At 41.0% G+C, this 71,248-nt stretch overlaps 5 protein-coding genes and 1 long non-coding RNA gene across 7 annotated transcripts in view; 3 read left to right on the forward strand and 3 right to left on the reverse strand.

Annotated features, from left to right (window-relative positions):
- Window positions 1-24,188: 24,188 nt before the first annotated feature.
- Window positions 24,189-31,645, reverse strand: LOC111224307 (V-set domain-containing T-cell activation inhibitor 1-like). Its single transcript, XM_022748744.1, has 5 exons — window positions 31,524-31,645; window positions 30,495-30,844; window positions 30,093-30,359; window positions 25,062-25,166; window positions 24,189-24,639 (listed from the first exon to the last, which is right to left on the reverse strand). Exons 1-5 carry the CDS (start codon window positions 31,625-31,627, stop codon window positions 24,578-24,580), a joined length of 888 nt encoding a protein of 295 aa, XP_022604465.1. The 5' UTR covers window positions 31,628-31,645; the 3' UTR covers window positions 24,189-24,577.
- On the reverse strand, window positions 28,479-29,681 carry LOC111224310. The gene is made up of 3 exons (XR_002665223.1): window positions 29,577-29,681; window positions 29,352-29,456; window positions 28,479-28,929 (listed from the first exon to the last, which is right to left on the reverse strand). It is a non-coding gene; the product is annotated as an uncharacterized LOC111224310 (long non-coding RNA).
- otos (otospiralin) lies at window positions 30,765-35,203 on the forward strand. Of its 2 annotated transcripts, none has more exons than XM_022748746.1 (5): window positions 30,765-30,824; window positions 32,607-33,187; window positions 33,276-33,339; window positions 33,782-33,805; window positions 34,780-35,203. In XM_022748746.1, the coding sequence occupies exons 3-5, from the start codon at window positions 33,282-33,284 to the stop codon at window positions 34,965-34,967; spliced, it is 270 nt and encodes an 89-aa protein (XP_022604467.1). In that variant the 5' UTR covers window positions 30,765-30,824; window positions 32,607-33,187; window positions 33,276-33,281; the 3' UTR covers window positions 34,968-35,203. The 2 variants fall into 2 exon arrangements, with proteins under 2 accessions (XP_022604467.1, XP_022604468.1); XM_022748747.1 differs by lacking the exon at window positions 30,765-30,824 and adding an exon at window positions 31,573-31,660.
- Window positions 35,204-35,662: 459 nt separating this feature from the next.
- On the forward strand, window positions 35,663-41,229 carry cops9 (COP9 signalosome subunit 9). Its single transcript, XM_022748791.1, has 3 exons — window positions 35,663-35,862; window positions 36,857-36,929; window positions 41,052-41,229. Exons 1-3 carry the CDS (start codon window positions 35,800-35,802, stop codon window positions 41,087-41,089), a joined length of 174 nt encoding a protein of 57 aa, XP_022604512.1. The 5' UTR covers window positions 35,663-35,799; the 3' UTR covers window positions 41,090-41,229.
- Window positions 41,230-44,614: 3,385 nt separating this feature from the next.
- Window positions 44,615-50,302, forward strand: LOC111224314. The gene is made up of 7 exons (XM_022748752.1): window positions 44,615-44,687; window positions 47,416-47,460; window positions 47,872-48,017; window positions 48,186-48,599; window positions 48,913-49,167; window positions 49,289-49,524; window positions 49,744-50,302. Exons 1-7 carry the CDS (start codon window positions 44,615-44,617, stop codon window positions 50,300-50,302), a joined length of 1,728 nt encoding a protein of 575 aa, XP_022604473.1.
- A 19,499-nt stretch (window positions 50,303-69,801) lies between these two features.
- The window catches only part of LOC111224340 (pinopsin-like), a 26,901-nt gene continuing 25,454 nt past the window's right edge, over window positions 69,802-71,248 (reverse strand). The window contains exon 4 of the mRNA XM_022748788.1: window positions 69,802-70,770. Within this exon, the coding sequence (XP_022604509.1) occupies window positions 70,516-70,770 (255 nt within the window). The 3' untranslated portion in view covers window positions 69,802-70,515. The remainder of the gene's footprint in view (window positions 70,771-71,248) is intronic.

A 71,248-nucleotide genomic window follows, 5' to 3' on the forward strand; every position in this document is an offset into this window, starting at 1 on the left:
TTTTTTTTATAAATGCTGCTTATTGCAGCTGGAAAAGACTCGGTTTGGCTTTTTCCTTGATCCTGCATTTTGTTTTGGTCTAATCACCAGGTATTTAAAACCCCAACCATGTGTCAGCTGAAGGTTGTAAAACAAGTTCTCTTCGTTTTCGTCGTCTCCCGCTTATACAGATCCGGGTCGCAGGGGCAGCAGCCTCAGCAAAGAGGTCCAGACGGCCCTCTCCCCAGCCACTTCCACCAGCTCCTCCGGGAGAATCCCGAGGCGTTCCAAGGCCAGCCGAGAGATATAATCCCTCCAGCGTGTCCTTGGTCGGCCCCGAGGCCTCCTCCTGGTGGGACATGCCCGAAACACCTCCCCAGGGAGGCGTCCAGGAGGCATCCTCACTAGATGCCCGAACCACCTCAACTGGCTCCTCTCGACATGGAGGAGCAGCGGCTCTACTCCGAGTCCCTCCCGGATGACCGAGCTCCTCACCCTATCTCTAAGGCTGAGCCAGGCCACCCTGCGGAGGAAACTCATTTCGGCGGCTTGTATTTGCGATCTCGTTCTTTCGGTCATTACCCAAAGTTCATGACCATAGGTGAGGATTGGAACGTAGATTGACCAGTAAATTGAGAGCAACCAAGACAACCAAGACAGTCCTACAACATCCAGAGCCTTGAGATACCCAGGGTGGATCTCATCAATCCCCGGGGCTCCGCCACCGCGCAGTTGTTTCACTACCTCGGTGACTTCTGCCCCGGAGATTAGACCATCCATCCCCAGGTCTCTTGACTCTGTTTCCTCCACGGAATACGTGTTGGTGGGATTGAGGAGCTCCTCAAAGTTTTCCTTCCACCGTCCGACTATATCCTCAGTTGATGTCAGCAGCTCCCCGCCCCCACTGTAAACAGTGTGAGCGAGTAGCCGCCTTCCTCCCCTGAGGCGTCGGACGGTTTGCCAGAACCTTTTTGGAACCGATCGACAGTCTTCCTCCATTGTCTCACCAAATTCCTCCCACGCCCGAGTTTTTGCCTCAGTAACTGCCGCGGCTGTGCTCCGCTTGGCCCGCCGGTACCAGTCAGCTGATTCCTGAGACCCACAGGCCAACCACGCCCTGTAGGCCTCCTTCTTCAGCCTGACAGCTTCCCCCACCCCTGGTGTCCACCAGCGGGTACGGGGGTTACCGCCACAACTGGCCCCAGCTACCCTGCGGCCGCAGCTCGCAACAGCCGCCTCAACAATAGCAGAGCGGAACAAGGCCCATTCGGACTCAATGTCCCCCCCCGCCCTCGGGACGCGATCGAAACTCTGCCGGGGGTGTGCGTTGAAAATCATCTTAACGGGTTCTTCTGCCAGGCTTTCCCAGCAGACTGCCAGGTCTGCGCGGCGTCTTCCCCCGCCATCTGATCCAACTCATCACCAGGTGGTGGTCAGTTGACAACTCTGCTCCTCTCTTCACCCGAGTGTCCAAAACATGCGGCCACAGGTCTGATGATACGACTATAAAGTCGATCATAGACCAGCGACCTAGGGCGTCCTGGTGCCATGTGCACCTATGGACGTCCTTATGCTTGAACATGGTGTTAGTTATGGCCAAGCTGTGACTAGCACAGAAGTCCAATAACTGGTCTGCTGCCCAATCCACACTGCACCAGATCCCGCTGACTCTTCCTGCAGGTGGTGAGCCCACTGGGAGACGAACCCATGTAGCCGGTTCAGGCTGGGCCCGGCCGGGCCCCATGGGCCAAGGCCCGGCCACCAGGCGCTCGCCCACGGGCCCCAACCCCAGGCCTGGCTCCAGGGCAGGGCCCCGGTGTCCCTCCGGGCCGGGTACTACGGTTCTTGTTATTTCTTTTCATTGGGATCTTCTGAACCGTTCTTCGTCTGGTCCTTCACCTGGGACCAATCTGCCTTGGGAGACCCTACCAGGGGCAAAATGCCCCTGACAACATAGCTCCTAGGGTCATTAGGGCTCTCAAACTCCTCCACCATGATTTATATTTATATCCTGATGGAACACGAAAGTGGAAATGCAAATGTGTCCAAAGAGGTTCTGATGATGTAAAACTGTTTTAAACAATCAGTCAGTTTTGACTTCACCACTTGACAATTGACTCAAGTTATAACAAAACCTTTGTGTCTAATATCTACACAAAGCTACAAAAACCAATGTTCTGTTAAGCCTCATTGAGCCAGTGTGTTCGTACAGTAAATACAGACTGAATACCTGAAACCAGGTAGCGGGTCTACACGTCTATACAACCTTGTTTTCTCAGCCGAACATTGTTCAAACCAACAGAACTTTATTTTAAACTCGAGAGATCCTAAAGTTCTCATCGATACGAAACCTGTAGTTTGGGGAATGTCTGAAATGACTCACTAGAGATAATTAGAAGGATCAGGTCATTCCACATTACTGTAATTCTTTGTAGCCATATGCATATAGTCTCAGTGTTATGTAAGAAGAAATTTGAGAAGTCTGTCAATGAGATTTCTGCCTCCAACTTTATTTTTCTCAAATCAGCAAAATAAAGTTACTTTTGATAAACTTCAGTCATTTCTGTCACTTAATCTCCTTGTTTCAAGGGATAATGTCTCAATTTATAATTCATTTATAATTAAAACACTCACACATGACACTAAAACTGCTGGACATCACTTGCTTTTTTTATTTGTTTGCGTAATTTTTGATTAAAAGACCTTTAAGTTTTACATCTGATTTGTCTTAACTGAATGTTTCCTTGTGTTTTTGCTTTCTAGGTTCAAAATAAAAACAATAGACACTATAATAAACTGTAGCAAGCTTAAACATGTCTATGATTTATATTTACAGTGGAATAAGATCAGATCACTCACCTCCTCCTCTGGTTAAAGTCCATTGGAAACTCAGGATCACCGCAAACACAAGACATTTAATCCCAGTCATGTTTCTGTGAGGATCTGTTTGTGTGTCGCTGCGACAATGTTCAAGAGCAAAAAACAATGAGTGGAAGCACAAGTGGCACAAAGCCAGTGCTGCAAGGGATCAGTGTGATACTGTGATTAAATCATGAAGCAGGAATTAGAACAATGTTTTACGTACTTGGGCGTGTCCTCAACATTTATCCACCTTAAGATTAGAATAAACATCATTAGCTGTTTACTGTCTCTAACTTCCTCTGCACTGACACACTGTACAGACCTATAAACCTGCAGAGGAGCTATGATACACTTTATATACATATATAAAACTAGAAAAACTGATTCTGGATCAGGAGAAAAACTAAAATCATATAGTTGACAAAAAAAGAAAAGAAAAGAACGAATCTGTTTCTTTCTTTCTTTCTTTAAGATGTTTGGATTCAGATGCAGTAGAGGTTAACAGAGAAGGACATTATCCTCTGGCTCCATCTGTTGTCCAGTCTTAGAGGGTGTGAGGATTTATTTTTGATGAGACAATCTATCTTCATGGCTAAATATCAAATGGTGAAAAACAGGAGGTTTATCATCCTGCTACGCCTATTTCTTTTTTCTTTTTCATCCACAACTTCCAAGATTCACAGTAACATGTTGACGACTGCTGTCAACTTGACGTTGAATCACGTTTTCGAAATAAAGAAAGATTCCCTCTGTTTCACATGTTTGCTGCCACTTCTTCCTGTTGCTCACCAGGTATCCATTTTCATACAGGTAAACAATGTGGTCATCACAGTGATAGTTCTTAATACAAGAAGAAGAAGAAGAAAACAAAACAAGTTATCTACAAAGTGTAAGCAGAATATTATTTTACCTTTTTTCTTCATACAGTGCAGTACCAGGACAACAACTGCTGCTACGACAGCCAAAATAATTATACCCACCACACCTGTACCACTGGTTATATTCCCTGAAATAGAGACACAGTTACTCAAAAAAACAAAAAACAAACAAAAAAAAAAACTGTAGGTTGCAGTTCACACAAAGATCATATCACTATATCAATATCTTTAGTTTATTCAATCTCTGGAGGAAGAATTTTACGGGACAAAGCGTGTGAGTCGAGATCAAAGAAATTTCTTTCACCACATTAGACATGAGAACATTTAGCTTTATATTTTCTGAGTGAGACAAAATCACACAAAAGCAGCAGGTTTACAAAATAGCAACATTAGACAATATGTATGAAAGGTTACAGATTAAATTAACAAATACAAATACTAAGCAAAACTATTAAATAATAGAGATCTTGTCCATATGAAATGAGCGTCTCAATTTTCACAATCATTTAAACACAGTCACACATCAGGACGGTGCAGTCTGACCACAGTCTTCATTTTCTTTAAACAGAGGGGTGACACACATTTCTTCACTCTGAGGAGACGTTGCTTCATTTATAGGTTCACGTTCTATTTCCCTGCAAACAAAACAAAATAAAATGCTTCAGTGTAAAGAACAGCTTCTGCAGAGCAAAATAAACCATCGCAGCGATCATGACTCCTCCCGTCTGACACTTACACTCAGCTGAGACAGCGGTTCATTTCAAACTAGATTTCAACTCAAGGGGATTTCATCACAATATTCTTCATACAGAGCAGCAGTGCTTTTCTAACACAGAAGATTTACTCACGCTTGTATTTCATCATTGTTTGACTCTCTCGTGTTTTCTTGTTGACCTGAGAGATGTTGAGTCCAAAAGAAACAAAACATCATCAATACAAACAAAAAACAACAAATTAACTAAAAAGTGTAAGCAGAATATTTTACTTTTTTTCTTTATACAGTGCAGTAGCAGGAAAACAGCAGCTCCTGCTGCTACGACGACAGCCAAAACAACTGTAACCCCCACACCTCTACGACTGGTTGAATTCCCTGAAATAGAGAGACACGTTACTTGAACGTGTCCCATGATGGTGTTTTGTGTTTAGATTGTTGCAGGTCACACAGATAATAACCGGTCCTCACTTACAGCTGCCTCACCTGGATTCTCTATCCTCAGAAAGGTGTTGGTCGTCAGTGTCTCCTCAGCATCACTCAGTTCACAGGTGTATGTTCCCTCATGATGTGAAGATAAGTTCTGCAGCATGAGGCTGCCTGACTCTGACACACCTTTCACCTGCTGCCTCCAGCCCTCTGAGACTGAGGAGGGGACGTCAGCTCTGGTCTGGTTCAGGACGATCTGACTGTGGTTGAATCTCCAGGTGAGACTGAAGCCTGTGAGGGAGGTGTTTGAGGCAGTGCAGGGGATTGTTGCTTCAGTGTGTGAACTGCTGATAGCAGCTGTAATAACAGAACAAAAACATAAAAACATTTTAATGTGGATCTGGTTCTTGATGACCTGTCTGAATTGGCTTCTCAGCTGCTCCACTGACTGATAATACTCACACAGTTGCCACAAGGTGGCTCTCTTCCTGTTTCTGCGAGTGCTGACGGTGCAGCTGTAGCCCAGATCAGAATCTGAAAGTGTCAGATAACTACTGATGTTGTAGAGCAGCTGTTCAGTCTTCTGTTTGGTGGTTTTGTGCTGGAGATTCAAGTTGGATGGAGGGCTGGTGCACCAGGTGAGCGCAGGCTCAGGGTAGATCCCCTCTGAGCTGCAGGTGATCCTGTTTCCTACCTGCTGGAGGTCGACTTGATCAACTGGAGCTGCAAAGAAAAAGAGGATGTCAGTGCCATGAATTTTTAATTCACCGATTTGACAACAACGTTAATGGATCTGTGTGTTTGTCATACCGTCCACTTTCAGGTTGATAAATGAATCCTTGTTTCCTCTGATGACGCTGGTGTGACACTTGTATGTGTCTTCGTCCTGAACCTCCACCCCTGTCAGCTGGAGTGAGGCGTTTCCTCTGGAGATCTGGTCCTTGAACAGTGACGTTCTGTCTCTGAAGCGCTGGACCTGGTGTCCGAGCTGGTCTTGGTTGTGGTAGAACGAGTGGACAGGAAGGTGTCCTACAGTCAGCTGAATCCAGTGTATGACCACATCAGCGCCGCCCTGGAAGCTGCACGGTAAGATGCAGCTCTCCATGAAAACACAGGACACCTCAGAGTCTGCAACATCAGGTACAAACATCCAGCAAGGTTCACTTAAGCAGAAATATAATCCAGGTCAGCTTCTTTTAGGACAGTTTGTTAATGTACCTCGAAATAAAGATCTCAAATATATTCACTGACATGCATGAAAAAAAACAAAATTTCCCCCTTTGCTTCTTTATTAGTCAGAAATAATAATGAAATGTTGCAGCCAGTATATATTGTAGAATATAGGTCTGGTGTGCTGTAAACCTGCAATAACAGGACAGACTTGATCTGACTGCATAAATCATCATGAAAATCCTTGTGCCAGTAAATGCAGCACCACAGTGAAGTTTCAGATACAGACTGCAGGTAATTATGATCTAGGTCATAAACATGCTTCTATTTATAACCACAGACCGGCTCATTGCGGAACTGAGAAGCTGAGTAAATATTTGTTTTGTCCTGGTGCTTCACTCACCTCCTCTGGAAAGATGAAACATCCCCAGAAAGATCACAACCACCAGGAACAACTTACACTCGACCTCTGTCATTCCTGTAAAGTTCATGTGAGGGTGCAGCACTGCAGCTTCGCCTGGTGGCGACAATATAAAGTATAATAAGTAAAGTTAGTTATGTGCCATCTTTAACTTCATCCACGTCATCGATCAGCTGTGCTGGCTGCAGTAATAGTACATTTAACTCAAGTACAATCTTTAAGCACAATTGAAGTTCATTCATCATTTCCATTGCAGGAAACTTTTTACTTTTACTCCACCACATTTACTCACCAGCTTTAGTTACGTTGCTGATTGAGACAATGCAAAACATTATCAGTTTCAACATTAAACTGATTAATACACCGATCATTTACATACACTTTATATTACAAATACAAAACAAGAACTTACTTCAAGTTCTGAATGTTTGGTTCGTCATCTTTCACGCTGCAAAGAGGAAAGATCCAGTAAGTGATAAGAGTGGAGACTTACTGCTTTTCATCTACTTCCCGGAGATGAAATAATATCAACAATTAGTTATCCCTCCGAATCTGGAGAAAAATAAACTGTCTTTACTGAAAAACATCAATTCAATTAAAAAAATGCTTTCGTTTTTAAACTTATCTCGTCCGGTCCAGTGACATAAAGGGAGATGTCATGTACCAACCCCCCCTTCCCCCTCAGAGCCTCAGTTTCACACGCCAACCAGCTGTTCAATGCAAATTATCTTTCTAGCATATTTCCTCGCCCCCCTTATACAGGTGAGAGTCATTTGTAATCAGTTTTCAGGTACGGGGCTTCTTCCTCAAGAGTGCAGGGAGAAAGAGGCCCCTCCCCCACATTTCCTCTCTACAGTATTTAGCCTATAGTTTAAAGGGTTAAAACATTTTCACCGGACAAAATGAACATCAGTTTATATATATACAGTTTAATACATACTTTAATTTCTTTGAAAATCTATCATTTCAATATTTCAGTTAAAAAATTACAATATCTGCTCAAAATCAGGAAAAAAGTAAAAAGCAAACACTTATTCAAGTCAGGCTCTTTATTGTAATGTGTACACACACATGTGCGTATGAATGAGAATAAAGAGATAGAAAACAAGTGCACATATTATTTTGGCCATCTAACAAAAGATTTCCTCAACAGAGGTAAAACCAAACTTGGTTCCAGGACCTGTGTCTCTGTTTCTGCCTCTGTTTTGTGCACAACTACATTCATTTGTCAGCTTTAGTTACTTTGCCGTTACAGACTATTAATGCGAAACATCATCAACAAATAATCATATATTAAACTACCCAGTGGTCTATATAAAGTTGTTATAACTAGCCCCACCCTTGTCAGCTTCAACAGAGTAGGGACTTCCTGCATTTCACCTACTGCTCAGGTGACTGCAGGTAAAACCTCACATGTCCCGACCTGTTGGTCTCACAGTTTCACAGTATAAAGTTGTTCAAGCTGCTGAATGAGAACAATGGTTTTGGATTGAAGCTTCTCAAACATTGGTTTTTGAACCCATAAAACACAAAGAAGGAAGAACAGAGAGCAGGTTTGCAAACGTGAAAACAATAATCTATCAAATGTTTCATCGAAAACTAAAGAGTAAAAGATTAAACCTGATAAAAAGGAATAAAATAGTTTATTCAGGCGACAAAATCAATCACAGTTTATTTGTATAGGACTTTTCATACAATGTGACACAGAGTGCTTTACAGAATAAAAGCAATAAAAAAAAACATGCTCACCCATTTACACATAGAACAATAAATGACAAATGAATGAATAAAAACAATAAATATATAAGACAATAATAACAGGAACTGATGAACTCATGAATCTTATAAATTTGCAGTGAGGAAACAATAAACTAACATTTACTGACTGACTGAATGACTGATGAGGTTACAGCACCCTCTGCTGGCCACACACTGAAAACACACATCACCTGTTGTCAGTGCTTCAGGTGAAATGTCATTTACAGACGAAGTAAAAACAAAATAAAAGCACGGGAGAGGAAATACCATGGTAATGAAAGTAAGTGTTTGTGTTGTGGCTGTAGCTCAGATTCTGTTCAAGTTACAACACAGACACATGTTTTAGTTTTTAAATGTATTTTTTAATGGATTTGTCTGCAATCCACCAAGCACCTCTGCATAACATCTGGAGCTGCAGCAGATGTTGCCAGGTACACTCACCAGCTAGTTGCCTTAATAGAGCAAGAGGTGTCTGCGGAAGGCGCGCAGCATCGTGAGGGACAGCTCTCACCCCAGCCACAGACTGTTTTCCCTCCTCCCCTCAGGGAAACGCTACAGGGTTCTCCGCTCCAGGACCAGCAGGTTCAGGAAAAGCTTCTTCCCTGCAGCGGTCACCCTGCTGAACTCACAACCCCGGTGTCCCCCCCCCACACACACAACCCAGAGACTGTGACTGCCACACCAACCCCCTCAGCCACCTAACCTTGCACTGAACTGTTCTGAACCGTCTCTACTCATTGTCTAGCACTCACTGTATTTATTCCCGCTACCTCATCATTGTAATTCGCTACCTCATCATTGTAATTCATTGTAATTCACAGTGTAATTTATTGTACCCTACATATGCACATCTCCACTTTACTTATGCACACCCTCACTTTACATACCTGTACAGCACACACTTGCACTTTAACTGCTCTTTTGCACTTCTGGTTAGATACTAACTGCATTTCGTTGTCTTAGTACGTGTACTCTGTGCAATGACAATAAAGTTGAATCTAATCTAATCTAATCTAATAGTTGATGATGTAGTCTCAGTCACTAGTGAACAGACCTGGCAACCCCACAATGAAACTTAGACCCTTGAGATGCAGATTGATTGTGAAACATGTGACTGCTGCCAAAACTACCTAACCTATACTATACTATACTATACTATACTATACTATACTATGGGACAGTTGCTTAGTGACATTAAGAACAATTTCACTACATTTAAATATGAATATTGCTAAATTCTGATTGGTCCACAGATTTCGGTGACATCATCTTTTCTCCAACTGAACCCCGCCCACTTTAAACTAAGGATAGGACAATAACACAAAACCAGAAATCTGTCAAGTAAAATCAAATTCAAACAGTAACAGAAAATGATGATTGTTATTATTATGTGATCATGTTGAATCCCATCACCTGCAGAGGAGGGAAATATATTTTCAAGGCCTTTAAAGTAGCAGTTTTAGCTTTTTGTAGCTGTGAAAATCTACAGTATTAAATGTCCTTCGTGAATCAGCCTGAGGTTTTGTGGATATTAAAGTTACTGCTCTGTTGAGGTCACAGTTTTTTTCAGCTTGATACTCGTCCATTTTGGTTTTGCTATTTTTTTTCTAAAGTTTTTCAAGTTTCTGTGAAGATGAAACCACGAAGGAAAAAGGAAAGAGTGACGTTGGCTGAGATACTGAAGATACAAAGTTTGTGTTTGCTCCTCATCACATGAATGCATCATTGAGGTTGAAGTTCCATTGCCCTGCAAAGAAAATGAAATAATATTCAGCATATGAAGTTAAATTTCAACAATCCCTCATTTATTCTTCTTCAGTGTCAAGATCAACTTGTGCAGAGAAAAATAAACCATCACAGCGATCATGACTCCTTCATTTGATTAGATGTTTTATCCTTTAATGACTTATTAATCAAGTGAAACATCCTCTAAGAAAACGACTGGGGAGTTGTAAAATTAGATGCAACAATAGAAAATTGGTTTTAACTTTAGTTCATACAACAGTGCATTTGTTATATAAAAGATTTACTTACTCTTCAGGCTTTTCATGTTCTTCATGCTCTTCCTCTGAGTCCAAAGAACAACATCATCAATACAAACAACAAGAAATGACTTAAAAAGTGTAAACAGGATATTATTTTACCTTGTCTTTTGCAACAGTACAGTACCAGACCAAGTGCTATGATTACTATGACCACGATGCCTCCAATCACCCCACCTGTGATACCTGGAACATTGATTGATTTCCCTGAAATAGAAAAAGAGTCAGTTACTTGAACTGTCCCTCGATGCCTCATGATGGTGTTTTGTGTTTTGATTGTTGCAGATATCGCAGATAATAACAGTTCCTCACCTAAAGCCCCTATTTGACTCTCCTCTATCCTCAGAAAGGTGTTGGTCGTCAGTGTCTCCTCAGCATCACTCAGTTCACAGGTGTATGTTCCCTCATGATGTGGAGATAAGTTCTGCAGCATGAGGCTGCCTGACTCTGACACACCTTTCACCTGCTGCCTCCACCCCTCTGAGCCTGAGGAGGGGACGTCAGCTCTGGTCTGGTTCAGGACGATCTGACTGTGGTTGAATCTCCAGGTGAGACTGAAGCCTGTGAGGGAGGTGTTTGAGGCAGTGCAGGGGATCGTTGCTTCAGTGTGTGAACTGCTGATAGCAGCTGTAATAACAGAACAAAAACATAAAAACATTTTAATGTGGATCTGGTTCTTGATGACCTGTCTGAATTGGCTTCTCAGCCGCTCCACTGCCAAACTCCACTGACAGATAATACTCACACAGTTGCCACAAGGTGGCTCTCTTCCTGTTTCTGCGAGTGCTGACGGTGCAGCTGTAGCCCAGATCAGAACCTGAAAGTATCAGAGAACTACTGATGTTGTAGAGCAGCTGTTCAGTCTTCTGGATGGTGGTTTTGTGCTGGAGATTCAAGTTGGATGGAGGGCTGGTGGACCAGGTGAGCTCAGGCTCAGGGTAGATCCCCTCTGAGCTGCAGGTGATCCTGTTTCCTACCTGCTGGAGGTCGACTTCACCAACTGGAGCTGCAAAGAAAAAGAGGATGTTGATGCTATTCATTTTTAATTCACTAATTTGACAACAAAGTTAATGGATCTGTGTGTTTGTCATACCGTCCACCTTCAGGTTGATAAATGAATCCTTGTTTCCTCTGATGACGCTGGTGAAGCACTTGTATCTGCCCTGGTCCTGAACCTCCACCCCTGTCAGCTGGAGTGAGGCGTTTCCTCTGGAGATCTGGTCCTTGAACAGTGACGTTCTGTCTCTGAAGCGCTGGACCTGGTGTCCGAGCTGGTCTTGGTTGTGGTAGAACGAGTGGACACGAAGGTGTCCTACAGTCACCTGAAACCAGTGTATGACCACATCAGTGCCGCCCTGGAAGCTGCACGGTAAGATGCAGCTCTCCATGAAAACACAGGACACCTCAGAGTCTGCAACATCAGGTACAAACATCCAGCAGAAATATAATCCATGTCAGCTTCTTTTAGGACAGTTTGTTAATGTACCTCGAAATAAAGATCTCAAATATATTCACTGACATGCATGAAAAGAACAAAAAACAAGATCTCCTTGTTTAATTTTTGCTCCTTTATTAGTCAAAAACAATAATGAAATGTTGCAGCCAGTATATATTGTAGAATATAGGTCTGGTGTGCTGTAAACCTGCAATAACAGGACAGACTTGATCTGACTGCCTAAATCATCATGAAAATACTTGTGCCAGTAAATGCAGCACCACAGTGAAGTTTCAGATACAGACTGTAGGTAATTATGATCGCTAGGTCATAAACATGTGTCATGGTTATAATATTGAGCATGATAGAAAAGTCAAGTTTAAGCAGGAGCCTATGGCTGGAAATAATAATTCATGGCAAGACCTGATTGAAGGGATGGTTCATGGTTTTCATGTGTTGGTGTAGCGGTTCATTAGAAAGAGTGAGTTAAGGAAGAGTAATTCATTGTTTTTATGTGTCTTCAGTTGGGAATATAAAAAAATGATGATTGATCATCTATTCTGTGTTCAACTGCTTTTGCCTGGCAGGTATACAAGACAACAGACAGTGGCGGCACTTGTAGATAAAAGTAGTTTATTTTATACCACGTTTTGTTTACAACCCTTAACTTACCTTTAATCAAAATTCACTTAGTTATTTTTTTGAATTTCAATTGTTTTTATTTTCTTTATCAAGTCTGTGGCAAATGTGCTGTACAGCGATTGATTGTTGATGCCTGTTCCCGTGTTGAAAAAAGAAGCGGCATGGCTGACTGGAGAAAATGGACACTAAAAAATGCTAACGTGTCGTGCTCGTGTAGTTTTTCCACCTTTTCTTTACTTTATCATTTTCCCCGGCAACGGGGCGTAACACATGCTTCCATTTATAACCAAAGACCGGCTCATTGCGGAACTGAGAAACTGAGTAAATATTCGTTTTGTCCTGGTGCTTCACTCACCTCCTCTGGAAAGATGAGACATCCCCAGAAAGATCACAACCACCAGGATCAAATTACAATCGACCTCTGTCATTCCTGTAAAGTTCATGTGAGGGTGCAGCACTGCAGCGTCGCCTGGTGGAGACTTCGTGACAGATGGTGTGTAAACAAAGCTGAAACCGTACAGAACAAACAGAGTGCGTCAATAGTGATCCTCAAAATCTCACCGATACACACAATATAAAGTATAATAAGTAAAGTTAGTTATGTGCCATCTCTAACTTCATCCACGTCATCGATCAGCTGTGCTGGCTGCAGTAATAGTACATTTAACTCAAGTACAATATTTAAGAACAATTGAAGTTCATTCATCATTTCCATTGCAGGAAACTTTTTACTTTTACTCCATCACATTTACTCACCAGCTTTAGTTACGTTGCTGATTGAGACAATGCAAAACATTATCAATATATGATGAATTATATATTGCGCAACAGTAAGAAGCCGCAGCCTTTCTTTCTTTCTTTAACTTTATTTATAGAGCGCATTTCATGCACAAGGCAGACACAATGCGCTTTACAGCATACAAGCTTCAACATTAAAGTGATTAATACACCGATAATTTACATACACATACACTTTATATTACAAATACAAAACAAGAACTTACTTCGAGTTCTGAATGTTTGGTCCGTCATCTTTCACGCTGCAAAGAGGAGATACTCAGGAGGTGATAACAGGGTGGGGTCTTTCTACTTTTCATCTACTTCCCCGAGATTAAATAATATCAACAATGAATTATCCCGCCAAATCTGGAGAAAAATAAACTGTCTTTACTGAAAAACATCAATTCAATTAAAAAATGCTCCCGTTTTTAAACTTATCTCGTCCAGTCCAGTGACATAAAGTGAGATGTCATGTACCAACCCCCCTTCCCTCCCTCACAGACACCACCAAAACCACAGTGCTTCCGTTTCACACGCCAATCAACCGTTCAATACAGTTTTCTGTCAGCATGATCCTCCACGCCCCCCTTACACAGGTGAGAGTCATTTGTAATCAGTTTTCAGGTACGGGGCTTCTTCCTCAAGAGTGCAGGGAGAAAGAAGCCCCTCCCCACATTTCCTCTCTACAGTATTTAGCCTATAGATTAAAGGGTTAAAACGTCTTCACCAGACAAAATGAACATCAGTTTATATATATACAGTTTAATATATACTTTAACTTCCTTGAAAATCTGTAATTTCAATATTTCTGTTAATTAAATAAAATTACAATATCTGCTCAAAATCAGGAAAAAAGTAAAAAGCAAACACTTATTCAAGTCAGGCTCTTTATTGTAATGTGTACACACACATGTGCGTATGAATGAGAATAAAGAGATAGAAAACAAGTGCACATATTATTTTGACCATCTAACAAAAGATTTCCCAACAGAGGTAAAACCAGACTTGGTTCCAGGACCTGTGCCTCTGGTTCTGCCTCTGTTTTGTGCACAACTACATTCATTTGTCAGCTTTAGTTACTTTGCAGTTACAGACTATTAATGCGAAACATCAACAAATAATCATATATTAAACTACCCAGTGGTCTATATAAAGTTGTGACTAGCCCCACCCACATCAGCTTCAACAGAGTAGGGACTTCCCTCATTTCACCTACTGCTCAGGTGACTGCAGGTAAAATCTCACTCATCATTCTGTACTCCTCCTCACATGCAGAACACACAACACACTCACTCACTCACACACACCCATTTACACATAGAACAATAAATGACAAATAAATGAATAAAAACAATAAATATATAAGACAATAATAACAGGAACTGATGAACTCATGAATCTCATAAATTTGCAGTGAGGAAACAATAAACTAACATTTACTGACTGACTGACTGATGAGGTTACAGCGCCCTCTGCTGGCCAGACACTGAAAACACACATCACCTGTTGTCAGTGCTTCAGGTGAAATGTCATTTACAGACGAAGTAAAAACAAAATAAAAGCACGGGAGAGGAAATACCATGGTAATGAAAGTAAGTGTTTGTGTTGTGGCTGTAGCTCAGATTCTGTTCAAGTTACAACACAGACACACGTTTTAGTTTTTAAATGTATTTTTTAATGGATTTGTCTGCAATCCACCAAGCACCTCTGTACAACATCTGGAGCTGCAGCAGATGTTGCCAGGTACACTCACCAGTTAGTTGCCTTATTATTTGATGATGTAGTCTCAGTCACTAGTGAACAGACCTGGCAACCCCACAATGAAACTTAGACCCTTGAGATGCAGATTGATTGTGAAACATGTGACTGCTGCCAAAACTACCTAACCTATACTATACTATACTATACTATACTATACTATACTATGGGACAGTTGCTTAGTGACATTAAGAACAATTTCACTACATTTAAATATGAATATTGCTAAATTCTGATTGGTCCACAGATTTCGGTGACATCATCTTTTCTCCAACTGAACCCCGCCCACTTTAAACTAAGGATAGGACAATAACACAAAACCAGAAATCTGTCAAGTAAAATCAAATTCAAACAGTAACAGAAAATGATGATTGTTATTATTATGTGATCATGTTGAATCCCATCACCTGCAGAGGAGGGAAATATATTTTCAAGGCCTTTAAAGTAGCAGATTTAGCTTTTTGTAGCTGTGAAAATCTACAGTATTAAATGTCCTTCGTGAATCAGCCTGAGGTTTTGTGGATATTAAAGTTACTGCTCTGTTGAGGTCACAGTTTTTTTCAGCTTGATACTCGTCCATTTTGGTTTTGCTATTTTTTTTTCTAAAGTTTTTCAAGTTTCTGTGAAGATGAAACCACAAAGGAAAAAGGAAAGAGCAACGTTGGCTGAGATACTGAAGATACAAAGTTTGTGTTTGCTCCTCATCACATGAATGCATCATTGAGGTACATTCATAGGTTGAAGTTCAGTTTCCCTGCAAACAAAATGAAATAATATTCAGCATATAAAGTTAAATTTCAACAATCCCTCATTTATTCTTCTTCAGTGTCAAGATCAACTTCTGCAGAGCAAAATAAACCATCACAGCGATCATGACTCCTTCATTTGATTTGATGTTTTATCCTTTAATTGACTTATTAATCAAATTAAACATCCTCTAAGAAAACGACTGGGGAGTTGCAAAATTAGATGCAACAATAGAAAATTGGTTGTAATTTTAGTTCATACAACAGTGCATTTGTTATATAAAAGATTTACTTACTCTTCAGGCTCTTCATGTTCTTCATGCTCTTCCTCTGAGTCCAAAGAACATCATCATCAATACAAACAACAAACAAGAAATGACTTAAAAAGTGTAAACAGGATATTATTTTACCTTGTCTTCGTCTACAGTACAGTACCAGACCAACTGCTACGATTACCACGATGACCACAATGCCTCCAATCACCCCACCTGGAACATTGATTGATTTCCCTGAAATAGAAAAAGAGTCAGTTACTTGAACTGTCCCTCGATGCCTCATGATGGTGTTTTGTGTTTTGATTGTTGCAGATATCACAGATAATAACAGTTCCTCACCTAAAGGCTCTCTTTGACTCTCCTCCATCCTCAGAAAGGTGTTGGTCGTCAGTGTCTCCTCAGCATCACTCAGTTCACAGGTGTATGTTCCCTCATGATGTGGAGATAAGTTCTGCAGCATGAGGCTGCCTGACTCTGACACACCCTTCACCTGCTGCCTCCAGCCCTCTGAGACTGAGGAGGGGACGTCAGCTCTGGTCTGGGTCAGGATGATCTGACTGTGGTTGAATCTCCAAATGAGGCCTGAGAAGTCAGTGCTTAAGGCAGAGCAGGCGATTGTTATTTCATCCTGGGATCCATTGATATTAGCTGAAATGATGTCACACAGAAACACACCAACATGAAAAAGTAAATGACACAGTTTGAGTCAGTGTAGCAGCGATCCGACAACGCTCCATGTCACAAAAGCAAAAGTCAAACTAAACTCAGTGGCGTCCTCAGTCAGTATCTCTGAATCAGTAGAACATCTTTGAATGTGGTCAAACAGGAAATCAGGAATCAAGAACATCAGGAATTTTTTTTTCATCTGAAGTAGAGGAATAAAGTAGCATGAAATGATCTACTTAAGGAAAGCACATCACATTTTGTTTTCAGTAAAGTACTTGAGTAAAAGTACTCACTTGTTTTAAACAAAGTGTTTCTCTTCCTGTTTCTGCGAGTGCTGACGGTGCAGCTGTAGCCCACATCTGTATCAGTATCTGAAGGTATCAGATAACTACTGATGTTATAGAGCAGCTGTTCAGTCTTCTGGACTTCAGGTTGGTTCTTGAAGGTCACATTGGATGGAGGGCTGGTGGACCAGGTGAGCTCTGGCTCAGGGTAGATCCCCTCTGAGCTGCAGGTGATCCTGTCTCCTACCTGCTGCAGGTCGACTTTACGCACTGGAGCTGCAAAACAAACAAAACGTATTTGCTTTACATAAAGTTCCTTTTGAAGTGTCGGGTGGAAGTGGAAGGTACTGTAACTGTGGCTGCGTCTTCACTAACAACACAGTGTATATTAGACTGGAATATGTACGTTAGTCAGAGCAGCATTGGTACACAGTCCTGGTTTATGTTTGACTGTGATGGAACAATGACGCTGACTTAGTTTTAGATTGGTGTTTCTAATAAACTCGCCACTAAGCAACCTTCTTGCTATTTGCTTGTGTTTGGTGCATTTACTGTGTGTTTTCTTGTACCATCAACTTTTAGGTTGATAAATGATCCCTTGTAGACTGTAGAGTTGTTGCTGCTACAGTAGCACTTGTATCTGCCCTGGTCCTGAACCTCCACCCCTGTCAGCTGGAGTGAGGTGTTTCCTTCGGAGATCTGGTCCTTGAACAGTGATGTTCTGTCTCTGAAGCGCTGGTTCTGGTGTGTGAACTTGTCTTGGTTGTCATAGTAGGAGTGGACAACAAGGTTTCCTGCAGTCACCTGATTCCATTGGATGATCACATCAGTGCCGCCCTGGAAGCTGCACGGTAAGACGCAGCTCTCCATGACAACACAGGACACCTCAGAGTCTGCAACATCAGGTACATAGACATCTATCAAAGTGCAGTTCAGGGGAAATGGCAGCTGAATCCAAGTGACCTTCATTTTTTAGCAAAGGTTTTTTTACCTTTGACCCTTAATAAACAAGCAATGCAAAGTTCACAGTGGCTTTTCAAGTTGTATCCTGTAACAGTTTTTTACATAGACATCTATCAAAGTGCAGTTCAGGGGAAATGGCAGCTGAATCCAAGTGACCTTCATTTTTTAGCAAAGGTTTTTTTACCTTTGACCCTTAATAAACAAGCAATGCAAAGTTCACAGTGGCTTTTCAAGTTGTACCCTGTAACAGTTTTTATAGGCCTGAAAAAATAAAACTCTCCAGTATTTCACAAGAGAAGAAGGTGTGACTAAAGTTCTAGTAAACCCCAAAAACTTCACTGAGCAGAGAAATGTTGTTTTGTCTTTATTTTTCTCCAAACTTTGGGTTACAGGGTTTGCAGAGATACAGATTTAGAAACAGCAGGACTGTGTGTAATGAAAATGAGTTTAAATGCATTGAAAGGCCTGTCAGTCAGTTTCAGGAGTGACTGTAGCGTCAAGCTTTTAATTATCAATTTTGATGTGTGGAACCACTTTTGTTTTTTTTTTATAAATGCTGTTTATTGCTGCTGGAAAAGACTCAGTTTGACTTTTTCCTTGATCCTGCATTTTGTTTTGGTCTAATCACCAGGTATTTAAAACACCAACCATGTGTCAGCTGAAGGTTGTAGAACAAGTTCTCACCCATGATTCATACTTATTTCCTGATGGAAAACGAAAGTATGAAGCTCAAGTTTCACTGTGTGGAAATGCAAATGTGTCCAAAGAGGTTCTGATGATATAAAACTGTTTTAAACAGATTATTATCTGTGGAAGAATCAGTCAGTTTTCACTTCAGCACTTGACAATTGACTTGAGTTAGAACAAAACCTTTGTTTTTTGTGGCTTTGTGTAGATATTAGACACAATGTTCTGTTAAGCCTGTAAATACAGTAAATACAGTCTGAATACCTGAAACCAGGTAGCGGGTCTACACGTCTACACAACCTTGTTTTCTCAGCCGAACATTGTTCAAACCAACAGAACTTTATTTTAAACTCGAGAGATCCTAAAGTTCTCATCGATACGAAATCTGTAGTTTGGGGAATGTCTGAAATGACTCACTAGAGATAATTAGAAGGATCAGGTCATTCCACATTGCTGTAATTCTTTGTAGCCATATTCATATAGTCTCAGTGTTATGTAAGAAGATATTTGAGAAGTCTGTCAATGAGATTTCTGCCTCCAACTCTGATCAATGAAACTTTATTTTTCTCAAATCAGCAAAATAAAGTTACTTTTGATAAACTTCAGTCATTTCTGTCACTCAATCTCCTTGTTTCAAGGGATAATGTCTCAATTTATAATTCATTTATAATTAAAACACTCACACATGACACTAAAACTGCTGGACATCACTTGCCTTTTTTTTTGTTTGTGTAATTTTTGATTACCAGACCTTTAAGTTTTACATCTGATTTGTCTTAACTGAATATGTTTCTTTGTGTTTTCGCTTTCTAGGTTCAAAATAAAAACAACAGACACTATAATAAACTGTAGCAAGCTTAAACATGTCTGTGATTTATATTAACGGTGGAATAAGATCAGATCACTCACCTCCTCCTCTGGTTAAAGTCCATTGGAAACTCAGGATCACCGCAAACACAAGACATTTAATCCCAGTCATGTTTCTGTGAGGATCTGTTTGTGTGTCGCTGCGACAATGTCCAACAGCAAAAAACAATGAGTGGAAGCACAAGTGGCACAAAGCCAGTGCTGCAAGGGATCAGTGTGATACTGTGATTAAATCATGAAGCAGGAATTAGAACAATGTTTTACGTACTTGGGCGTGTCCTCAACATTTATCCACCTTAAGATTAGAATAAACATCATTAGCTGTTTACTGTCTCTAACTTCCTCTGCACTGACACACTGTACAGACCTATAAACCTGCAGAGGAGCTATGATACACTTTATATTAAACTAGAAAAACTGATTCTGGATCAGAAGAAAAACTAAAATCATGTAGTTGACAAAAAAAAGAGGAAAAAAACAAATCTCTTTCTTTCTTTCTTTCTTTCTTTCTTTCTTTCTTTCTTTCTTTCTTTCTTTAAGATGTTTGGATTCAGATGCAGTAGAGGTTAACAGAGAAGGACGTTATCCTCTGGCTCCATCTGTTGTCCAGTCTTAGAGGGTGTGAGGATTTATTTTTGATGAGACAATCTATCTTCATGGCTAAATATCAAATGGTGAAAAACAGTAGGTTTATCATCCTGCTACGCCTATTTCTTTCTCTTTTTTTTTCTTCAACAACCTCCAAGATTCACAGTAACACGTTGACGACTGCTGTCAACAGTGGGGAGAGGGGAGATGGTAAAGGGAACATTCATGGAGAAAAGGTCAAAGCATTGTGGGAAAATACTGACATGATATTTTTGTTTAATGTGTTCAAGCACAGAAAAGCACCAACATCTTTTCATTGGTAACAACAAGTGAACAGATGTTTTTCTCTTTAAAACGTAAAGACAAATGACACAGTGTTTCCTGGTCTGACCTCCAGTCAGTATGTTGTGTCACTACTTACACATCCTGGCTCCGCATCGTTACAGACATACAACAAATCAGTACAACAAATCAGGTGCAAAGACTCAAACTGTCATGTTTCTTGTATCCTCTACTTTCAGGTTGACTAATGAAACCTTGATTGCTCCACCAGCATTGACGAAGCATCTGTATCTGCCCTGGTCTTGGACCTCCACCCCTGTCAGCTGGACTGAGGCGTTTCCTCTGGAGAGCTGGTCCTTGAACAGCGACGTCCTTCCTCTGTAGCGCTGGTTCTGGAAATAGAGTTGGTCTTGGTTGTGGTAGTGGGCGTGGATACGGACGTATTGTGGGGTCACATGAAACCAGTGTATGAGCGCATCAGAGCCGCCCTGGTAGCTGCATGGTAAGATGCAGGTCTCCGTGGCAACACAGGTCACCTCAGTTTCTGCAATACATCAGGTACAAGCAACACAACTTTACTGAGAGGGTCTGACCCTGTATTAATTGTATAGCATATGTTGCATTTAGGGGACATTTCAACAATCAGAATTTTAAGGTTTGTGATGATAATTGTGTCCGAATGAGTATTAAAGAAGCTGCTGTAAAGATGTCTGCCCTCACATTCAACCCTAAAACTACAAGATAAAAGATTCAAAAGTAAAATACTCTGATAAAGAAAACATTGAATGTACCAGATACAGTTTTGAACATCATTTCTATCCTGACAGGAATAAGATCTGACAGGCAGTGAACGCCTCACTCACCTCCTCTGGAAACACTAAACATCCACAGGAAGGTCAGGGACCAAACGATAAACTTGACCCCAGTCATCGTCTTCTTGAAGTTACTGTGGAGCAAAGAGAGAAAAAGAAATCTTTATTGGAGCAGAATAAACAAAGGCTGTCTTTGCTTTATTTTGTGCACAGATTGTTCAGAAAATCCCTGAACAAGTGAATTGTTGTCAGTGTTTAAATTCAGTCAGCAGTGCATGAAACCTGCTGTGCAGCCGGTGGACACTATTTAATCTATAACGACAGATAAAATGAAGCAAAGTTCAGTGTCTGGTTCAGTTTGTTTCATGCCCAAACAGACCCTCCCTCTCTCTCCGGGCTTGTTCAATCTCTTTTTCTCTCTGTCAGAGGAGCGTTAACCGTCGGGACACCACTGACAGCTCTTTAAGTGCAGCTTTGATATAAACGACTGGCAGTAAACACCTCACTCACCTGCCTTGTCAGGAGTCAAAATCCTCAGATAACACACCGCACCGTCAAGCCACATGCAGCATGAGATCCTGGTGACCCTGAGGCAGTTATATAGGCTGATGCTGTGAACCTGGAGGTGGGGTCTCCTCCCCTGTGGGAGGAAACATTTCATGTCACACAGCTGATATCAAAGCGAATATCAGGAGACATCAAGAGTGAACAGTAACAGAGTATTTTATTTTGAAACTTATCTCTTCCACTCAACTACACTCAAGAGACACATATTGTACTTTTGACTCCACTACGTTTCTATGAAGTACTCTTACTTTGAAACAGCTTTTAGCCAGTGGAATGGAGTTTCTTTTATTTTGAAAATGTGACAGAACATACACTGTGCTCCAGTCACAGCCAGCTCCTACTCAAATCCTCCTGCCTACATCTCTAACTTCCTCTGCACTGACAGACTGTACAGAGCTATAAACCTGCAGAGGAGCTATGACACACTTTATATTAAACTAGAAAAACTGATTCTGGATCAGAAGAAAAACAAAAATCATGTATTTGACAAAAAAAAGAGGAAAAAAAGGAATCTGTTTCTTGCTTTTTTTTCTATAAGATGTTTGGATTCAGCTACGCCTATTTCTACTTTTTTTTCCCCATCATTCTCTCAGACTCTTTTTCTCCTCCTCACTTTTGTTCTCCGAGTGTTATAGATTTCACAGCTCCCGTCGGATTCATTTTGAATGCTCATGAAGAAATGGTCAAAGCGTTGTGCGAAAATATTGACATGATATTTTTATTCAATGTGTTCAAGCACAGAAAAGCACCAACATCATTTCATTGGTAACAAGAAGTGAACAGATGTTTTTTCTCTTTAAAACATAAAGACAAATGACACAGTGTTTCCTGGTCTGACCTCCAGTATGTTGTGTCACTACTTACACATCCTGGCTCCACATCGTTACAGACATACAACAAATCAGTGAACACAGAAGCTGCATAAGGTGCAAAGACTCAAACTCCTTTATCCTCCACTCTCAGGTAGTGAAATATAACCTTGACTTGTCCACGAGAATTGGTGTAGCATCTGTATGTGCCCTGGTCTTCAAACTCCACCCCTGTCAGCTGGAGTGAGCAGTTTCCTCTGGAGACCTGGTCCTTGAACAGCGACGTCCTTCCTCTGTAGCGCGACTCCTGGAAACTGAGCTGGTCTTTGTTTCTGTAGTAGGCGTGGACATGGACGTATTGTGGGGTCATATGAAACCAGTGTACGAGCGGATCAGAGCTGCTCTGGTAGCTGCACGGTAAGACGCAGGTCTCGTTGGCAACACAGATCACAAGGTCTGAAATACATCAGGTACAAGCAACACAACTTTACTGAGAGGTTCTGGCCCTGTGTTAAATGTACAGCATATGTTGCATTTAGGGAACATTTCAACAATCAGATTTTTAAGGATCTCGACAATAAGAGCCAATTGTGTCCAAATGAGCATTAAAGAAGCTGCTAGCATAAGCAGCTTTGAACATCATTTCTATCCTGACAGGAATAAGATCTGACAGGCAGTGAACGCCTCACTCACCTCCTCTGGAAACACTAAACATCCACAGGAAGGTCAGGGACCAAACGGTAAACTTGACCCCAGTCATCGTCTTGTTGAAGTTACTGTGGAGCAAAGAGAGAAAAAGAAATCTTTATTCTGCTCAGCAAAAGATTTTTAAACAAAGGCTGTCTTTGCTTTATTTCGTGCACGGATTGTTCAGAAAATTTGTTGATTTGTGAATTGTTGTCTGTGTTTAATTTCACTGAGCAGTGCACGACACCTGCTGTGCAGCCGGTGGACACTATTTAATCTAATGACAGAGTAAATAAAGCAAAGTTCAGTGTCTGGTTCAGGTTGTTGTCAGAGGAGCATTAACCGTCGGGACACCACTGACAGCTCTTTAAGTGCAGCTTAGATATAAACGACTGGCAGTAAACACCTCACTCACCTGCCTTGTCAGGAGTCAAAATCCTCAGATAACACACGGCACCGTCAAGCCACATGCAGCATGAGATCCTGGTGACCCTGAGGCAGTTATATAGGCTGATGCTGTGAACCTGGAGGTGGGGTCTCCTCCCCTGTGGGAGGAAACATTTCATGTCACACAGCTGATATCAAAGCGAATATCAGGAGACATCAGGAGTGAACAGTAACAGAGTATTTTATTTTGAAACTTATCTCTTTCACTCACCTACACTCAAGAGACACATATTGTACTTTTGACTCCACTACGTTTCTATGAAGTACTCTTACTTTGAAATAACTTCGAGCCAGTGGAATGGATTTTTTCCTTTATTTTGAAAATGTGACAGAACATACACTGTGTTCCAATCAAAGCCAACTCCCACTCAAATCCTCCTGTTGTGCTCGCTGCATGTTTGAACAGCTCATGTTTGACCTCGGCAGTGTCCTAACGATGGCTATGTTGGCTAGAGATGACACAGAAGAGTCTGGTAACTCCAAGTTTTCGAAATAAAGAAAGATTCCCTCTGTTTCACATGTTTGCTGTGTCAATTCGCCGTCTGCCACTTCTTCCTGTTGCTCACCAGGTATCCATTTTCATACAGGTAAACAATGTGGTCATCACAGTGATAGTTCTTAATACAAGAAGAAGAAGAAAACTAAACAACAAAGGTGTTTTTATACATTTGCACAAATCAGTGGACAGTTGTAGCAATTGTTACTAAGCAATGTGGAAAAGAGGATGTACTTTAAACTGCCCCCACAGTCATGTGACTGTACACTTGATGACAGAAATAAAAGTTCCCTGAGGAAGTTCATGTCAGCATCTCATGTCTCTCACGATGGCTCCTGATGTTTTCCACCACAGAGAAAGATTTTACTTTCTCCACAACACATGAATGTGGAGTAACATCAAAACATTCAGTCTCTGGTGAAGAAGGTCATTTGTCTCTCCTGCTTGTTTTCCATATGAATGAATGAATGATTGTCTCCATGCCCGCAGTCTTTCAACAGAGTCAGCATATGTGACTGGGACAGAGGGGTGAAGGTCAGGTTTCCACCTCTCTGACGAGACGTTGATTCAATGAAGTGTTGTTTGTGTCCCACTGCCCTGCAAAGCAAATAAGATAAAGTTCATGATTCATTCATTTGATTTTATATTTTATCCTTCCTCCCATTAAGTGAGTTTTCTGTTTTCATGACGTGTGTGTTCTATGAAACTCTCCTTCTGCTTCTTTTTAGATGATACAGTTCATTTTAAACAAGATTTCAACTGAAGGGAAAAGATTAAATCAATTGCAAATGCCAAATATAAAATATAAAATGCTGTGCTCTAGAAAATGATTGTGGGAAATGTAAATTAGACATAACAGTAGAAAACTGGTTATATCGTCATGACAGCAATACTCTCCTTTGTTAACTTATACACTGTTGCTCATACAGAGCAAGATTTGAAGTCCAAAAATATAACATCATCAATACAAACAACAAACAAGAAATTATTTACAAAGTGTAAGCAGAATATTATTTTACCTTTTTTCTTTATACAGTGCAGTACCAGGGCAACAACAACTGCTGCTGCTACGACGACAGCCAAAATAATTATAACCACCACATCTCTACCAATGGTTAATTTCCCTGAAAAAGAAAAAGGACTTAATTCTCACATTTAGATGACAGAGCCATGAAATGTTTCACTTTTTTGCTTTAAAAATGACTTTTACTGATGAATCAATTGTTAAAATAGTTGCAAATTAATTTTCTGTTGATTGACTAAGAGATGAATGAAATAACCATTACAGCTCTACTAATTTCAACTATTTTAATACTGTTTTAATGGTTTAATGTAACAGTGCGTTATATTTTATAAGTTCGTTTTATGGTTTCAATGGAAAATGTGATTCTGTATAGTCAAATAGTCGAGTAAAAATTATATTAGCAAAGTAGAAGAGTAGATGAGCATGAAATGAGTAAAGATTAACTTCAGTACTTGAGTAAAAATACTTGGTTACTTGCCTGATTTAAACAGAGTGGCTCTCTTCTTGTTTCTGCGAGTGCTGACGGTGCAGCTGTAGCCCAGATCAGTATCAGTATCTGAAGGTATCAGAGAACTCCTGATGTTGTAGAGCAGCTGTTCAGTCTTCTGGATGGTGGTTTTGTGCTGGAGATTCATGTTGGATGGAGGGCTGGTGGACCAGGTGAGCTCAGGCTCAGGGTAGATCCCCTCTGAGCTGCAGGTGATCCTGTTTTCTACCTGCTGGAGGTCGACTTTACATACTGGAGCTGCAAAACAAACAACAACAAAAGAGAGAAGAAAATATTTGAAGGATGTTTGTTTTGAATTTGACCACATCTTTGTTACTGAACATTTATAAATGTACTTCAAAATGCATTTCAAAAGCACGAACAAATTATTTTCGGTATTTACTCTGTGTTTGTCATACCGTCCACTTTCAGGTTGATGAATGAATCCTTGTTTCCTCTGATGGTGCTGGTGTGACACTTGTATCTGCCCTTGTCCTGAACCTCCACCCCTGTCAGCTGGAGTGAGGTGTTTCCTCTTGAGATCTGGTCCTTGAACAGTGACGTTCTGTCTCTGAAGCGCTGGTCCTGGTGTGTGAGCTGGTCTTGGTTGAAGTAGTAGGAGTGGACAGGAAGGTGTCCTGCAGTCACCTGAATCCAGTGTATGACCACATCAGTGCCGCCCTGGAAGCTGCACGGTAAGATGCAGCTCTCCATGAAAACACAGGACACCTCAGAGTCTGCAACATCAGGTACAGAGACATCTATCAAAGTTCAGCTGAATCCAGTTGAACTGTTTTCAAAGGATATATACATATATCCATTATATCAAAAATAAAGTTAGTTCTTTTCTAATGTTAGTCCCTCTATTAACAATAGATAACAAAACGAGCGTTCGTTGTCCATCTTTCAAAACAATGCTGTTCCACAAACAACGAAACCTAAAAGAAGAAAAACAAAAGATCATCGATAACAAACACGAAAGTAACACAAACAAGAATCCTTAGTAAACTCCAGTCCAAACACACATTTCTTTATGCTGCATTTTGTTTTGGTCTAATCACTAGGTATTTAAAACACCAACCATGTGTCAGCTGAAGGTTGTAAAACAAGTTCTCACCCTTCATTTACACTTATTTCCTGATGAAAATGAAAGTATGAAGCTCAAGTTTCACTGTGTGGAAATGCAAATGTGTCCAAAGAGGTTCTGATGATATAAAACTGTTTTAAACAGATTATTATCTGTGGAAGAATCAGTCAGTTTTCACTTCAGCACTTGACAATTGACTTGAGTTAGAACAAAACCTTTGTTTTTTGTGGCTTTGTGTAGATATTAGACACAATGTTCTGTTAAGCCTGTAAATACAGTAAATACAGTCTGAATACCTGAAACCAGGTAGCGGGTCTACACGTCTACACAACCTTGTTTTCTCAGCCGAACATTGTTCAAACCAACAGAACTTTATTTTAAACTCGAGAGATCCTAAAGTTCTCATCGATACGAAATCTGTAGTTTGGGGAATGTCTGAAATGACTCACTAGAGATAATTAGAAGGATCAGGTCATTCCACATTACTGTAATTCTTTGTAGCCATATGCATATAGTCTCAGTGTTATGTAAGAAGATTTTTGAGAAGTCTGTCAATGAGATTTCTGCCTCCAACTCTGATCAATGAAACTTTATTTTTCTCAAATCAGCAAAATAAAGTTACTTTTGATAAACTTCAGTCATTTCTGTCACTCAATCTCCTTGTTTCAAGGGATAATGTCTCAATTTATAATTCATTTATAATTAAAACACTCACACATGACACTAAAACTGCTGGACATCACTTGCTTTTTTTTTTGTTTGTGTAATTTTTGATTAACAGACCTTTAAGTTTTACATCTGATTTGTCTTAACTGAATATGTTTCTTTGTGTTTTCGCTTTCTAGGTTCAAAATAAAAACAACAGACACTATAATAAACTGTAGCAAGCTTAAACATGTCTGTGATTTATATTAACGGTGGAATAAGATCAGATCACTCACCTCCTCCTCTGGTTAAAGTCCATTGGAAACTCAGGATCACCGCAAACACAAGACATTTAATCCCAGTCATGTTTCTGTGAGGATCTGTTTGTGTGTCGCTGCGACAATGTTCAAGAGCAAAAAACAATGAGTGGAAGCACAAGTGGCACAAAGCCAGTGCTGCAAGGGATCAGTGTGATACTGTGATTAAATCATGAAGCAGGAATTAGAACAATGTTTTACGTACTTGGGCGTGTCCTCAACATTTATCCACCTTACGATTAGGATAAGCATCATTAGCTGTTTACTGTCTCTAACTTCCTCTGCACTGACACACTGTACAGACCTATAAACCTGCAGAGGAGCTATGATACACTTTATATACATATATTAAACTAGAAAAACTGATTCTGGATCAGAAGAAAATCAAAAATCATGTAGTTGACAAAAAAAAATAAAATAAAAAAAATAATCTCTTTCTTTCTTTCTTTCTTTCTTTCTTTCTTTAAGATGTTTGGATTCAGATGCAGTAGAGGTTAACAGAGAAGGACATTATCCTCTGGCTCCATCTGTTGTCCAGTCTTAGAGGGTGTGAGGATTTATTTTTGATGAGAAAATCTATCTTCATGGCTAAATATCAAATGGTGAAAAACAAGATTTATCATCCTGCTACGCCTATTTCTTTTTTCTTTTTCATCCACAACTTCCAAGATTCACAGTAACATGTTGACGACTGCTGTCAACTTGACGTTGAATCACGTTTTCGAAATAAAGAAAGATTCCCTCTGTTTCACATGTTTGCTGTGTCAATTCGCCGTCTGCCACTTCTTCCTGTTGCTCACCAGGTATCCATTTTCATACAGGTAAACAATGTGGTCATCACAGTGATAGTTCTTAATACAAGAAGAAGAAGAAAACTAAACAACAAAGGTGTTTTTATACATTTGCACAAATCAGTGGACAGTTGTAGCAATTGTTACTAAGCAATGTGGAAAAGAGGATGTACTTTAAACTGCCCCCACAGTCATGTGACTGTACACTTGATGACAGAAATAAAAGTTCCCTGAGGAAGTTCATGTCAGCATCTCATGTCTCTCACGATGGCTCCTGATGTTTTCCACCACAGAGAAAGATTTTACTTTCTCCACAACACATGAATGTGGAGTAACATCAAAACATTCAGTCTCTGGTGAAGAAGGTCATTTGTCTCTCCTGCTTGTTTTCCATATGAATGAATGAATGATTGTCTCCATGCCCGCAGTCTTTCAACAGAGTCAGCATATGTGACTGGGACAGAGGGGTGAAGGTCAGGTTTCCACCTCTCTGACGAGACGTTGATTCATTGAAGTGTTGTTTGTGTCCCACTGCCCTGCAAAGCAAATAAGATAAAGTTCATGATTCATTCATTTGATTTTATATTTTATCCTTCCTCCCATTAAGTGAGTTTTCTGTTTTCATGACGTGTGTGTTCTATGAAACTCTCCTTCTGCTTCTTTTTAGATGATACAGTTCATTTTAAACAAGATTTCAACTGAAGGGAAAAGATTAAATCAATTGCAAATGCCAAATATAAAATATAAAATGTCGTGCTCTAGAAAATGATTGTGGGAAATGTAAATTAGACATAACAGTAGAAAACTGGTTATATCGTCATGACAGCAATACTCTCCTTTGTTAACTTATACACTGTTGCTCATACAGAGCAAGATTTGAAGTCCAAAAATATAACATCATCAATACAAACAACAAACAAGAAATTATTTACAAAGTGTAAGCAGAATATTATTTTACCTTTTTTCTTTATACAGTGCAGTACCAAGACAACAACTGCTGCTGCTGCTACGACGACAGCCAAAATAATTATAACCACCACACCTGTGCCAATGGTTAATTTCCCTGAAATAGAGACACAGTTACTCAAACTCTTCCATGATGGTAGTTTCTGATGTTTTGATTGCAGATAATAACAGCTCATATTCTTATAGACTAATAATTCCTCACTTACAGCTGCCTCACCTGGATTCTCCATCCTCAGAAAGGTGTTGGTTGTCAGTGTCTCCTCAGCATCACTCAGTTCACAGGTGTATGTTCCCTCATGATGTGGAGATAAGTTCTGCAGCATGAGGCTGCCTGACTCTGACCCACCTTTCACCTGCTGCCTCCAGCCCTCTGAGACTGAGGAGGGGACGTCAGCTCTGGTCTGGTTCAGGACGATCTGACTGTGGTTGAATCTCCAGGTGAGACTGAAGCCTGTGAGGGAGGTGTTTGAGGCAGTGCAGGGGATCGTTGCTTCAGTGTGTGAACCACTAAGAGAAGCTGAAATGATGTCACACAGATAACACACAAAAAAGAGAAGACTCAAAGAGTTTAAAAAGCAACAAAACCCATTAACAGAAGAGATAATTGATATGCAGATGAACCAAGCAGAAAACAAACAGAAACTCAGTCCAGTGTCTTGAGTTTGAGACCCAGTGGTTTTCTACCCTTTGGTAATCAGTTCCAGAGTGACTACGTGTTTTTAAAAACACTTGCCTGATTTAAACAGAGTGGCTCTCTTCCTGTTTCTGCGAGTGCTGACGGTGCAGCTGTAGCCCACATCTGTATCAGTATCTGAAGGTATCAGAGAACTACTGATGTTGTAGAGCAGCTGCTCAGTCTTCTGGACTTCAGTTTGTTTCTTGAAGGTCAGATTGGATGGAGGGCTGGTGGACCAGGTGAGCTCTGGCTGAGGATAGATCCCCTCTGAGCTGCAGGTGGTCCTGTTTTCTACCTGCTGGAGGTCGACTTCATCAACTGGAGCTGCAAAGAAAAAGAGGATGTTGATGCTACATATGGATGAATTCACAACTAATTTTAGGTAATAAATTAATTTTTAATTTACCAGTTTGGCAACAAAGTTAACTGTTTCCTGCGTTTACTCTGTGTTTGTCATACCGTCCACTTTCAGGTTGATAAATGAATCCTTGTTTCCTCTGATGGTGCTGGGGTGACACTTGTATCTGCCCTGGTCCTGAACCTCCACCCCTGTCAGCTGGAGTGAGGCGTTTCCTCTGGAGATCTGGTCCTTGAACAGTGACGTTCTGTCTCTGAAGCGCTGGACCTGGTGTCCGAGCTGGTCTTGGTTGTGGTAGAACGAGTGGACAACAAGGTGTCCTACAGTCAGCTGAACCCAGTGTATGACCACATCAGTTCCGCCCTGGAAGCTGCACGGTAAGATGCAGCTCTCCATGAAAACACAGGACACCTCAGAGTCTGCAACATCAGGTACGAGCAAAACAACTTCACTGAGAAGTCAGAGGAATAAGCAAAGGGTTTTGTAGGTTTAAATGTTGGTGCACAGATGAACTAAACTGAGTAGTGAAGAATTGAATATAAATTTAAAGATGTAAATGTAGTCTGAATGGAAACACATAAGGTAACACAAGGTCTCAACACCCTCCCTCAGACTTCAAGAATACTGAATTGTGCAGTTTCTCTGCAAAAACAAGGATGTGAAATGGAAAGTCATGTCATGTGTCAAGTGATTTTAAATCTCCATTTAAAAATAGCTGTGTATTGAACAACTACATGCTTTCAGATCATTTATTATTATTTTAATTAGAGTATCACTGACTGTGTACAATCTGTAATCGCATGGATAATAAATGTTCATTCATTACCCACATCCACTCTGTGACATTACATCACTTATAGAGAACATATGCAAAGATGATTCGTAAACAAGCATGTGCATTTTATTATTATTATTATTATTATTATTATTGTTATTATAGAATATATTCTTTTCACTATGATGATTATAATTTATTTTTGTCCTCTTGTATTTTGCCATTACAGTAGGTAAAAGTGCAGGTGAGCAACAGAGGTGAACTGCACACATGCAGCAAAAGTATTTTACCTTTCAACCACCGAGGAGCTCACATGGGCCGACCCGAGTGAAAAGACAGTGAACACATGACTCACCTGCCTGTACAGGAATCATAACCCACAGAGAAATCCCCAACATCAGACACATGGCAGAGCAGAACTCCATCGTCCTCCTGTTCGTCTGGCTGCTTTTCCAGCATGACTAAAGAGGGAACTGATTTCTGCTGTTATAAGTAAGAACTGTTTCCCATAGGTTAGGGTCATTTGAAGACATGACCCTTCATTCAACAATAATATATAATAATATATAATAATAATAATAATAATAATACCAGTATTAATAGTATAAAGTCTCATGTTTGTATTGTAACAGTGGCTACTCTTGGGGTCCACAATTGAATTATTTAATTAAATCAATTAAACAATAGATTGATAACAGATGATATTAATACACATCGTCTTGTAAAAACTAAGCCCACAGGTCGTTTAAGCAGCAGTTCACTGACCAATAGTTACATTACAGGAAGGAAGCGTTCAATTCCCATGTGAAACCAGCAGTTTATATCGTAACCATGACAACAAAGAGTGTCTAATGTTGAGGAAGTACATTCATAATATTTCTGGGACCCTAGATCACAAAAATTGCCATAAAGGTTTATCCCACCTGAATACTACTTTTTGTCTAAGTACTTGTAGTTTTAAAGGTGAAATAAAAGGTAAAAGATGAATCATATGCAGTGGCCTTTAGTCACTGGATCTCAACCAGGTATTTGAAAGTTTGGAGAGACACGTGACACAAAGACGACTCTGGGGACACGTTCAAGGTCGTATACTCTATATGTTTTATACAATAATAAACAATAACAAGGAAAGTGAACAGAACAAATTCTCCACCATAGTTTAATGTTGCTTATATAGAGCATAGCTCTGATAGATTATAAGGTCAGGCAACATATAATCCTGCGGTATAGCCAACAGAGGGCTGCAGTTTCAGGACCATGCATGGTTGTGAAATATTATTAATAATATATAATTGTATTATATGGCTCATGGCTAAAAATAATAAAGTAATTAGTTCGCTACTGTTGTTATATTCATAAAAGCTGTCACACACATACTTCAAGTGTCATCCATCTTCTTACTGAAATGCCTGAAGGTCCTGTTGTCTAATTCCTTTAGAGAAAAGTGGCCCTGAAAGTGCAGCCTCTGGCTCTGCAGGAACACCCTACTCCCCCACAGGGGCGCTACTTCAGGAGACACTGTGGTTCGTATCGAAGGGTTCAGGCTAGAGGACTTGTTTGGAGGACTTAATGAAACTCATATTTTATCATGAATTACAATGAAAAGTGGATCAAATTCATACACGTAATATCAACAAAGTGCCACCGTATATTCTTTTTATTTTTGTGAAATCTTTATATTGATGAAAAACTGTTTCACAGAATCTCTGCACAGTGTGAACACTGAGTTTATTATAGGCACAACACACATCTTTATATTAAAGCCACACACTGTGACAACAAATGCACAAATCTGCAACACCTGAGACAAATCTTATATAAATACACGAAGCAGTTACTACATCAGCAATCGGACATCCTGCTGTATATTCTGGGCAAGGCTTGGCTAGTCTGCGTGTGTTTTTGCATGTGTGTGTGAGGGTCCTCTGGCTATTCCTCTGCTGAACCCCACCCAGAGCACAGTCAACCAGCAGATGAACAGCAGCACCTCTCTGCACGGCTTCACACAACCATTTACAGGTAAACGTCTGCAGAATTTTATTTTAGTCTCAGAGATTCGTGAAAAACTAAAACTGGAGCGTGATGGGTATTTTTATTCCCTGAGCAGGGCACGATGAAGCTGTTGGTCTGGCTCAGTATTCTCCTCTGCCTCTTTGCCTGTCATTTCATAGGTGAGTTCTTCGTTTTAAAGTCTTCTAATCTTACTGTAGTTCTCTAAATACTGTTGCTGTTTAGTTTATTCATGCAGTGAAAACACGTTGGGGTTAAGACATAAGACGTAAGTTTGATATATGTATATGCACAGATGTTTATCAAAATACCTGTGAATCATGTATGATTCTCCCAGATGTGACAGGGCTGCATTTGTTTTTGGTGCACAAAGAGGACTCTGTGTGAAGATGAATTCCTCCTGCTTCAGCATTTGTGTGTGTGTGTGTGTGTGTGTGCTCGAAGGGTCAGCAATAATATTTGAGGAGGGAGCAGGTATCCTGCGGTCCTCTGGGAGAAAGCTCAGTTTTCCGGACCTGAATCCTGTCTTTGTAAATGGAAAGCCATGGAATGCTTAGGAATGTTAACTTTTTTTTTTTTTCTCCTCTGTCTTCTTCTTCACAGAGGCCAGAGTCATCCCAGAAGGAGGTACTGTGTATAAATAACATCGTTTTATTTCAGTCACATCATATTTTACAAAAAAAACAAAATGCTGTTAGATCATTTTAATAATTTGCTTCATCAGTCTCCTGTTTAAAACACTCTGTAAAAACTGCATACAGTAACATTTAGCTTTGTTCTGCAAAAATAAATAAATAAATGAATAAAAATAATTAAAAAATAAAATAACATTTAGATACACCATAACTGCATTGTTTTGTTAATTCGGGATACATATGTACCTTTTGTAAAATATTTTGACTTTGTACCATAATTTAGCAAACTGATTTAAAGAGTTATTATTTTCAGTAGAATAGTGCATAATATTTTAAAAACAACCTTTTACCAGGGCATCTGTTCTATGCTGATTTTTACTGATGCTTTAATATATTTTGTTTATTATTGTGTTTAACTGGCAAAAATAAGATCAAGAAGAAAAATTACATTTAAGTATTGTGTCTGTTTGTTTTTTAAATGAATGTGTTTAATTTTTTTTTATTTGTGATTTTGAACAATATTTTAAAAACCGATGATAAAGGCTGAAATAGACACAGCAGACCACAATGCTTTGCATTCACAACATATGTTGCATACTTTGAATTGCAGAGGGGAAAAACTCTTTTCACAGCTCTTCTCTAAAGGTTGTGTAAACACATTCTGGGGAAAGTACAACAGGCCAACTGAACTTATTAAACCTGCACAGCTGCTTCAGAGAATGCAGGAGCTGTCTAAGTTAATTGCAACACATCATCATTAAACAGCTAGTGGAATGTGATAGGTTATATAACAGTGAGTGTACTAGTGTCTGAGTGTGGATAGTGTGGATTTGTCCTTTAATTTATCTGCTGTCCTTCCTTGACCTGCTGTGTGTGTGTGTGTGTGTGTGTGTGTGTGTGTGTGTGTGTGTGTGTGTGTGTGTGTGTGTGTGTGTGTGTGTGTGTGTGTGTGTGTGTGTGTTTTAGTACCATACGATGAACCACCAGCTGTTCCCTACTGGCCTTACTCCACCTCTGACTTCTGGAACTACATCGAATACTTCAAATCTATCGGCGCCTACAACCACATCAACGAGATGGCCCGGGCTTTCTTTGCCCACCAGCCCATCGGAGACACCCTGGGATACGAGACCAATGCAGGACACGAACACTGAGAGGGGTGGAAGGAGCCAGAGGGGAAGAAATGGTAGAAAGGGAGCTATTAAAAAGAAATGCTTTTCTTAGGTGAAGGAAAATGGTAGCATAAACAAAACTTACTTTTTTTTTCTAAATATAACACTGTGTGTATTTTTATAGCACACATGTAGAATTCAGAGGTAGAGAAAGTAGATCTTCTTTAGGATTGTATATCTTCATGTAATATGCCACAAATAAAAATGTTTCAAATATAATGAGGTCTATAAAATTGTTGAATATTTTTTCAAATCTTCTTTAAAATTTCTTTTTGCTCAACTTTTTTCTTCCTTTTCTGCTTTCAGAAAAGTGTATTAAGGACTAATTTCTCAAAATTAGCAGAAATAAATGTTCAGTCTTATTTCATAATATGCTGGTCATACAGAATTCACTTAGATGGAACCACGCTATTACGCTCTTTGTACACTTTGGATATAAAATAACAATTACTTTGGTTGTTAAAGTATTATTGCATTATTTATCTACTGGTAACACCACGCTTTATGTGATAACAGAAATTATGAGCAACTGATAGAGGTGATTCAACTAACAGGAGGAATTCATATGGCAACGCAACAGGTTAATATAGATATTATTACTGTAATATCCTTATTACATAACCACTGTATGCAGTGTCACTGTAGGTGAAGAACGGACCAATTGCAACGCGCTAGTAGTGTTAGCCGGGGCCATTTTAGTGTTGCACACAGTTGTTTTGTTTACGAATGCCGAGAAGCTAGCTTAGCTAGCCATAAACTCGAAGCTACAACATATTTTTTTAAACAACTGGTGCTGAATTTTCACTGAAATAAAATGAAACCTGCAGTGGATGAGATGTTTCCTGAAGGAGCTGGCCCCTACGTGGATCTGGACGAGGTTAGTCGAGTTGAAATAACATTTATTCAAACGCTGGCTAATGCTAGCTAGCTTGATAACATTAATACTTAATATTCTAGGAAAAACGATATCGTTAAACTACAAAAAGCCTTAAAATATTCAATTACACTAGACTTTTAGCCATTCTTGGAGCATATGCAGACGTTTAAGGATGGTTTACATCATTATTAAATGTTAATTAATGTTTATTTTTAGCTATAAGGAAACATCGTTTGTATTACTTTCTTTCTTATAAAAGACGAACTGCTTTCATTATTCTCAGCCCAAGTGATTTCCCCAGGACAGCTTCTTTCATTACTTTAGTCTTAACTAGATTAAAGAAAAGGTGAAACATGAACTGACAGCCTCAGGATGCACTTAAACAGTTCAATGTTTAAGATTTGGTCGCTCAAAAATGCTTAGACTGCCTCTTCATCTTCTTTGTGTTGCAGTTGACAATGATATGGCTAAATTAATTTAGTGTCAGATACAGTGGAGCTGTCATGTGTATAAAAAAATCTATATCTATTCTAAAAATACATATTTGGATATCCTAAATGAGAAATAACTGTTCCCATTTCTTTTAATGATTTTACCCTAATCGATTATTTTATGGCTGCAGGTAACAACTATTTACATTGATTCATTTGCTGAGTAATTGATCGATCACTTAGTCTAGAAAATGTCAAAGGGAATTGTGAATAAAATTTCCCCGAACTAAGAGTGACATGTACAAAATGCTTGTTTTGAAAATTTTACTCTCATATAAGACAAAGAAAAGCAGCAAATCTGTTTATTTCAGAAGCTGGAACCAGCAAATGTTGACTGAAATGATTAATCGATTATCAAAATATTGCCAGTTGATTTCCTCTCAGGTGACTAATCATTGCAGCTCTCGATTGTATATCCCTTATTACTTGTATTCAGTATGAAGCAGTGTGTGTGTGTGCTTTGCTCATGCCTTATAACTGGTTGTGCTGTTGCGTGTTAACAGGCAGGAGGCAGCAGCGGCCTGCTAATGGACCTGGCAGCCAATGAAAAAGCAGTTCACTCTGATTTCTTTAATGGTAAGTCACAGTGTTTCTCTGATGCTCAAAGCATCTCCTCCACATAATCACCTTTTTTTTTCTAATGTGGATACATTTTTATAAAATATTATTAGCACTTCAGTTGCCTGTTCGTTAATTATGTCAGCACAGCTTTGCACAGTTCAGCAGAAGGTAAACATACATCTCTTATTTAAATAAAAATCTTGCTTAATCTGGTTCATTAATCCAGTTTATGGACATAAATTCCTTGATTTGCATCACGACTGAAACTAAAACGATCAAACAGAAGCAATTAAATACGCCTTTGTCTCTCTGATGGTCATATCTGATAGAGAAAAATAGAAACCCTCTAGTGTGTAGTTATAAGTGTGGGATAACAACTAAAGCAAATCATTATGATTTACTTCCATTGGTCCATGTGCTTTGTCAGTTTGTCACCCACAAATTGTAACCAGACACGAGGGATTTTACACAGGAATGCTTGTATTGTACAGAACCATGAGCTCATGTAAATTAAAAACCAAGGTCCCTTCAGTGAGCTTTCCCTTAATGACACACCTTTAATTAAAACCTGGTTAACACACAAACACACACACACACACACACACACACACACACACACACACACATAGATTTCTTTTAGAGAAAGTTGATCATTGGTTTTTGTAAAGCTTAACCTTTAACGTCAAACTTCAACTGAACTGAACTGAAAGTTAAAATGAAGCTGAACATTTCAAACACATGTATGAAGTAAGAAAGCAGCATCATCATGTCTCTACCCTACTAAGGTTTCTTATGGAGCATATTAACTTAAATACCTTCAAAGTATTCCAGTATTGTTTCAGTAGTATGAAAGGGTAACAGGGACAAACCAGAAGACAGACAAACCACATGGAAACTGGAGCTTTAGTGTAAGCACATTGTGCAGTTTTTTTGCTTCAACCACATTGTCTTCTCAAATTAACCCTCAAAAATCCGGTCTCTCCCCTGTAAACACGGGTTTATGTGCAAGAACACGTAAACACATACAGAAAGGACGCACAAAAACACTAAGCTAATCTGTTTTCCGTCTTGCAGCGTTGGCTGCAGGCAAAAACAATTTTGGCTCAGCAGCACATGACCTAGAAAGAAAAGAGCTGATTGTTAAAAAGAGGGGAATGAAAGAAGAAAAAAGAAACAGAGGGAGGAAAAGAGTAGAGAAGAGGAGGATGGTAAAGTGAGTTTTATAGCTGCTGTAAGACTGAAACTCAGCAGGATACCTCGCCAGTCAGCTGCTTTAAAACACACACACACCTTTAAATCACTTGGGTTGTTAACACTGCTAAAACTGACATTTAGTAAATTCTCATGTGTGGCATGTCCTAACCCAGTCACACCCAGTGTCAAGTAAAGTTATCAAATCTTATTAGGTTTGCTTTTCAATATTTGTAAGTAGTAAAAGGATAAAAAACAACAAAAAAAACTAGAAACTCACATGTTTAATCAGCTTTTTTTTTGGCTCAGTGGCTCAGAAGGCACAACCTGTACCTACAGCCTGAAAATGAGACGATAATAAATTATTTTTAAACATTCAATGAACACCTGTAGCATTCTGTGCTTCACAAGATTCTTATTATCCTATTTTGCTGATCTGGAAACAGATCCAAAATAGAACCAACTGTCAGAACCCATCCTTGTTAACTCACTACAGAGATCAGGGACACAGCGCTCTGTAAGCGGACTCTACAGCCTTCTGTATCTACTGTTGACAATTTACATCAGGATGACCCTGATTACCTTTGCCAGCATCTGGTTTTGAGGGTAGGAAACACTTCCAGAGAGACCTCATCATTGAAACCTTTTCTCTCGTAATACATACACACACATTTGCGTATCTTGTCACGCTGGTACTGTGTCGAGGACCCCAACTATTTCAATCCCAATTCCCAGAAAATAATAATCCTAGCCGGGCCGGTGAGGTGAGGTACAGGATGAGGCCATTTTACTGTCTTCTAAAAGCGGCAGAGGCTTTGCTCTTTGTCGTTGAGAGTTCAGTGAGTCATTGTAAAGTGTTCTGTCTGTGTTTATAGAACTGGGGTGATAATGCAAAGCCATTGTTTGATTTCAAAGAGGTTTTGCCCTTCATTGTGGCTCCTGTAGGCGTGACATGGATATGACAATATGATGTTAAATGATGTTAAAAAGGTCAACTCAACGTGAGTGTGAAACACTGGACCATGTTATGAAGGTAATACTCCCATTCTCTGGCGCTAGAGCGGCTTGTGTACTGTGTTAAAACTTGCAAAGGGTTGTGGGTAGCCAAAGGGCAAGCTGTTTGACTTATAGGCTGCCCTTTATTAGACAAAATGTAGGAATGTCCTGTTCCTGGAGACCACAGACACATGAGTAAGCAATTTCAAGTCTTGTGTTGGCAAAATCAGTCTCTGTGTCTGGCCACTCTTGAAAATTTATGAAATTTATGTGAATATGGCTGACATAAATAACAGCTATATAGCCTATAAAAGTGGCTTCAAGCAACTTCTAACCTTTTAAATCTGTCTGGAAAACCCTCAAAGAATATTTCAGCATATTTTACATCAGTTAATTCATGGTGAATATGTCCTGTAAAAAAAAAAGAAAAAAGAATGCTTCCACGAAACTTTCAGCAGACGGCTCCAAAAGGTCAGTTTTTCATTTTATTTGAGACAGGGATGACGATGCTTAAAATAGGATGTGACTTGAGGGAGAGTCTAGAGCTCAGTCAGGCATCGATTATTTAACCGGTCACCACAAATAGATCTCTCAGGGTGAGAAAAGACATCACAACTAGCGACCAAACAAAACAAATAATGAAAGGAAAGATTCTGGTTTTATAATTGCAACAGTCCAGAAACGCTGATCAAGATGTTACGTCAAACACACTTCCACATACATCATGTAAATGTGACGGTTAGGGTTTGGCAGCCATTTTTTTTCATCGTGGCATTTTGGAAGGTGGCACCCATTGGCAAACATTTTACATTACATCGACGGCACCCATGCACCCACTGGCTGCATCATTTCTTTCCCAAGACCACAACACGTGGCGGCGGGCAGCCAAATGTGGATTTAAGACTGAGAGCCCTTGCAAGTGTCAAGGCACATTAAAAAGCCATCTGTAGCTACTGCATGTGACAGCTGTAGCGACTAGGGCTTCAATTAATCGAAAGATAATCGAAATTGCAACATGGGCAAGTGTAATAATAAAAAATAATAGCAATGTACGATTTTGTTTTTGCATGTCGTGCAGCACGAGTAGAGACCGAGGAAAACTAGAGGTGCAAGGTTCTCACCTGCTGTTCTGGCTTTAATGACAGATTGATCACCAGACGAGATCACCTGAAATCCTGCAGCTAATGATTATTTTTATTATCAATCCATTCGTCCTTGCCTTGTCCTTGTCTCTTTTGTAAATTGTTTGAGGGTAAGTTGTTGTGTGTGATTACTGTATTTATTTACTGATGGCTGTGCAACAAATTGCCCCTCTGGGTTAATAAGGATTACCTTGAATCTCCATTATTTTATCGATTCATTGATCAATCCTTTGGCCCATAAAATGTCAGGATGAATAGAAAAAATATCCCTTACACATTTGACTTATTCTAGTTGTTTTGTTCAAAACCCAAAGATATTAGTTTAATTTCCTAGAATACAAATACAACAAGCTGCAAACAGTGAATTTGGAGCATTAAAGGGGCTGAAAACAAATCTGAAATTGTTATACGAATAGAAATCAGCTTACAGACTATTTATTGTTTTCTAATCTTTTTTTAATTAGTATTATTATCATTTGTTTGTCTAATGATGTGTAGGATTTTCTCAGTTGGAGTCCTCGGGAACCCCGTCGTAATTTGAAGGAGAAATGCGGACGGCGCGTCGGCAGCTCTCATATGTTTGGCCACATTTAAAAGCACAAACAAACAAAAGTTAAAAAGGCAGATAAAAGTGCTCACCCTACAGCATCTGTTGTGAGAAGTTTAAGCCGGTCTGAAGTCAGCAGCAAGAGTAAAAAAAAAACTCATTATATAATAGGATAATTAGCTGAGAATGTGGGAGTTTTGGGAAACAGCTGGACTAATTCTAACCCTGTGCTCTTCCTCTCTGTCTCTCTTTTGTCTGCAGACTTTGAGGATCTTTTCGATGACGATGACCTGCAGTGAACGCCAGTGTGATCATGTACATAGAAAAAGAAATTGTGAAAATTGGCTTATTTTCTTTTATTTGTACAGCCCCTCCCCCCTCCTTTACATGTCACTCACCATCATACTGAAATAAAGCCTCTTTTCGCTGTCATGGTGAACCAGGTGTCTGTGAATTCTGAGAATCCCTCACATTCCAGCTGTAGAGAAAATTATGAGTATGGTTTTGGCGTCGTCGTGTTTGAATCTGCTCCCCCGGCTGGATTGTAGGTTTGCGGGCTCTGCGAAACACCTGTTAGCAAACGTAATTACATACAAGATACAGTGTTAACATGACCACTAAATGTTCAGTTGGGGCACGATGGGACAGGAAAGGGGCTGACAAAAATGTGGAAATGCTAAAAAAAATATATATATAGAGAGAGCAAATGAAGAATTCAGGTGCAGACTCTTGCACAGTATAATGGTTTGTTGTCAAGTCAATATATTGATTCAGTCAGGTGTCACAAATAGGGAAAATGGAAAAAGCTGGGATTTGATTTTGCTTGTGAGATCAGAATCACGTCTCTCACCGTCTTCAAACTGTCACATGAGCTTTGCAGTTTTTTGTTTCCCGCAATTTTTTGATTTTCCCTGCGATGTTGCAGATCATAAACCAGCTGCTGATGTGTGGGTGTAAAAGACAAAAGACCAAGAAAATAAAAGATCTTTGAAAATCTGCAGTAACGTATTTACACCGCACATGCACATTACAGTTGTGTGGATGTTTGCAGAATTACCACAGGAACAGATCTGCAAACATGCTGCTGTAAACATTTCCCCTTTTGGGTTTCAGGCTTTGCACAAGATTTTTTTTTCTGAGCCTTGCTGCAGGGATTCAGCCACAAGAGCATTAGTGAAGTGAGGCGCTGGTGTCGGGCGATAAAACCTGGCTCACAGTCGGCGTTCCTGTTCATCCCAGAGGTGTCGGATGGGGTTGAGGTCAGAGCTCTTTGCAGGCCGGACACTCACCATCGCTCCATGCTGCAGCGAGTGTGTTCTCATTCAGCTCCTTACTATCATCACCACAGCTTTATGGTCTCAGGGAGGACGATGTCGTGTCAGTCAGATTGTAGTGACATTTGAATCATAATCCGTCAGTTAAACCTGATCAAACCACAACCACACAGTCCTGATTAAAGAGGATTATCTTGAGTTGTTTTTATTGTTGAATTTAAAGGAATTGTTCCACATTTTTAGCAGTTACTTTTTCTTTGGATCCACTCTCATATCTGTGCCTGAAATGCTAAGCTACAGTCAGTGACCGGTTAGCTTAGCTTAGCACAAAGACTAATCAGGATGGAGCAGCCTAGCAAAACCCTGACTCTCCAGTGGTTAAATGGCGACTGAAAAATAATTTACGTTTACATTTATGACTCAATACGTTTATTTAGTCACAAATGTTTAATTTTACAAAGAAAGACAAATAATATGAAACAAAGGTTTCAAAGATTCCTTGAGTTAAAAGTACAATAAACAGCTCCACAAAGTACTTTGACTTTAACAAGGTTTAGTCTTTATTCCTAAACAAACACTGAAAATAAAAGAATAAAAGCGTCCGCTCTCTGAACTACAATAAAATGTTTAAAAACTAATTCTTGTGCTCAAAAAGCAGGATTTTTGTTAAATCACATTTGGTGTAAAAAAAAAAAAAAAAAAAGAAATCCCAATTTCTTTATAAACTAATAAAACCTCATAAACCGGCCTGGACACAAACTTCATAAGACGACAGAGAGTCATAATTGAATTACAGGTGTAATCCTGTCACATGTAGTGATGTTGCATCATACATCACAGCTATATGGCTGCTTTTTTTTTTTGCTTTTTTTTTCCAGAGACGCACTAAAATCGCTGCCACTGTGTACATGTGTGTCTTACAAGGCTGGCATGCCCGAACACAGTTAAAGTGAGGAGGAAACTGTAGATTATCAAATTCCTCATGTGTAGACCAGCTGTCCCTGTATATATGTGTGTGTGTGTGTGTGTGTGTGTGTGTGTGTGTGTGTGTGTGTGTGTGTGTTCAGGTTTAGACAGAAGCTGTGGTTTGGCCCTCACTGAGGTCTGAGAAGTGCTTATGTGGCACCTCAGCCCCCCCTTCATTATTTCCTCATGTTTTCTTTCTTCTGTTCCTTCTTCTATCTTTGTTTTTCTTGCTCCAGAGTCAGTGTGGCACCCCCCCCCCCCCCCCCCCAAAAAAAATACCAGATCAGATCCAGGGTCTGACTTCTAGCCTTAAATTTGACTCTGGATTAAAACAATGTTTGTTAAATAAAAAAAATAATAAATCACTTGAGGCAACTTGTTACCCTAATGTATTTCTCCACGTCTCTATCTCCCCTCCTTCAAACCCTCCCACTCTCTCTCTTTTCCTGTCCTTAATTACGGTGCCTGCGATTGGTCCAAAAGCTCAGAAAGTTGCAGCCAATCAGGCGTCTTGTTGAGGTGGCCCTTGACCCCCTCAGGTGGTCCCTGTGTGCGTTTTCCTGTGTGTGTGTGTTAATGAATACTTGTTGCGTGCGTCGGAGATGACGGGCTCGGTTTAAAACCTTGCGGGGTCCCCTCGTCAGGGCAGTCTGTCAGAAGGGCCGCAGGGACAGGGTGCAGCGGGAATCTCTACAACACCCACACACACACACACACACACACATATATATACGAACACACACTTAGTGTTTGAGCCCAGGTGGACGGAGTCATCTGGACTGTTGTTGGGAGTCCACATCTGGATCTGCAGACAGATACGCCGATAAGATAACCACAGGTAAGACACCAAACAAACAAACAAACGGTTAGGTCTGCACCTCTGTGTTCACGTTGGTGGATTTAGGTACTTACCCTGGAGACTCAAGCTCAGGTTGAAGTCAAGTTTGGCTGCTGAACAAACACCTGGTTCTGTTTTTCAATGACAAACCAGCCAGGAGGGTGGGGTGAGGTGGGGTGAGGTGGGGTGAGGTGGGGTGGTGGGGTGCGGGGGCCGTGTGGCAACATGTCTGTTCAAAAGCCTCCGCATTTAGAGTTCCCTTCCAAGCTGCAGGGGTCACTTAACCAGCTCTCCAGGTGAAAACTAGCTCAGCTCTGGGGTCTCAGGTTGTGATTGGAGTGGGAATTTAACACCTTCCACCTTCAATTCGGGAGGTTTGCAGGAGTGTCTGCGCTGCCGACCGCTCTTGCAGGTAATCAAATGTCTTTTTGAGCTCCTGTTTTGAGAGGATCTCTTTCTAAAATGTCATTTTACTACCCTGGTTGGATAAACTGAAACCCTAATTTTGTAGCAATAATCAAAGCAGGTGTGTATTTTTAGTAGAATCTCTAGCTGCGATATTGTTTTTGGGCGATATCCAAAAATAAAAGTACAACAACAACCCATTTGTGGCAAAAAAAATAAAATAAAATTTGGCACAAAAGTGACTGAGTGGGAAGTTTAGAGTATAAAGCATCATTTTGAACAGTGTGTGTGTGTGTGTGTGTGTGTGTGTGTTCGCAGGAGACGTGGAGGTGTGAGAAGTCATGGCTGGAAGAAGGAGAACCAGTTTCTCCGGGGTGTTCATCACCGCTGTGCTGGCTGTGATGCTGCTGCCTGGTGAGTACACAGTGGTCAGTATAGCAGATATCTGTCCCCATCCAGACAGACACTATGATATAATCTTCTGTATATGTCATGCTCTAAACTGAAATGTGTGTAAAATCAGCGGCAGTGAAAGAAGCGTTCGGATACTTTACTGAGATAAAAGCAGTAATTCTGCTGTAAATATGAGCTTATACAAGTAAAGATCTTCTAAAATCACAGAAGTAATATCAGTGAAATTAACTTCTCCGAAAGTAAAAGGACTCAGTGCAGGAAATGGACCCCAGTGCGTGTTGCTGTTGTATAAATAAAGGTCATTTTAAGTATTCTTTATATGGGGAGGAGTTTAATTTAGGACAGCAACTAATGATTATTTTCATTCTTATTATTATATTCATTATTTTTTCAATTAACTGATTAATCATGTAGTCTACAGGACGACAGAAAATACTGGATTGTGTCCATCAGAGTCCAAACCCCAAAATGTTCCATTTACAATCATAGAAAAACAGAAAAACAGTAAAACTGTTGACGGTTGACATCGTTCTTCACATGATGATTATTCAGTTATCAAAACTTTAATTTTCCGCTGACTGACTTATCAATCAGTTCGTTTGATAGCGTGTAAAATCTTATTTGTAAAGTGTCAGATAAATGTAATTGAGTAAAAAGTTCCATATGTCTGTCTCCTGTCTGAAATGTGGCGCCACAGAAGTGTGAAATTAACAAAAACTAAAGAACAAGTATCTGAAATTTGTACTTATGAATTGTACTTGCACTGTATCAAACTACTTTGTTGCCAGCACATAAATAAAACAGAGAAGCATCTGTTCAGGTTTTTCTCATTATAACACAGAATGAATCTTGTCAAATATGACTCATTCAGTTCTTGATTATTATAGAGATGCACTGAAGAAAATGTCAACTATTACTTCTTAATGCAGTTTTTTCCTTTTAGTTTTATTTCCATGACTGATGAGCTTATACGTTGAAAAAAAGAAAGACAGAAAAAAAAAGGAGTGTGATTGCGAAAGTACAAACACAAACATGCAGTAATTTCGCACCATTCAAAATGACAACTGGTGAAGGATATAATCACGACGTTGATGACGATATTCATGCCACAGTGTGTTCATTATAATCAGTTTTCCGTCACCTTTTCAAAAGCTACACTGTAAAGATATGAGAGGTCGGGAAACTTGAAAATAACTGCACATACTCAGACTTATTTTTAGATTCAAGGAGAGAGTTGATTGACAGTTGATTTTGTGAATTGTTTTAGCCAGTGGTGGAAGAAACGTTCATGTAAGCAGAAGTTTATGTTGTAGCTGGATGAGATAAAGCAAATTGTGTCTGCTTCAGTACGACAGGAAGCAATATCCGCTTCCTCTGTTTGCTCTCACACCTCATTGTTACCCTGCGTCTTTAAGAGCTCCTTAGAAATAAATTTTACTCGACTTGAAGCTTCACAATCTCCCTCTCAAGGTCTTGCTTGTTAAGGCTAAGGGTTAGTTTCTGCCCTTCACCGGTTCATGGACACGGACTCACTCATCTCTGTATCCTTGCTGAGTGGCTGTAACCCATCTGTGCTCTGTGTATATCATAATCTGGCTCCCTAACACGCCCTGCGGTGTTCATATATCATCTATATGGCAGGATGCTCCTCCGCCACCTGTTTGCACTTTGCTCTCGTCAAGGCTCGTCTTTCCCTTTTAAAATGGGTTTTTAAAATTGAACCGTCCTGATGGTTAAACAGGAAGAAGAAAAAAAAGAAGAAAGAAAAAGAGGAGTAGTAGTAAGGGGAGTTTTTCTTTCATCGTTCCCGTCCTGTAAAAAATTAGTACCCGTCAGCATCACCTCCTCTCCTGCCCTCTTAAAGCACTGCTGTTTCCAGATGTGCCTGCCACCTTTTTACAGGCTCATAAAATTTTTTTTTTTTTTTTTTTAAAAACAGCGGATACACTGAGGCAGCATCATTTAGCCCCCCCCCCTCCTCCTCCTTCTCCTCCTCTTCCTCCACATCACTCCATCACCTCAGGTCACCTTCACTTCTCCTCCTTTCTTTCATTCTTTCCTGATTCATACCTTTGCTTGTTACTCTTCTTCTCCGACCTGACACCACACAGTGTACGTCACATCTGTCTGACTACTCCAGAGATTATCAAAGATCTTTCTTTTTTTTTTTAAATCAGGAGGATTGATGTTTTTCCCCTCTTCTGCCATGCGCCACGTAACCCTGAATTATCCCCTCTGGATCTCTCTTTTTAAAGCCTCTCGTTCTTCCTCCTCTTCCTCTCCTTCTGTAAGGCATTAACACCTTTTCCCTGTGGAGATGAAAGAAACCTGGAGCAGAGCTGAATCCGCTCTTCCCTCAGCCGCACGGGGGTCAAACAGTGCACACGCTGTACACATACACACACACACACACACACGCACACACACACACGCACACACACAAACACAGCTCTTTGAAAGCGCAGCATGGGGTTTGATGTTATGGGCTCACCTATAAAATCTACAAAGAGCCGCAGCGCCTCAGGCAGAGCCAATTACCTCTGCCCCATTTAATGAATGATATCTGCCTCTAAGTGTTTGAGGTTAAATGTCGTATTATCACATATGTATTCAAGGCACATTTCAAAAGTCAGAATAGATGGAGTAAGCAATTTCCAGGACTTAATCTTGACTTCAGCAACTTCTTGATTTGACATCTGTTTTTGCTTTTCTCTGAACACCTTTGCAGCTTTCCTCTCTGCTGGACCAATCGGGCAAAAGGCCAAAGGAGATGGTAAATATGCGTTTGTTTGTTTGTTTGTTTGTTTTTTAACCTAAGAATATACTTACACACTGGTGTTTGCTTTTAGAAAGTATACAGTGGCAATTTGCCAGGGGTGAAAGACCATGAAAGTTGTTGATGAATGAGTCCATGAAAATAGGTTTTGATTAAAGAACAACACCCAAATTCATCACAGCACCTCACCTCGCTCCAGTGCAGCATCAATACTCGACCTGATGATTGATATCTAGTATGATAGGAAGGCTTAATGATATCTAACCTCAAAATATAACAAGTTTGGGTCCTTGAGTAGCTCGTTATAAAGTTTAAAAAGTCCCTGGAAAGTCCTTTAATCTGGTGCACAAGTGAGTTTGAAAAGCCCTGGGATCAGCAGTGCCTTCCATTTTTCTTTCCTGCCGTCAGCCGGAGAGAGCGTCCAGGAGAGGGCGGCGGCCGCGGCGTCACACAGGAGGCTGATCCGCAACCGCAGGAACATCAGCTGGTACAAGCAACACTCTGACTTCTGGAACTGGTACAAGTTCTTCACTGACAACGGCAACCAGGAAGCAGTGAGTAAAAACACACACACACACACACACACACACACACACACACACATTTAAAATAAATAAATAAATAAATAAATAAATAAATAAATAAATAAAGGATTTGGGTGTCCACACTCTCAGTGTCTGAATCAACTCCCCAGTTAAGCCCTCCCCCTCCTCCGCTCTCAGGTTCAGGAGATGGATCGCATCTACCTGGCCTACCTCCAGAACAAGAACCGTGCTGAGGGACGTCGCTCCTACAAGGCCTACCTGCGCCACCTGGGGGAGATCTACAAGTCCTGCGCCGACTCCGACGACCCCAACTGTGTGGCTTCCTACACCAGCAGGCCCAAGCCCAAACCCGAACCCCCCAAGCCTGCACCGGTCAAAACCTGTGACCCCACCAAGGACCCTTACTGCCTGTATGCTGCTTTGGTCCAGGGGAAGAGCCCCTACCTGCCCCTGGTGCTGCCAGCTGCCACCCCTGCCCCAGCTCCAGTGAAGGCCCCGGCCCCTCTGTACGTCCGCTCTGCTGCCCCAGCAAAGGACCCACAGTCTGGGTATTACTACTACTCTCCATCTTCAACGCCTTTCCTCTCCAAGGTAAACTATCAGGCAGCACATTGAGTCCAGTTTACTGAATTCAGTGAATTGCAAACTGTTTTTATAAGGATATAATATGCACAGCATGTCACCATTTGGCAATAAAACCAACTTTAAAGTGTTTTTCAAGATGGCAGTTAATTAATCGACTGACTGTTACAGTGCCCCCTTGTGGTAGCTCTAGAGAAGACACTGTGGCAGTGTGAAGGGCTGAAAACAATAAACTTTATACTATCAGAATAAGTTGGAAGATGCACAGATACACAGTGGCTTTAAACTGCAAGATATATATGATGTACTTTTCGTGCTTCAGGAGCAGAAGGCCGAGCTGCTGCGTATCTGCTCCTCTGAAGACGTCGAGTGTCTTCAGTACCACCTGAGAGCCGCCTATGGGCACCTGCCCTCCGCCGGGTCTCTGCCCTCCTACGCCCACCTCGGCTGTGATCCCAAGAAAGACCCCTCCTGCAAACCCAAACTGGTGCAGAAAGCCGCCTCTGGTCTCTACCTGCAGTACCCCAACTGTGATCCGCTCAGGGATCCCCTCTGCGCCTACACTGCCTCCCTTTCAGTATGTTTTATTTTATTATTATTTAGTCTCCGCTTTCTTATTTTTTCATGTCTAGTGTTTTTATTTACATTTATGATGCAGCTGTCATGATACAAGGTGTTTTTTTTTCCTGTCCCTCCAGGCCCCCCGTGCCCCTAACCCCCCTGCCGCTGCTGGCCCGGGATCCTGCAACCCTCTTTATGAAGACGGCTGCAACCCTCTCACCGCCACCAAATTTGCCAACCCCCCAGAGGCGTACAAAGGCGAGGAGACGGACGAGGCTGCGGCGATTCGCGCCGCCCCACCTGCTGCTGAGCACAACAACGATCCCTATGCCATGTTTAGGGATGCTTATGCTAGCGCTCATGCTAACAGACTGTCTGATCCTTATGCTATGTTCCGCCAGGCCAGCGCCCCGACTCCTCCTCCAGCTAGTGACCCGTATGCCATTATCCGCCGATACATGGCCCAAGCTCAAGCTAATGACCCACATGCTCCACGCATGGAGACTGCTCCAGAGTCTGACCCCAATGATCCGTACGCTGCGATCCGCGAGGCAGCGGCCGCCATGCACCGCCATGGCCCCCCCAACCCCAGGCAGCAGTTCCCTTTTTCCAACCCCAATTATGAGCAGCCAGCCCAGGAGGAGCGCCACCCTCTGGGCCCCCCAGGTAAAACCAAGGAGGGCTATGACTGCTTCATCGGCTACGACCGTGAATGCTTCCCCGTGAAGCCCAACGAGCCTCGCTCCGGAGTTCACCGCCGCATCCCCTACCCCGCCGAGGCCTACGAGCCCCACCTGAACGCTGACGGCACACGAAACGGAGTCCTGGAGCCCACCAACCCTCACTGCGACCCCGAGTACGACCGAGACTGCCGCCTGCGTCGCTTCGAGCCCGAGCAGGCCCGCGTCGAGGCCCAGCCCGAGCATCACGCCGAGGAGGACCACAACCAGGGGGCGGCAGACAGCGAGCGGCAGGAGCAGGAGCAGTACGAGACGGAGCCCTACCAGAGTGGCCAGGAGGAGCCTCACATGTCCTACCAGCCGCTCTCAATGGGAATGCCCAGCCTGCAGGACATACTGAGGCGCTACGGAGACCAGTTCCCTGAGCAGGAGGAACACAGAGCTTACGCAGACGACTACCGCAAGAAATAAACATGCAAAAACACACTCATGCATGCAGACGGACATGAATACACAGTCCCCGTGCATTCTTGTAGCTTAGCCCCATGACCGCCTCACGCAGTGCACAACCAGTCCAGACTGGACCAGTTTACGGGACACATGAGAAGTCTATGGACCCAGTGAGCGAGCACATGCACGTACATCCACACACATAGCTTCCAGCCGCAGGAGCGCGCTCAGAGAGCTGACCGTGTTCCAGAAACCTTTTCATCTCTGTAGCTGCTTCACACCTGTTGCTTTGGCCTATCGCTTTTTTCCAGCTTCCACCTCAAACCTCCTCGATCCGCTCGAATGTGTAATGACCTCCCGACGCTCAGCTTCGCTTCTGTATCTTTGCATCTCACTTTTTTTTTTATTTGTTTGTTGCTTTTTGTCAGTGATGGATTATGTAAAGTTTTTTTTTTTTCATTTTGAATGTTCTAATAAAAAGCTTGTGAAAGCTGGTTTTTTTTGGGGGTGTTTGATTTACTGAATCTTGACATTTGACTCGACTTGATTATAATGTGTCAACTGAAACAACACGGGACAACTGACAGCTGCGGCACTCCTGACTTCTAGAGTGGGTCAAGGCAAAAACAAAAGCAGCCAACAGCATATTTTCATTAGACCCTCCCTGTCTGATGAACGCCATCATCTTTCAGACTCCTCAGTTTGTATTGCAAGGTTTCTGCTATAAACTTGAAGTCCCCAAGCCGCAGCTTAAATCTATTTTCAATGAAGCTTGGAGCTGAAAATATATTTTCTCACTTGACTACCCCCCCCCTCCAGAACCACACAAGATAAGGCTGAGTAGCACTTCTTGTCACTAGAAAACCGACTGATGAGTAAAACACACCAAAGCATCTATTGAAAGTTCTCAAAACCACTTCTGCAGCATAATGTACTTTGCTGCTGTCCATTTGTACGGAAGCCCATCAGGGCCAGAAAACAAAAACGATGCAGCATTAGAAATAATAACAGTCGACATCTGGAGACAGGCTACTAAGTACTGCACTCTCTCTTAATTTTGACTTTAAATCACATAATTCTAACTTAAATCTTATCTTTAAAGTCAAATGTGGGCTTAATGTTTTACTTAATGAGTCATGAACTTGATTTAGCATCTCCTAATCCTGACAGAATATCCCATATATTTTCATATATCTTTTTCTGGCAGAAATGGGTTTCCACATTGTGTTTACTTATATTACTGCAAAAATATACAGCTTCAGTTTGTTGCTTGTGCACTCAAAAAGAGCCAAAACATTGTCCATCATTGTAGTTGTTTTCCAGCGTGTTCCCTTTGGAGAGACACGAGTTCGATCTGACAGAACCTGTCGTCACTGAGAGAAGAACAGCCTCCCTTTCTCCCTACAGACGATGTGCTTTCACATCACGTTAATAAAACCCTTGATTCATAGGTTAATAATGGCAAAGGTCACTGTGCTACGTGTAAAAGTAAAACAAATGATCAGGTATTCAAACAGGATGGATGTTTTCCCTCCCCTCATTTCCTATTGTGATGACAGATAGGAGTAGATTTTCAGGTTGGCTCATCAGCAAAGTCAAACAACATTTGAACCTCCACTGATGGAGCCCGAATCTCGTCTTTGAAAAGGGGCTTCTCTGGCCCCTCTGCTCCTCATCTTGCCCTCCTCTGACTTCCATCTTTTGCCTCGCTGGTTCTCAGTCGGCCCCAAATACAGGCAGCGAGAGGAGGGTCAGAGAGAGAGAGAGAGAGAGAGAGAGAGAGAGAGAGCAGAGGCTTCACTTTATTGATCCATGAGCTCTCAAACACATTTGGAGCGGCTGCCATTCAGAGGCCCCGGAGGGAAGCTCTGGTAGAGCACGGACAGAAAACTTCAGACGACTTTTAAAAGAATTCACCACAGTTATCATCATCATCATCATCATCATCATCATCATCGCTATGGCTCCTTTTAGGAGAGACGTACCTGGGAAACAAAAGAGCACTGATGTCAAGAGATGTGGTGTTTACACTGAAAATAAATGCTGGCTTAAAGAATAACCCAACCTCTCCCAGGGAGACGTGAGTGACGGGGAAGAGGAGCACATCTGGATGGAGTACACAGCGGCTCGCCGATAGCTGTGGCTGCAGGACGCCCAGGAAATGTGGAGTCATTGTTGATATCTCCCGCTTCACTCTTGCGGTGTATCCCCACGGGGCCACGAACGCACATGTGCTTGCAGTCTAAACATGAGCCTCGCAGTTATGTCTTCTGCCAATTTCATCCTGAATCTCCCCGTTTGATTTGTTTATTTCCAGGTTACCTGCAGGAAAACCCCCCCGGCACCATCATGACAAGGAGTTAGCATATTTTCTCTCTAACTCATGACTGCAGGTTATTGATTTGTCTCCTCTCTGTTCCCAGAGCTGCTTATCGTCTGTCTTGTTCCCTTTCTATTATCAGATTTTTTTTTTTCCTCTGAAGGATATTGTGTCTCTATGAAATTAGTTTGCTGATAACATCTGAAAATGCACCTGAAGTTTATCTTGAAAATGTAAGAAAGTGGATACAGACAAAAAAAAAAAACAGATGAAACTCTTTCACTTCACTCGACATTCTCTAATTTGCCAACACTGAAGAACATGTTCCAGTGAGTATCAGATTTTGGGGGAAATTGAGCTAAAGTAACGATTTAAACCAACTTTTAATTGTATAGTCGAAAAAAAAGCAAAACAGATGCAGTATATACATTTCTGACCCACCTGTCATATTCAAAAGTGTGAAACATGTTTTTTGTGTTTCATTTGGTTCAACTGATGCCGACACAACATTTCGTGTCAGTTGTCTCAGTGAGAAGAGATAAAATCGTGGAGAGACGATGATTAATGACTCTGCAAGTACCCTAAACCAGGCCTTTTTTGTTTTCCATGGGGAAAAGTTAAATGTAATGTGAACTTAAAACGTCTGTGACCGTCTGAGGTAGTGACCACCGACAATAAGTGACTAGTCTGACAGAGGTTTGTGGATCATATGTTTCCTTCAGGAGGCAGAGAAAGAGATAAAACTACAAAGAGAGAGAGAGAGAGAGAGAGAGATCACAGCGCTGTAAAGAGAAAAAGTACGAGGACCTGCATCTTTATGTCTGTGTTCGCTCTCCCGCAGGGTGAGAGACAATATAAAGAAACAAATCAAAGAGAAGCCGCATGAGACAAAGTCCATCTGAGCAAATGAAGAAGTGAGTGATGGCATGTGTCTCATCTGTGTGCGAGTGTGTGTGTGTGTGTGTGTGAGTCAGACAGTGCAGGGGGTATGACTTTGTCAGCAGCTGGAGGCAGACCGACTCAGATATAATTAGGGGTGAGGATCTCGTTCTGTTACACACACACACACACACACACACACACAGTCTACAGCTGGGACTCCCTCTTGCGGTTGCTGATGTGCAGGGGAGGTTGAGGTGGACGTCAGTCACTCCTGATGCTGTCGACACGCGTCAAAGCAGATTATCTGTTGAAGACTAACAATAGATCGCACTGTCGCACTAATGAATCTCCATCCTTTACACCTCTGTCCTGTCACTAGCTGTGGAAAGATGCATTATTTTACAACAAGACATTTAACACTATGAAACCAGTGGTACATAATGCCGGCTGCAGTTCGGCCTGCACAGGAAAAGGTGGAGGACAGCGCGTCTGTGCGACAGCTGCGAGTCAAGTCAAGTGCACGGCTGTAGAACTGAACCATCAGTCACCACCTGCACTGCTCCAAGCTAAACTTTGTCAGGTGAGTGTGTAACATGATTTAAGCTTGTACTGCTTCCAGTGATATGGCTGATAGTTAGCATGGTAACATAAAACCCAATAGAAGTCAGGGAGTCCAGAAGATCAAGAACAAGTGACTGAAACCAAAGGAAAGGCAGAGGAGACACTGGTGGTGAAAAGATAAAAAAAAAAGGGAGAAAGTGGAAGGGAGAGAAGAAACAAGAGTTGATGATGAGAAGATGGGAATAAAAAAGAAACAGCAGGTGTCTTTGCTGGAAATGGCCAAGCGCTGTGCAGAAATATTTTAGCGCACGTCACTGACGATGAAGACGTCATGATGTGGAGGAGAAAAGAATCGGCAATGAATTATCGCTCACCTCTTCTTCCCCTCGTCTGTCTGAGTCAGAGAGAGAGAGAGAGAGAGAGAGAGAGGACCGAAGAGAGAGGGGGGGGATTGAGGAGAGAGAGAGGTATATTTGTCATATAGAGAAACACACTGCCCTGTATTGTAGGTGTTTGTTAGTGGGGGCTTGTGGTCAGGGAGCTGTGCATGAAGAGAGAAACGTGTTGTGAGGTTTCAGGCAGCAGTGGACAACCTTAAAAGGTCACACACACACACACACACACACACACACACACACACACACACACACACACACACACACACGACCTACTGCCCTTTTAAAATCCTGATTAAATGAAGTTCCTCATTAGTCTGTCATGACGACTGTTGTCAGTTTATCCAGAGTCGTATAAAATATGAAACGTTTTTGTCATAATTGCTGCGGGAAGTCGAGAGTGATGGCAAAAAAAAAGTGTTGAGGTCACTGTGACCTTTGACCTTTCACCATCAAAATTGAATCAGTTTGTCCTTGAGTCCAAGTGAACGTTTTTTTCCCATCAAATATGAAGAAATACCCACAAGGTCTTATGGAGAGATCACGAGGCCAAAACTGTTTTGTGAGGTCACCACACTGTTGACCTTTGACCCCCCCCCAAATCTAATCAGTTCATCCTTGAGCCCAAGTAAAGGATGTGTCAAATCGGATGGGATTCCCCCGGGGAGTTCGAGATAAAGCCAAAATCATGTTTTGTGAGGTCACTGTGACCTTTGACCTTTGACCACTAAAATCTAATCAGTTCATCCTCGAGTCCGAGTGAGTGTTTTTGCCAAATTTGAAGTAGTCTGTGGCTGTGAGATCAATTCACTTTTGTTTGACAAGTAATTACCTCAAGTTGAAAAAAAAAAAAAGAAGGTATTAAGACAAAGTGTTTATATTTTTGTCCAACAAACAATTAATATATAAAAAGGTAAAAACCTTCCAGCTTTAAGGCAGTTGTTAGTAGCGTCACTGTAACACTCAATGAATTAATTGGATGTGTGTGAGGGCGCCGCGCTTGCATCATCACTGTGCGCAGATTCATCTGCTCTCGCAGAGTAGAAGAGGTCAGAGGAACACGCCGAGTCAGCGATTTTTCAAAAGGCAGATTTACACTGGCTCTATATATATCTGCAGGATTAGACTGAAGAAGAGTCCACAACATTAACATGAGGGGATTTGTCTATATATAAGTTAATATTCTTATTCATTTCTCGTCCCCTTCCTTTGGTGACTTTGCTTTTGCTCTTGGTTTCAAAGTCATCTGCAGCGTCAGCGAAGACGAGTCACAACACTTTGACTTGTGCACTTTTTACTCTTGGTTGTGGTGAAACTGTTGCTGGTAGAATTTGTGAGCTTCTTGATTACGCTGCACCCCCAGATTGATAATAACTTTTTATTTTCTCAGTGAGATTTCATATATTTGAGCACAGCGGGGGCTGTGCTGGTTTTGTTTGAGGGCAGCGAGTGTCAGACTTCTGCTAATGGAGGTTAAATTCACTTGTTCTAAGTCATTAAAATAGTTTGACCCAAAATTGTCTCTCCAAACAAATGTTTTTTACAGTCTGGGCTTTTCTTACTGAAGACATCAGATCTTTTTCTCTTTCTAGTTCAGTCATTAAGGTTCTTTCTTCTTGTTCCCTGAGGAAACAGGAACTGTTCTAACAAGGACAACTGGAGAGAGAGAGAGAGAAAGAGAGAGAGAGAGAGAGGGAGAGAGAGAGAGGTGCCTTATCATTATGAAGCAGGGTCGCTCTGGGACAAAAAAAAAGAACAACAACCCATGAACTAATTTCATACCAAATTTACATGAAAATTACAAGTAATTACGTTGGAGATATTTGCTATGTTGGAAACAATTATGCAATCCACATGCAGACATTATTATGTAAATGCAATTTTGTTTCTGTTTCCCAAAGCAAGGCGAACACACATGGCTCATTGTGGCTGTTGAGGCTTGAAAAACAAACCCAGAAAGGAGTTTGAGAGTTTTTCCAGCTCTCTCTCTCTCTCTCTCTCTCTCTCTCTCTCTCTCTCTCTCTCTCTCTCAGCCCCCCCCCTCTTTGTTTCCTCCACTTGTCATTGTGTAACTTGGTGATTAGTTGGATCCTGCGCCGCGTGTCGCTTGAGGGCCGCGGCTCTCGGGAGGCAAGCGGCGAGGAGCGGTCGCCAGGCGACAACCGGCGACAGGTTGTCATGGCAACCTTGGTGTGATAGATGTCCCCGCCTCCTCGATGTCGTCTTGGCGATGATCTGGTGTTTATCTTGCTATCCTTCGCCGTGAGCGCTCATTCATCATCATGCCGCTCACAAGGGGCGCATCCCTAACAGCGCGTCTGATTAAATATTAATCACTTTTTAAAACACTGCCAAGTGTGTGTGTGTGTGTGTGTGTGTGTGTGTGTGTGTGTGTGTGTGTGTGTGTGTGTGTGTGCGTGTGTGTGTTTGTGTACAAAAGTGTGTGTTTGTTTTTTCCTCTTCCAAATCCAGTCTGGTGATGATTGTTATCCAAACTTACATATATCACAGACTGCTTCCTTTGCGTTTGTCCTTTTCCACACTTAATTACAGCAAAGTGGAACATGGAGCGCTCTGAGAATGAAACCTGAAAGGGTCATGAAAGTGGAGCAGCCGCTTGCTCAGCGTGACAAAGTACATCCTGATAAAAAACAATTTGTCTGAATATGTGCGAGTCTGAGATTTGTTGGTGTGTCGTGTGTGTGTGCGTTTGCCAAACTTTCCATGTTTGACCATGAAGCTGTGCCATCTGGAGCCACAATGCCTCAGGTTTGTGTGTGTGTGTGTGTGTGTGTGTGTGTGTGTGTGTGTGTGTGTGTGCGTATACGCAGTGAAGAAGTGGAGAGCAGCTGTTTAAAACAGCAACAGATGGTTCCTCCTCCTCCTCTCTCCGGAGGCCCTTCACATTCAACCCTCGATGGAGAGAGAAGCAAAATAGATTGTTATTTAAACATTTATGTGAGAGGGACAATACACATCAACTGTGGCCTTTTAATGAAGCCTTCAGACTTCAGTTTAGTTTGATACGTCACATTCCTTCACTATCTGATTCATGCAGACTAAAATAATCATATTGGACAGTTTGCACAGTATTTAAAAACTGTAAAAGTTTGCACCAATATCAATTCATTTCAACAGTAACAATCAGTGGATTCAAAGTAACTAAAAAGGGAAACTGTCCCTTGACCCACTTACTCTTACTTTTCACTACTGCTGTTCCACATTCACAGTATTTTCTGCAACTTTAGCAACCAGCTGCAGAGCGGACAATCCGCTTGACGTACATGATGCGCCCATAATAACTAGAAATATGTAAATCTGATTTTCTGGAGAACACAAATTTCACCTTTTCATCTCGCATGTTTGTGGTGTTTTTCGGCATTAGTTTGTGTGATGTGAGCTTCATTGAAACGTGCATACTTAAAGCTGAGGAGCTGTATTGGGTGGGAGGTAGCGTGCGTGACGAACTGTCCTCATATATTCAGGCCGATGTCCGCCTCGTTCTGGCCTCATGCCGCAGGTTGTTGTCGTTTTGAAATGTAAATCTTAACACCCTTCTCGAGTGGTGCAGAATGATCTCTGGGATCAGGCTGCAGCTGTCCAGATGTTGTAGTCTTGCTCATGCCTGTTCATAAATCTGGCTCCATCCAGTTCAGACTGTGTTATATTAGTCGGTCAAACCTGGTAAGTTTGTCATTGTGACTTTTAAAAGCAACTTTTTCAGACACTGAATCGCCATTACTTTTACTAAGTAGTGAGCATGTCTGAAAAAGGCTTAACTGAGCTTAAGATTTCCTCTTCAGTGATGGAAAACAACTGTCTGTGGCTCTTCTGAGGTTTTCAACAAAAGCACTTCAGTGACCCAAAAGATTCTAATGTCATTTATTGAAACAAAAAACTGAACTTTTTGTCCTGAATGCTTGACGAGAACCAAGTCCTGCTCATTTCCTGGATAATCAGGCTTCAGCTTCATGCTGTCGAGATGCTTTTCTGCATCAGGGACTGGGAAGAAAACAGGCTCTGCAGCACTTAAGAAGGGTGTTAAGATTTACATTTCAACATGACAACGACCTGAAGCACAAGGGCAAAACAAGGCGGACATCAGCCTGAATATATGAGGGCAATCCGTCATGTTCTCCAGCCTCCAATTCATTACTCTCCTCAGCTCTATGTGTGTTTCAGTGAAACTCACAAACGAAATGCTGTGAAATGACACAACTTTGATTGTGGTTGTAATTTGAAATGAAAAGGTGAACTTGAAAAAACTAATTGTGGAAATCTTGTATACGAGGTTTGATGAGTGACTCCCCCTTCGAACCGCAGGTGAGATTATCAAATTATTACACTGTGAAAAAAGAAGCGCTTTTGTGAACAACCGCGTGTAAAACGAAATCTGACCGAAGTCTGACCCTTTTTCTCACCTGAATCAGATTGAATAATGACAGTCCAATCACAAAGCAGGCCGAGCTATCGCTTTCTTTCTGCATTTTGTGTCATCGTAAACTATATTTCACGTTTTTTTTGGAACAGTTGGCTGTTGGTTGTGCTGCAAGTTCTTCCAGGTGTAAGACGGGCTTTTATAATGTGGACATGACTGCACAAAAAGTCCACCACAGTGAGAGCTCTCCCGGCCATAGTCCAAGCAAGAAGCAGAACATCAGCTGCTTTAAAGGCAGAGGACACTCTGAAAACCACATCCCACTTTGAGAAGCAAAGAAAAGAATTTCTACAACCTAGTTAACCTAGAGGCAAAATTACTCTGACAATTTTCTCTGCAAAATCCATCACAGAGGCCGACTGGCCTTGTTCATTGTTCATAGTTGTATAAACATTGAACCAGTGGTTCGATGTTTATACAACTCTCAACTCTCTTTCTCGCCTGATTTCCATAAAATGAGAGAGTTGCAGTCAGTTAATGTAAATATTAACTGAAAAGCCAAAAAGGCATACATACAAACAACACACAGGTTTCCAGGAAGCTGGTAAATATTTATCGTTTTTTAATTCCTGGAAGATTCCCTGCTCAGTTTTTTATTTTATTTTTATGAATCATATTTGACTCTTGAGCCGCACAGTACCTTTTCTCCGTCTGCTGCTTTATATTTTTACATTCCTGGAATCCTTGGCTATTTTCCATTATATTCTTTGCCTCTTGAGCACAATTTTATGTTTTCTTTCCACGTCATTTCTGTGAATCCAAGCCTCACAGCCTCTTACAAGGTTAACAAACAAGAATAAAAGAGAGTAGGGGCAGTGCATAAAGACAGAGTGAATGACTGCATTCACACAGAACCCTGAGAGGATATTGGTGAACGTGTTTTTATAAGGTGAGGATGAGCAGCAGCATCTGTCTTGATTGTTGTGATCAGTCACAGGATAGAGAGAAGGGCAAACAGGTGAGAGATGATGGATGGAAGTGAATGGCAGGACAATAAACAAGTGTCACATGGCTCTGTACTCATGTTGCATGTGCTCGCCCATGTGTGCGTCAGTGTGTTTTGTGTGTGTGTGTGTGTGTGTGTGTATTGTGCAGCTGTTTGAGAGTAATTTGCTGTGATGAATATTCTCATTACTCATCATGCCCTTTGACATTTCCTATGGGAGCTCATCCTGAGCTCTTCAGAAGAAAAGACAAACACAAAAAAAAAAGTGGTGGATGAATGTCCATGAATATGTATATACATGTGTGTGTTCAAAAACCCCTTGTTTACAGTATTAGCTCACAGCTGGGACGACAGAGTTAGCAGCACATGGCCACTACAACAAAGAGATGAGACGACAGTAAGGTAAAAAAAATAAATAACACAAAACATGTTTATCCCAAAGCTGTTTTGATGTAATGGAATAGATGAGAGCGAATAAGTCATCTTCACTAAACCGTTATTTTTCTGTCTCTCACAATGTTATATCTCCAAAGTAGAAACATCTGAAAACTCCACATTTTCGGACTGTATATTTGCACATCACTTTCTTTGCGATTACTCATTATTAATCTGAATATGCCATTAACAAATTACATTCATTCTGTTAACTTTGTAATTATAAAATAGGGCTTTGATGAACGCCTCAATGCAGCAGCATACAAATTACTTTTTGCATGATTAACCCTCTTTTATGAGACGTTTTATACTCGTTTCTGTTGTCTGACAGCAGGAACAGAAAAAGGCGTCAGTTAGAATCAAAGCGGGAGTGTGGCTGAAAATACAGAATGTGTTTTGTTTTTCTGGCCTTCTGTTTATCAGACAGTTGGCACTGGGGTCATTATGCTTCAAACGCAGTCCCCGTTGGATCGTCAAACAGTCTCTGAAAGCCTGAGCACCTAAACCTTTCTGACATCTGAACAGGGGTGAGCTGCGACTGAGAAAGTAATTTGCATGAAATGTGTGTCATAATTAACTGAGGAGTTGATAAATACATGAATGCTGACCTGCAAACCAATGCACCAGCAGCATTCATGAAAATTTATGAAATTCTAATTTACATCATTTACATTTATGAGTATTAGGGAAATGACAGGTAATGTGTGTTTGGGGCTTAACTGAGTCAACGGGCCTGAGAGAAAAAGGGATAGGATGCGCTGAGTTGACTGCTAAGGTTTGTTTATAACAGTATTTTGGCTATTTGGATTTACTAGCATCCCTATTGTTTAATGGAATCTCCAACAATAAGAGGTAAATGAAATGATGGAACTACTACCAGAGAAATAGCAAAGTTGTTTTGAAGATGCTTTCCATGCAAATATTACCACCGTCAGATGTGACTGGATAAAGGTAGTCAGTCTCATTAGCAGCCACATTGGTATGTTGTCTAAAGGGCCAGTCTTCAAACCTCTGGAATATTTGTTCCTTTGTTCAAGCTTTTGTTGTTGTTGTTGTTGTTGTTGTCGTCCCCAAAGTGTTGATAAAGGTGTCCCAAAAGCCTAAAAAATGGGCCCGTTATCTACATACTGTAAATGTTCTTGTTTTTTGAACTCAGCACTACAATGTCCACTTTTATGCTGATGATACCGTCCTTTATGTTACCATCTGTTTTTGACAAACTCCAGGCTAACATTGAAATTTTGTTCCAAACTTCAAAAAAGAACAAATGATGTTCCAACTCCAATACATGCCCTCAGTGGAAATCTAATTTGTGGAGTACCTCATTATGAAAACACTTGGGCTTTAGATAGCCGATTGTCCTACAAAATACATGTCGTCATGTCTCATTTAACTAAAAACTCCAGCTGGATTCTTAGAACAGAGCTGTTTGAACAACAGAAAAAAAACAAAACAATACAATCGACCATACCATCTGCACTGGATTGTAGAGATATATCTGTGTTCATGCTGCTGCCATTACCCTTAAACCACAGTATAACATTTATCAGTGTCATTTAATCAAAGACAAACTCAACATTGGTATCAGACTCTGGAACGAATGTCATTTGTTCTCAGGTCTCCTTGCAAAAGATCTCCCTGAACAAAGTTTAACCATTTTACCTATTTTTGTTTTTATGGCTTCATCTTTATCCTCTCTTTTTCTTAACATCTCTCACTCATTCGTTCCCTTTTCATCTCCTTCCCAGTCGCTTATTGGCAAAATTTTCCATTAATCGCATAATTTGTTTTTAAAATAATTTGTATAAATAACTAGACCATAAATAGCCCCATTTATCACTTACTTTTGGCAGATCTTCAACACCCATAATCCTACTTCCCTATCAAGAGCTAATGCGCTCAGGGGTGGAGAAATCAATTTTCTACCCTGACAACATAAACCATACATTTTAACTGCACTTCCGTCTGAGTGAGTGGTGGCTTTGTGATGGATTCCTCCATCAACAGCTGTTGAAGGAGTCAGGGTTCATGTAGAGTTTTGAAGAGCAGAAGAAACGAAGACCAAACTGAAATATTACGGTGTGAATACGCAAGTTAACAGCTTATAATATCACCGCCCCATCATTCAGGCACCAGTAGATTTAACTGTAATTGCATTTGTGCATTCCATTAAATTAGAAATTCAAATTAGTATTATTATGCCGTGTATGACAATTTTAGCCTCATTCTTTCAGCCGCAACCTCGGCGGTGTCAAATGGACTTGGGAGCAAATAGAAAAAAAAAATAGAAACATAAATCAAAGCTGAAAGTGGGCATATCTTGTAAGAACAACAAGTACAAGGCTTTAATGCTCCAGTCTCTATTGCAGAATGATATTAGTACACAAAAGCACAATGAAATGGCTTTGATGTTGTTTGAAGCCAACAGGAAAAAAATAAAATAAAATGAAGACAGGAGGGGGTCGTTCTACACACAAACCACTCTCCTGCTGAGGAGCTGGTGCTCTGCTATAATGAGAGTCGCCTCTTAAATTGGAAGAGGGTGTCTCAGAGAAGGTACAAGTGGCAGCTCCCAACAGGCCACATCTGTACAGGGGATGTGTTGAACACTTCTGGGGGGGAAGCTCACCCAAGCACTGCATACCTTCGTTGGGTTTTTTTCTTTTTTTTTCAAAAACAGGTTGGTATAGCAACGCCACTTCTGTGAACTTCTGTTTCTACGACAACAACAAGTCGCCATGGTTGGAGCTGTGTGGTTATTTCATAACAGAATTAGAAAAAAGAATTTAGATTATTCAGTTTGTCTGTGTTTTTGTTCTGTTTTCTTACGAGTTATGAACCGAAACAAGTTTTAAAACTGGTGGTTGCCGGCGCTGCATTGGTTCATGTGAGCTCAAAATGGCGTCCCGAGAGCTACGATTGTTCCCAGTTCTTTACACACACACACAAAAAATAAATAATATTCAATTTATTGTGGGAGGAAGTAATATGTATTTACTTCCTCTTGGTGTTGCTGCCACTACCCACTTCTGCATTCTGTTCCACACAGGTAACAGTGAAAGCATATACACAGGCATGTCATCTGTGACTGCAGATGGTGAGTGAGTGGACACTAATTGATTTATATTTAATCATTGGTTAATGGTGGTGGTGGTCTGCATGTGGGACCAATAACCACTTCACATACTCTCCATTTTTTAAATTAATCAACTGCTTCCACTGCTATGATGTTAATTTCGCAGAAAGAGGGAAATGTTCCTCTCCTTTTGCCTGTGGCCTCAACTTGCGGTAATTAGAGTGGTAATTAATTAACCTTGAATTTAAACAGGGTGTTCAATTTAACATTTGCACCTTTTCTTCATGCGAGCCTTGAAGAGGAACGATGCTTAAAATGTTAAGGTAACTGCATTATGTGTTCTGTTTCTTTCAGGTTGGAGCAAACAATGTGAGGTCAGAGTACCAACACCATCTAATCAAAAAGAAAGTAAAAAAGCAACTTAAAAAAAACCTGAAAACCTCAACAAGGTCTGAGGCCATGACTAATGTTTTTGCCATCACTGAGTAAAGTTAGATTTTCATCACATAAAGTGCAATGGCAGCCGCTCTACAAGTCTGTACTGTTTTCACATACAGGTCAGAAGCAGAGTCACATTAGTGTTCTGTAACACTTAGATTATTTATTCATTTTTAAAACCATTTCAGTGATGGGTACAAAGGGACGGGGCCACAAATTAAACAAAAATAAAAAAGGCTTTAAAAAGATTCAGTTCACAGTGCATTGAGTGTACGCACTAAAAAAAAACCCCAATCAAATGTGAAAATTTCCACCCTTGCAATCAAACCCCTGCCACTTTCTAAACCCTCAGTGTAAATACTTTCTGGAATGTACCACATCAGTAGGAGGGAAGGGGACGATTCAGTCGACATAAAGCAAATTTAAACGGTTATTTCAGTCACAGCTTTAACTGCATTTCTCATTTTGGCGATTGCATTACTTTATTTGACCACGTATCTCAGCTTACAGCACTGCAGATGGAGATGGAAAAAAAGAGCAAAAAAAAAAGCAAATCAAACACCCAGTGTGACCCCCCCCCTCTATTTTCAACCCACTTGATGGACTCCACTCACTCCAACTGGCAGCAGCTGCTACACAATGAGCACCTGGGTGCCTGCACTGCCACACCTGGCCTCAACGAGGACCCAAATGAAACTGCCCCTTAAAAACACCAGACACAAAGGATTCTCTGCAAAATAAAAGAAGCTATGTTTTTTTTTTTGTTTTTTTTTCCAGTAGACAATTATTTAAATAAAGTTTGAAATATCACACAATTACTTCAGAAACGCTACTTATAAAAGATATTTTAAAAAAGTCAAAAATGTTGTTTACCTGACATCTTAGGAAATAGTTTCATCTCCCACACTCTTGTGGTTTTTATGCAGTTAAAAAAAAGCCAGTAGTTACAGGATCTCTCAGTACTACAGAGCCCCAGGTGTCCTGAAAGATGATGCAGAGTAAGAGTCAGGAAAACCGAACTGCTGAAGATCCTATCTATACATTTTCATTTTGTTTTCACCGTCTCCTTCTCTGCAAATTGTTTCTCTCACTCAAGCCGACGTGGACATTCATCCTGAAAATGTAATGATCATAAAAACCAATACAAACTCTCTCTCCTCTCTTTATCATGCTGCTAATGAGGATGTATGTAGCGATTTAGCGCAGATACAGTCAATCCAATTTACAGCAGAGTCAGAGGAGGAACACGCTAAGGACACGTCAAACAATTGTTAATAATGGAGGTGTTTTCCTGTAAATTAGCTCATTTATCTTTTCTGATTCATCTTTAGTGTGTGTTTGTGTGGGTCCAGTGTTTATCATTTGCTGCAATCACTGTGGTAAAATGAACAGGGATTTTTCTGGGTGAGAAACCAGTCCATCTCATTTAAAATTATTTATGGGGAACATGAAAATTCATTATCTATCATTTAATCATCAATAAAGAGAGTTTAGGTTGTTATACTTTTTCTTTCTGGTGTATAAAAATGGGCAAATGTTGGTGACATTTGGAAAACTGATGTGACGTTAACATAATAAAAAGGTTTCAGAGGAGAATAATCAGGGCAGGATTAGCCTGATTTGCCGTCCTTTGGGCAAACATTTGCAGCCCCCTCCTGATGAGCTCATCGTTTATGTAACCTATCACCTCAAAGTTTTCACTGAGTGGAAAGAAAAAAAAAGTTATTAAAAGTTGAAAATGATTTCTCCAGAAACCAACCGCTATTCCTGTGGTGTTACAGTAGCTACCAGGCCCGAGGCTGTTTCGGCTGACAGTTAGCTTTATTAAACACAACTTAATATAGAAAGATCCACCATGTGAGCACCATGATTAAACACACAGTTCTTCATGTTGATCTCAAAACTAGGTTTTTGCACAGGGCCAGAGGTGTAGAGAGCAAATGAAGCCGCGTTGGAAACATTCATTCAGAGGAAAAGCTGCAGCGCAGGCAGAGGTCAAGCTAGGCTAACAGGCTAGGCTACGAAAACGTAGCTAAGCTAGCATTCATTTCCAGCAGCAAGTGTAACAGGCCGACTTTCTCATGTTTGTGTGCGGATGCATCACAGATAAAGAAACTGTCAGAAGAGTGAAAGATGAATGAAAGGATGTTTTTTTTCTCTCTGTGTTTTCAGCTCAGAGGCTACCGGCAGCTACCGGGAACTTGTTCTCTTGCATGTTACTCAAAGCACGATTGATGCTTGGAAATCAATCAATACGCCTTTTGTCAAAATGACAACTTTGACCATTTCTGTTGTCATCAAACAAACACCAACCCCTCATGCACAAGCACACAGGAGCCCAGCAGGACCTGGTGAAACACGATGCAGCCATCATTTGCAATCTGCATCTCTCGCTTTTGTAAACCAGGCAGCTGTGAAACATCATCTGACACTTTCCAGAGCTGTAAAATCCAGCAGCCATCTGACACTGGTTGGCAGCTTTGACGAGAGGACTCGCACTTGTTTTCACTCTTGCCGTCACGACGTGCAAGTATGACCTGCAAGCTGAGCGCAGGAGAAGAGGAGTTTGAAGTGAAACGAGGACAGCATGCATTAAATATCATAAACCTGATAATGTTAAACAGTCTAACAGTCTCCCGCTGTGAATCCTCTCTTTAGTATAATGAAAAAAGAAGCTATCCTGGAGGCTGCTACCGCTAACGCTGAAAACTTTCATTCCCATGTTGATAATTAAGCTGCTCTGAACTTTGCATATCCTGTGTTACTTCATCAGTGGATCTCTCGGGTGGAGAGGGGTCCAAGGATGGGTGACAAAATTATATTCTGTTCAAGTATGAACACAGCCAGCGGGGCTTTTTGGGCGAATGTATGACACTGAGAAATGAGATTACAGGATTTCATTTTGTGTCATGCTGTGAGATCAAATTTGATTGGCTAACAACTTTTTTTTTTTTTTTAATTAGTTTGAACATGTAATTTAAGAATCTCCTCTCAATTTTAAGTCCAAAAGTCTAAATCCAGTGTGAAAACCGTGAGTTAATTAGTTACAAATCTACACTTGAAATGCAAAAACATTATATAATGAGTTGGAGCGGAGCGGCGGTATGCCTGCTACTCCGATTTATAACATTTACTGCCTGCAACTGCTCAGTAGAATAATTTGATTAAAATGTGAAACAGTGTGTCCTGACATTCCATCACAACATTAACACTTTATTATACAGTAGGATATAAAGGGCACTGCAGTTACTATCAGATGTCTGGAACTGATAATCACTTCATATTTAATCTGTTTGATTACATAATCGGTGTCTCTGCGAGTGATAAGGGCACGGCTGGTTCACTCTACATCCCAGACACACACACATGCACACACACACACACACAGGCACATGTATATGCACACAGCAGGGCTGATAAGGACTTAGGACTGAGAAACTTTAATATTTTATATATAGTGTATATGTCAATGGCACTCAGCCCTGAGCTCAATGATTTCCTAAAACAGCGGCTCACTGCAGTTTTTAGCAAATGTTCTCAAACGTTTTCACATCACGGATCCTTAAACTGACACAAATTAGACCAATGACCCCAATCTGCTAAGATTTTGTCCCAGGATCCCCCATCTGATAAGATTTTTACTTTTACAGAAAGTGCTTGAAACCCATGATCAAGACAGATGCCCCCCCCCCGGTGGGAACCCCTGGGTCCCTGGACCCACTTTGAGAACCACTGCATTAACCAAAGAAGAGGAAACAGTGCATTTTTGTGGGACTATTTTCCAACAGCAGGAGACTGTATGCCGGCTTCAGTGAAAATAAACTACTGTGTGTGTGTGTGTGTGTGTGTGTGTGTGTGTGTGTGTGTGTGTGTGTGTGTGTGTGTGTGTGTGTGTGTGTGTGTTCATGGTAATGAAGGAAAGTGTCACCATGTGGCTCACTGATGTGTTTTTAATGCAGCTCTATGGCACAGAGGAATAAGATACTTGGATTAATAATAATCACTTATTGATAAGAATTAATAAGAAAAATACAGAGCACTGTGTGAACAAACGTTGCACCTTCATTCATTACAATAAGAGATGCTGATCAGATGCTGATTCTGGTGAAAACATTTTTTTCTCGACTTTTACTGCAAATTCACACAATGTCGATGGATCTGATCATGTTGAACGGCCAAATGCATGTGAGCGCACACTCCTGATGGAGTCAACTGTAATGTGCATGTGTAATCTACTGATTACCTTGCGGCTGCCGAGATGGAGAACAAAATGCAAAAATCGGTAAAATTGGCCAAAAACACTGAGCACCGAATTAGTCATTGTCACCGTGTACGAGCCAATTAAGGGGACTGGGACAAAATGTGCACAAACCCCAATATACATGTCTGCAGGAGCTCGACAGGGTCTTGGATAATGTCTGAGAGGAAATCAATTTGTATTTTAAAAGCTTGGAACGTAGTGAGCATAAAAACGGACAGAGAAGATGCAGGAGTCGAAGACTTAATAATAATTAATATTCAAAACAAACTCTTAAAGTTTATTCTGAGCCGCTGCCCAGATGTGCATTGAGACACGTATTATTGACTTGCTTCCTGCGTGTGTGTGTGTGTGTGTGTGTGTGTGTGTGTGTGTGTGTGTGTGTGTGTGTGTGTGTGTGTGTGTGTGTGTGCAGCCGTCAGCTCATTATTCATTCATGGCTGACAGTTGTAATATTCTACTCGAATGCTCCAAACGCTGTTTGTTTCTCACTGAGACGAAGGCTGTAATTTCGAGCCTTAATCCGCCTCCCTCCCTGTAAATAATGCCTCTGTTAATAATTCATGGATTAATCAACACATGTGATTATGACTAAGAGGAAAGAGAGCGAGAGGAAGTGACACTGAGCACCACCAGGACAGACACGCGCACATATAGGCTACACACACACACACACACACACACACACACACACACACACACACACACACACAAACACACACACTTTGGGCGAAAAACATTGAGACATCCAAATTTGCTTGTGACATGATTTCATTTATGTTACATAAGCAAAAGGAAAATACATTGGGAGACGACACAAAACCACTTTTTCAATCAAACAAAGGGAAACAGCAGCTGCAGAAACATCTAGACAACTCAAAACACTCAAACTCTTTTACACGTCCCTCATAAAACAGTGAAATATCCCTTTAATGGCTTTCATAACAATCCCAGCACTGAGCAAAGAGTAAATAAAGGTAAAGGAATGAAAAAAAAAAACCATCAGTTCTTAATTGCATAAAATTGTTCCACAAATCTTTAACACTGTGTCAAATCCTCCGATATCAGGCATGAAAACAGGGTCAGGAGAAAATGTTTAGCGCCTTTCTTCAACCCAATTATCATTGGGTTCAAAGAAGGGAATAATCCTACTAACAGCAGCTACACACTCGAGCTGACAAAGTATCCCATTGCCCTGCTTTCAGAATAAATAAATAAAAATCAGTGAATTAAACAAAAAAAAAAATCGCCAAACAAGTTCATGAAATCTCACCAAAGAACACTGTGCTTCTCCAAAATGTTCCTGAATTATTCCTCTGATTAAGAAATCACATTATTTAGCTGTGTAACAAAGATACTTCATCAATAAAATTAAAAAATGAAAGAAAGAGGAAATGATCCTGACCTATTTATGGTTTTTTTTTTAATTACTGGGGGCGGAGTAAATGCAATTTCACGTCCTCCTCTCCACGCGGTTCGTCTGAATCAGTAAAGTGCAATCGTGCTTATTTCCGTGTCTGTTGCTAACATGCTAATACCGGCCCAATGAACATGCTAATTCTTGACTCGTAGCTACCCCCCCCCCCCCTTTTACATTAGACATTCATTAACAAATCTTCCAAAAATATACACATCTGAATCCACACAAATAAAGGGATTTCTTTTATTTATTCCAAAAACACCTAATTTTCCAAAAGCTATAATAAATGTATTTTCCTCTTCAAACGTGATTTTGTCCTTTTTTTTTTTTTTTTTTAAATTTGATGTTTTGCAACCAGACCTCTCCCAGCATGAGTAATCACTTCGGTGATTGCCCACAATGCAACTTACTTTCAAGCTTGTAAACGCAGGCATTCATTTTTCCAAACAGCAGATGTCTCATTTTGTAATCAGCCTCTTCGTGTTGGCTCTGCGTGGGCGTTGTTCTGACCCCGAAGCTCTCAACTTTTCCTACAATATAAGCTAAATCTAATCATCCTGGTTCCCTAAACCAGGAAGAAACTACACAAACTAATGCAAGTTTGTTACATTTTTTTTTTTCATCGTGGATCCCTCGTGGCCACCTTGTTTTTTTTTAGGCGGAGGTAAGTGAGCTTTAATGCGACTTTTGTGCTCTTGTGCACACGATTGATGTGAATACAGCGAGTACATTCTAATGGCAGGAGTCTGTAATGTCAACGCGAAGCATTACAGTGTGTTTAGCCCTCGTCTTCATATCTTCCTTCTGCTTTGTATACAGTGCCGCTGGTGAGCAGGATGAGACTGGTATTTTGTGTGTGTCCCTGTGGCCGACTGCACAGGGCGATGATAACGTGCTCTGGGATTAAAAAGTCCCAGCTTGTATTTAAGACTCCCACTGAGCTCACTTTGTGCTCGCTCTTTTCTACCATTAAGAGGATTTGTTTCTTAATTGGAGACCCCGCGCCCCTGCTCGTCACTCCCCCTCTAAACGTTCAGCTCCTGCTGCCCCGTCGCTCCTCTCCTCTCATTCCCTGTAGTGAGCCACCAGAATCAGTTTAGGTTTGGGGTTGCTAGCAGCTGGGGGGTTGTGGGATGCAGCAGAGCCTTGACTGGCTGAGTTGGGCGTGGGCAGGGCTGAGGAGGGGGCCGGAGCAGACACCTGGTGGTCTTTCTCCTGGCGGACGGTGCGGAGTGTCTTGGTCACCCGTGAAAATGTCTTTAAGGTGGAGCCTCGCTCTGGGATGGAACAACTGAGGAATGCCCTGAAACACCTGTAGAACTACACACACACACACACACACATGCACAATTCGTATCAGTTAGCACTGTAGTAATAACGGCAGAGACAATACTAGTAATGGCCAAGCTGGTCATCACATGACTTCGTTGTAAAAGTAGATATGGTTTAACCAGGACTCAACATGAGTGCAGATGCTTCATTCAATAAAGACACATCAGCTGTTAATTAGATTCGTTTATTAGAGCAGAATCCAATAGAACGCAGCCGATGTGAGATCGCAGGTGCGGTCCGGAGTATTTGGCGGCCTTCCAGTGCTGAAGAGATAAAAGTGAGAGACTGAACAGGTGAGATGGATAACACGTCGATCAGCTGAGACTGGTTGATACAAATGTCCCAGTCAAATCAATAACTGATTAGAAATTGACAGGTGGAACCTTAGCATGATCATTATCCAATACTAGTGCAGTGGTTATCAAACCTTCTCTGTCATAGTAGTAGATGTAGTAGTAGTAGTAGT

Source organism: Seriola dumerili, unplaced genomic scaffold, assembly GCF_002260705.1.
Source record: "Seriola dumerili isolate Sdu_G_001 unplaced genomic scaffold, Sdu_1.0 BDQW01000129.1, whole genome shotgun sequence".
Taxonomy (NCBI): Eukaryota; Metazoa; Chordata; class Actinopteri; order Carangiformes; family Carangidae; genus Seriola; species Seriola dumerili.

Coding starts and splice junctions, on each gene's coding strand:
- LOC111224307 (XM_022748744.1), bottom strand. CDS start 31,627: ATGCTGGAAAAGCAGCCAGACGAACAGGAGGACGATGGAGTTCTGCTC. Junction 30,360..30,494: donor TATCAACCTGAAAGTGGACG/GTATGACAAACA, acceptor TTTTCTTTGCAG/CTCCAGTTGATGAAGTCGAC. Junction 24,640..25,061: donor GCACTGTATAAAGAAAAAAG/GTAAAATAATAT, acceptor TTTGCTTTGCAG/GGCAGTGGGACACAAACAAC.
- otos (XM_022748746.1), top strand. CDS start 33,282: ATGAAGCTGTTGGTCTGGCTCAGTATTCTCCTCTGCCTCTTTGCCTGT. Junction 33,340..33,781: donor CTTTGCCTGTCATTTCATAG/GTGAGTTCTTCG, acceptor TCTTCTTCACAG/AGGCCAGAGTCATCCCAGAA. Junction 33,806..34,779: donor CAGAGTCATCCCAGAAGGAG/GTACTGTGTATA, acceptor TGTGTGTTTTAG/TACCATACGATGAACCACCA.
- cops9 (XM_022748791.1), top strand. CDS start 35,800: ATGAAACCTGCAGTGGATGAGATGTTTCCTGAAGGAGCTGGCCCCTAC. Junction 35,863..36,856: donor CCTACGTGGATCTGGACGAG/GTTAGTCGAGTT, acceptor GCGTGTTAACAG/GCAGGAGGCAGCAGCGGCCT. Junction 36,930..41,051: donor TCACTCTGATTTCTTTAATG/GTAAGTCACAGT, acceptor TTTTGTCTGCAG/ACTTTGAGGATCTTTTCGAT.
- LOC111224314 (XM_022748752.1), top strand. CDS start 44,615: ATGGCTGGAAGAAGGAGAACCAGTTTCTCCGGGGTGTTCATCACCGCT. Junction 48,018..48,185: donor ACAACGGCAACCAGGAAGCA/GTGAGTAAAAAC, acceptor CTCCGCTCTCAG/GTTCAGGAGATGGATCGCAT. Junction 48,600..48,912: donor CAACGCCTTTCCTCTCCAAG/GTAAACTATCAG, acceptor TTCGTGCTTCAG/GAGCAGAAGGCCGAGCTGCT.